Below are 71,212 nucleotides of genomic sequence, written 5' to 3' on the forward strand. Positions count from 1 at the left end.
CAGGTGGGGCAGGCCAGAAGTGCCGGGAGTTCAGGCCCCCAGGAGCAGCCCTCGACAAAAGACAGACAGGAGTTGGGGGGCGAACACCCGGCTTCCTGTCCCCTCGAACAGGACAACTCTGAAGGGGTGCGTTACACGGAGCCCCGGTCACCTGCAGGGTCCTCTGCACATCAAGCACCCTGTGTTCTCTCCTTTCCTTCGCCCTCTCACATCCCCACTGGCGCTTCCTGAGATCACCTCCCAAATAAACTACTAGCACTCAAATCTGGTTTCGGGCTCCGTTTCCTGGGGGGAGCCAAAATGTAATACCTTCCTTGTCTGTAAAGAAGGAATCCAGGCCAGAAGGGGCTTTAGCCATCATCTGTGACAACCCCCTTGCTGTACATAGAGAGTGACTGAGGCCTGAAAAGGAGGAGCTGCCACCTCACTAGCTGTGACCTTCCTCGCCTCTTCCCCAGGTCTCAGGAGGTAAGGCCCAGGGTACGGGGGCAGTCGGGCACCGATGTCGGGGTGCCCCTGGGTTATGAATCCCCTGTTGACCGCTACCCACAGCCTAAGTGGCCCCTCGGGATGCCCTGAGGACAGGGGCCCCGTGGAGGGAACTGCAGAGGGGAGTGGGCAACAGAAGGCCTGGGGGCCTCGGCCCCCTTCCTCGGCACCTTCACCTGGCGGCCACCCATCTCCCCAGGCCCCACTCCTCCACTCTGCCTCCTACGCGTAGGTGAAACCACACGAAACACCCTCTGCTCTCCGGCCTCGAGCCCCCAAACGTGCCGCTCCCTCTAGCAAGACAGTGCTTCAGGGCCCCCCACCCCAGGCCAACTCTTCCTCTGCCTTCCAAGGGGTTCAGGCTTCTCCAGCTCCGCGTAGCCTTCCCTGACATCTGCCACGCTCTCACCATCAGCAGTCACCCACTCCCCCTGCCCCTCCATGGGGTCTGGAAGACCCTCCAGCACTGCACCCAGCGAGTCGTCCCTGGGGAACCACTGTGATGAGTCTGTACTATGTCTTCCCATTAGCTCTCCAAGGGCCAGACTCGGGCTCAGGGACATTTCTTTTTTTTTGTTTGTTTAAGAAAAGTTTTACTCATGTGTTAATATTTCAGCAAAGTTATTGCAACGGGTTTAAAAGGCAGACAGACACCCTATTATAGGCTATAAAGTAACAAGTTTCATACAATTGAAATATTACAAAGAGCTATGGGGTTTACTGAATAACTAACAGACCCATAAAAGAAATTAAATCTGAAAGGTTAAATCCAGCATTAGCACCTACAATATCTCTGAAAGTAAAACGTTTAACTGTTTCATTCTCTCCTAGTACATGTCCTAACTTTCTCCCAAATACAGGGCTCTCAAACCCTAAAGATGAAGGGCACAGGAAGTCCCAATACTAAGAACACACAGACAAAAAGAAGAACTAGAAACAGTGACCCAGGCTTGAGAGTTTTAGCTGGAAACCACTTAACTTACTGAACTTGAACCAATCATAGTATTTCTGCGCACTGAATACCGTATCTGAGGAAAGTCTAGGAATCATACGGTTTGCCAGTAGGGATAGTTAAAAATTAGCAATATATAGTATTATTCCTACCAAATTTTTTTCTCTTAAGTTATATTTATAACAAAACGATAATTAAACTATTTATTAACACTTGCTCATTCAGGGACACAGCAGGGACATCTGTGTTTGATGGTTCAGCACCCACTTTATTGTGCTTACTTATTTTCATAAGGAACAAGCAACACATACCACATCTTCCCAGTGTTCAAGGTAATGCAGTTAATAACAGAATTCTCAAAAAAAAAAACCCCAAAAAACAAAAACCTGGAAATTGCATTAAATACTGCTTTAATCAGGAATTGCTATAATAAAACAAGTAACGTTATACATTATTTTTCCAATGAGCTTCAGTTTGAGAATCTGAACAGCAGAACTTGATCTTTAAGCTTTGAGTCATGGCAAAACTAGTAATTCTCTGAAATCTGGGAGATGCATTAGCAAAACCAGACACAGCCCACCCTTCACCAAAATCCTGGAGAAAAGCGTTTTATGAATCTGGGGGAGTAAGACTGAGCACTGGCTAGTTTACGACCTGCTGAAGCCCAGGGAATGACGAGAGCCACTGGCACTGCTGGCAGGTAAGAAATAAACTGTGTTGGGCTGACCAACTGCATATTTTATTCATGGCTTTGAATTAAAAAAGTGAAATGCTTCACTGCGTTTTCTCAAAAACGAATCCAAAGATTACAGAGTCCTCCACCATTTGGAGACACAAAGTGGATGCTGAGCGACTAGCGGTCACTCCAGGTGTGGAATTCTAGAAAGTCAGTCCTTGGAGCGAAGGGCACCGTGGCTCTGACAGCAGATTCAAAGGAATGATGCTCTGGAGAGGAGGTGGGGGACACCCTGCGGTCGGCCGGTGCACAGATGAGGGTCCCAGCTGGAGGTGGGCCTTTAATTCTACGGTTTATCTTCCACTGCTCATGCCTCTGTCTTCATAAATAGTAATTTCAATAACTCGGAGTCCTCTCTCGATGGGATCTGTCAGGAGGAGGCCTTGGGGAGCATAGATCTTCTCGTTCTGCCCTTGAATGTATTTGGAGACTTTCTTCAGAACCTTCTCGTAGTGAGTTTCCATGCACAGGAAGTTGGCGTACGCTGTTAGACAAGCCAGGCGGCCTTCAAGATAGGACTGGCCCCCGAGCTTCTCTGCTTCAGCATAAAGGTTATTTAGAGTTCGAACTGTTTCTTCAAATTGTTGCCTGTCAATCCGGTTCTCCAGCTCCGCGGGGAACTTGGTCTGGAACTGGCAGCGGATGCCACTGCTGTAGTCTCGCCGAATGAAAACCTTCCCGGACACTGGCGTCTGCTGCGGCCTCGTGGCGAGGACAGGACGGGCCACGCCGCCTCCGCTGCCCTCCAGCGGCTGTCGCACCGCCTTCAGGGACATTTTTATCCTCAGATGCTGGCTCTTACAGCTCTAGAAATGTTTGCTGAGTGAAGAAGTGTAGGGAAATCATTCAAAACTTGTGGAGACCCCAGAAACGTTGTCCTCTCCCCATCTTTGTTGTCTTTTTCCTTGGTTGGTCATGGAAACAACGGAGCCTTGGAGAAGCTGTTACAGAGCAGTGAGAAGGCTGCTGGTGGGGCAGGGGAGCAGCAGGCCAGCCGGGCTCGGTGGGAGAAGGGAGCCGGAGGGGCTGGGCAGGCAGCGGGTACTGGGCTTCACCTGCAGGAAGCCTGATGGGGAGACCAAGGCCAGGGATCTGGGACCCCAGACCAGAGCCTCAGAACGCCAATTCTGCCACATTACACAGCTCCACGGGTCTCCATTCACTGTCAGAGATGAGCAAGGAAGCGGCCCTGTGACAGGTCCCTTCCTGGGACAATTTTCTAAAAGTGCAGTGATTTTAAAAGCTTTTCTAACTGGAATGCAAACAAAATCCCACCTAGACGTCCAACATGTAAATAACTGCCCTGGTTGAAGCGGGGGACACATGGGGTGGAGTTTCCAGTCCTCTCGACGATCCCTTATCCTGAGGCAAACCACTCTGAGAGTCCCCTAGGGCTCCACAGAGCTGTTTAGAAACCACTAGCCAAGTGGCACGAGCTGGATTGTGTCGGAGGACCCAGGTTCTAGTTCCACTCTGCTATTTCAGGCTGTGTGACTCTGGACAAGTTACCTCACCTCTCTGGGCATAGGTTTCTTCAACCCCACAATGGAAAAGTTAACATCTGCCTTTCAGGGTTGCTGAGGGGCTCAAAGGGGTGATAACCAGGGAAGCTTGGCACCCTACTGTGGTCACACATATAATTTGCCGGAGGCCCAGAAGGACATGAGAAATTCTGTGTCATCTTGAAAGAGGAGCTCTTGGAGGCGCTAGGCCCTGGGCTGCAGAACAGACACATGGCTGTGAGACTCACGGCTGCCTTTCTTCCTGGGGTTTCAGGCCCGAAGTGTTCACGAGGTGCCCCTTCGCCCCAGACCTCATTACCCAGCCAGCTGGGGCCCTCGCACAGTCACTGCTTCTCTTCCCTGGGTGTGGGGCTGGGACACGTGAGCATGGAAAAGTCTTCCCCTCACTGCTCCACCAGCCAAACCCCAGCAAGCCTCAGTCCCAGCCCAGGACTGTGTACCCCTAAAGGGAAATGGAAGCAGAGCGCTCTGGCTCCAGGAATCCACTAATGGAACCTTGTTAATTACTATGTAAATTACTTTAATAGCCTGGATCCCCCTCAGACATTGTTTAGGGGTCTCCTGGAGGGGAAGGAGCAGCCTTTCCTTGGCCCAAGACTCCCATGTATGGTTTCCCACAGGGCAGGAATAGATGCACAGATGGGGAACTAGAGGAAAAGATGGATTCACAGCTGCCCCTGGTCCATGGGATCTTGCATGTGACACTGAGATGCAGGAACAGACTCCACCCTTGAAGGCTGGAACTGAAAAGGACCTCGGATGATCTCTAGGCCACCCTCACCCCCTTGCTGCATCCAGGAGAAACAAAAGCCCAGAACAGGTGAGTGACGTGTCCAAAGTCACACAGCAGGGTGACTGGTCAGGCAGGGACTAGTCTCCCACCTCCAGCCCAGGGGTTCTCAAACTGGCACTTGTGGGATGAGCTGGACCCGGGTGTCCTGCCTAAAACATATAGTGAGACTTTCCCAGTGTACAGAGAAAGAAAAATTAATTTAAAGAGAGGTATTTTCTTGATTTTAGGTTCAATGTATACTTTTAAAAAAAAAAGATACACTATCCTAGAGACATGATACATAATTATACTTTCTTCCATAAATGTGCTTTTGTATTATGGAATTATGTATGTTTGAATGTCACAGTGGTCTATGAGGAACACCATGACCTTACGATCCTCTGACCCGAAGGAAAACCTCAGTCCCGAGGCACTTATTTTTATCTCAATTTTCCAGATGGGGGAGGAGACACAGAGAGATGCTAACAGACTTGCCTCAGGACTTCTGACTGATCTGTGCTCTTTCCACCACACGGCTTATTAGAAGTATGTATAAACAAAGAGTAAATAGGTTCTGGGAAAGGAGGTGGGGAATCATGAGGCTAGTAATACCATGCGGGGGGTCGGGCTTCCCCGGTGGCGCAGTGCTGCAGGGGACACGGGTTCCAGTCCTGGTCCAGGAAGATCCCACATACCACGGAGCAACTAAGCCTGTGCACCACAACTACTGAGCCTGCACTCTAGAGCCTGCGAGCCACAACTATTGAGCCCACGAGCCACAACTAATGAAGCCCACATGTCTAGAGCCCGTACTCCGCAACAAGAGAAGCCACCGCAATGAGAAGCTTGCGCACCTCAACGAAGAGTAGCCCCCGCTCGTCGCAACTAGAGAAAGCCTGTGCGCACCAACAAAGACCCAACGCGGCCAAAAATAAAATTAAAATTAATAATAATAATAATACTATGGGGCTGTTGCCTGGATGATGAGCTTGTGAGGAAGGCGTGTGAGTATTTAACAGGCTTCTCCTGGCTGCTCAGGGCGCATGCTCCTCTATGCAGCACAGGCTGTGTTTCAGCGGTCTGCTGACAAGATGCGGGCAGGACTGCAGTGGTTTTACCATAACTTTGAAACCCAGTTCCCTTACTGAGTTTATGATTAACGTCTCCATCCCAAACTTTATTCCCTTTCTTGTCCCGCCCCCATTCCCCTCAGGATTGAAGAGTATCAAAGAAAAGCGGGGATTGAAACGAAGCAGGACCCTTCGGGGCCCTCCTGGGTACAAAAGCCCCTCCACATCCCCCGTTTCTTGTTTGTAGAAAAAGGCTTTAGTCTCCTCGGCTTCCCTGAGTTCCAAAGAGCAGACTCAAGCAGTTAACTATTAGGACAACAGAGTCACAGGCCTCCTAGTGCCTCCTCAGGGGATACAGATAACAATCTGATGCGTATCTTTGAGTTGTTCTATAGAAACTAAGACTCCCACCCAGGTGGAGGGAGGATGGTGACTACATGCTGACCACAAGCACTAGACCCCAGGCTGGTTGGAACCAGATTTTGATTCCTAAAACATCACCCTGTTACCTCACCACCAACAAATCAGAAGAAGGTCCACGGGCTGATCAGCTTCCTACGACCCTCTCCCCTCACACTGTCTTTAAAAACCCTTGCCTGAAAGCTATGGAGGAGTTCGGGTCGTTGGAGCATGAGCTGCCCGTTCTCCTGGCTTGGCTCCCTGCAAATAAACCCTCACTTTGCTGCAAACCCCGCTCTCAGGGTTTGGCTTTCTGCACCTCAGGCACACGAGCCCTTGCTCGGCAACAACGTGGCGGTGCTGTGGCCACTGTGTGACCTTGGCATGTAGCATCACCTCTCTGAGTCTTGGTTCCTTCATCTGAAAAATGAGAATAAGAATGCTTGCCTCACAGGACGGCTGAAACAATGAAATGAGATGGTGCTAGGCACCTGGGGCACGAAGTAATCACTCAGCTTCTCCCTCTTTCTGTCTCCAAGATGTAGATATAAATATTTTTCAATTACGTTCAGGCGCGCCAACTTGGGGCGTGTCACTGGGGACATGCAGTAGGCCATCAAATCTCCCCCAGGCCCCTCCTTGCGGTGCCTCTGACCAGAGGCCCTCAGTGCCCAGACAGGCTCCCCCAGAGCCTCCCCAACGTGCCCTGCAGTCCCAGCTCCTTCTACCGGCCTCCAACCCTCCCCTCAGCCCTGCCACGCACCCCCCACCCCCACCCCCACTCAGGAAGCCTTCTGTTGCCTCCGGAACCGGGTCGCCTTGTCCCCATTGCCTCTGACGAGGACACAGGCACCTCCTCCTCCCCTTCTCTCCACAGCCTCAGACAGCTGCTTCAGCGCCACGTCAGCCTGGGGTTCTAGGTTCTGAGTATCTCCAGGAATCTACTGGAAGAAAAGGTAGGGCTGTCTGAACCTTGAGCTCTGCCCCTAGAAATGGGAGAATAACACTGTTTCCACCACGACCACAGGAGGGGAGAGGTGGGGGGCGGGGGCGGTGAAACCGCAGGGATTGTTAATGTTTGTGATCCGGTTAAAGACATAGATACGGATGTTCTGTATAAACCGTGCCAGGCTCCCCTCCGGGTGTCTGATGAGCTGTGCCCCCTGCTGAGGCTGCCCTCTCCTCCCTTCCTCACCTCAGAGGACATTTGCACAGAAAAACCCCTTCTCCCCGCCGGCAAGCGTGGCTCCGAGTCCCTCCCCCATCCCAGCACTTCCCGAAGGCGGCCGCTTCCCTTCGCCTCCTATCCCTGCACTGGGCTGAGCTCTGGGAAGGGAGGAGCCACATCTCGTTCACCCGGCCTTGCCCTGGTTTTGGCTGCACATAACAGAATCCAACTGAAGCTACTTAATGAGAAAGGGGAATTTGCTGGAAGGCCATGAATGTAGTTTAGGAGGGGCCCAAGGAGCGGCAGCTGGCCTCAGGGAGGTTGAAACCAGAAACGGGTCTCCCTCTCGTCTTCCCCTTCATCTTTCAGCCCTGCTTCTTTCCCCTCTCTCTGCAGGATTTTATAACGAAGTTTATGCTCACCCCCCTAACACGATAGATCTACCATTTCCAAAGTGAGAAACGAACAGTCCACTGTGCTCAGTTTAAAAGTAAGTGGTCAAAAGCTGCTTATAGAACCATAGGCCCTCCCGTTAAGCCCTTCCCCACGCAGAGGTTATAAAAGGGCAGGAGTCAGAGATAAAGGAGTTTGAGAAGGAGGATGTCTGTGGTGCTGGTCTGTGTGGTGTACGTCCTCACCATCATAACAGAAATGCTAACAGCTACTACTGATGGCGTGCTTATCATCTGGGAGGCCGCCATGCTTAGCACCGTACATGGACGATCTCATTCGACCCTTGCAACAGACATATGAAGGAGGTTCTATTATCATCCCCGTTTTACAGATGAGAAAACTGAGGCTTGGGAAGATTAATAACTCCCTAGTAAATTGCAGATCTGACTCCGAAGCCCTGAGTTATGCTGTGTCCTGTCAGCCTGTGGGTGTGGCACACGGCGTTCTTGTGTTACACACTACGAATCTGACAGTGTGCACTTACATATGGGCCCTCGGGGGTGCTATGCACACATGCGTGTGTGTGGGCCACTGTATGCCTGCAGTGGGAGACTTTGGAATGGGTCACCCCCACGCTTCTGGGTCTGCCTGGTTCACACCCCAAGCAGTGCTGGTGAAACTTTCCCCAGCCGCTGCTCTTTGGTGACCAGTTTTCTTAATGAAAAATTCAGCGAACAGGACTGGTTGTCAAGCACTGGGGAGGCCTGCACGCTCGGTGGCTTTGGCAGATGAAGCCCCAGGGAGAGGAGCCCACAGTGCTCACTGTTCCTCTCCTCATCACGGGCTCCCGGGAGCCACCACACAGGGAGAAATATGAGGCTTCAAAGACCCAGGAGACCTCAGCAGCTGCCTTCTCTCGGTCATTCCCACCCACCAGGCAGGCTTCCCCCAGCCTTGTTTGCAGCCCCCCTCCTCAAAGCTGCCTTCAGAATACCGGCTTCATCCCCATCACAGGCCTGCTCCACAAACCTCCATGGCTCCCTACTACCCTAAACATAAAATGCACCTATACCCTGCTTCCCTCTGTGGGACTCGAGGGACATTGTTCCAGCTAATGATTAAGAACTCTCCAGACAATAGGGGCTTCTTAGACAATGGGTGAATTTCCAGGATGTCCGGCCCCCTTCCGAGAAGGAGGGAGATAAACAAAATGTAAAAAAGGTATCTGTCAAAGAACCAATCAGGAAGCCTGGGACAGGTTCCCTCTCTGGTCCGAACAGAGGCTAAGAACCTATCATTAAAAATCACAATTGAATCCACACTTTGCATAACAGGAAATTGAGACCTATAAAAATACATGTTCACGCCCTGGGGGGGTTCCTTCTCCGGCCTCCTGCGTGAGGACCAAGGAACCCCGGTGCACCGGCCTTCAATAAACCTCTTGCGTTTTGCATCGGCTTCCGACTCTTGTTGTTTCCTGGGCGAGTCGAAACTCCTAGGAGACCGCGAAGGTCTAACATTTGGGGGCTCGTCCGGGATTCCACTCGCCCCGGACCACGAGAACATCGGGAGTTGGAGGTACCAGGTAAGCTCGAGCTTGATTGTCTGTCTGTCCCTTGTTCTTTGTGGGCCATTATCGGAGGAAGGCCGTAAGAATCGGCTTATTGTGGAATCTGTATCGGACCTCTGGCTAGGCAGACGTGCTAATAGCCGGCGTCCATGAGCCCTAGGGGACGCCCTGGTGGCTCATCTGGAAGGAGAGGCAAACTCTGTCTCCCCTTCACTCGGTTTCGGCAGTTCCCTTTGTGATAACTGCCATCTGAAGAGGTTTCGGTTTTGAAGCGAGCTCGCGGTGGCCCATACGTATATGTGTTTCGTGGAGTTTTAACTGTTTCTGTATTGTGGTCTATTCTTCTTCTCTGACGGACGACAATGGGACAAACTATGACGACCCCTTTTTCCCTTACCCTAAGCCATTGGACCGAAGTTTGGGCCAGAGCCCATAATTTTTCAGTAGAGGTGAAGAAAGGAAAGTGGCAGACTTTGTGTGCCTCTGAATGGCCAACATTTCAGATAGGATGGCCCCCTGAAGGATCCTTTTTATTAGACAAGATTAGGTTGCTGAAGTCTAAGATATTTAATATAGGACCCCACGGACATCCAGACCAAGTACCATATGTCTTGGTCTGGGAAGATTTAATTCTCTCCCCACCTCCGTGGGTCCGACCCTTTGTTTCCTCAACAGGTACGTCCGCGCACACATCAGCAGCGTCGGAGATATTAGCCCTAAAGAAAAACCCCAACACGGAAAAGCTACCCGGCGCCCCAGATCCACCGAAAGCGATTTATCCTGACCCGCAGTCCGATTTGCTTCTTTTGGATTCCCCACCCCCTTATCCTCCGGCCCCAAATCCCCTACCACCTAGAGGACCCCGAGCTCCACTGCCCTCGGCACCAAGGGGACCATCCATGATGGAAGAAGAAAGGGTCCCTCAGCAGGCACTAGGAGCCAGAGGGCTATCTCCCCGGACTCCACTGCCCTACCTCTTAGAGAATATGGCCCCCCCGATGGCCAAGGGAATAGACCTCTCCAATATTGGCCCTTTTCCTCAGCAGATCTTTATAATTGGAAAATGCATAACCCAACTTTTTCCGAAAATCCACAGGCCCTTACCGCTTTAATAGAATCTCTTGTTTTCTCCCACCAGCCCACATGGGATGATTGTCAGCAGCTGCTTCAGACTCTCCTAACGACTGAGGAGAGGCAACGGGTTCTTTTAGAAGCCAAAAAAAATGTATTAGGCGCCAATGGGCAACCTACCCAGCTGCCTAACGAGATTGATGCTGGTTTCCCACTCGTCAGGCCAAACTGGGATTTCAATGCCCCGGAAGGTAGGGAGCGCCTGAAAATGTATCGCCAGGCTCTGGTGGCGGGTCTCCATGGAGCGGCCAGACGGCCCACTAATTTGGCTAAGGTAAGGGAAGTCACTCAGGGGCCCCAGGAATCTCCAACTGTGTTCCTGGAACGTTTAATGGAAGCCTTTAGACGCTTTACCCCTTATGATCCAACTTCGGAGGAACATAGGGCTACTATAGCAATGGCTTTCATAGCTCAAGCGGCCCCTGATATTAAGAAGAAATTACAGAGGCTAGATGGCTTGCAGGGATTTTCGCTTCAGGAGTTAGTAAAAGAGGCAGATAAAGTATATAACAAAAGAGAAACAGAGGAAGAGAAGGAAGAAAGAAAGCAGAAAGAGCAGGAAGCCCGTGAAATAAGACGGGATAAGAGACAGGAGAGGAATTTAAGTAAGATACTGGCCACTGCGGTTGGAGGAAGAAATATAGGGGATAGGAATAGGCAGGAAGGGCGAACGGCAGACAGAAGGCGGCCATTAGACAAGGACCAATGTGCCTACTGTAAAGAAAAAGGACATTGGGCGAGAGAATGCCCTAAGAAAAAGAATGGAGGAAGGCCAACCAGAAACAAAATCTTAACATTGGAAGAAGAAGACTAGGAAAGTCAGGGCTCGAACCCTCTCCCCGAGCCCCGGGTAACTCTTAAAGTGGAGGGGGAACCTGTTCAATTTTTGGTAGATACCGGAGCCCAGCACTCCGTCCTTCTCCACTCAAAAGGTCCTATCTCAGCTAAAAGGTCATGGGTACAAGGAGCCACTGGGAATAAACAATATTCATGGACCACACGAAGGACAGTAGATCTTGGGATTGGACGAGTAACACATTCATTTTTGATTATTCCGGAATGCCCCTATCCTTTGCTGGGAAGAGACTTGCTCTCCAAAGTGGGGGCTCAAATCCACTTCCAACCGGAAGGTCCCACCATAACTGACAGTAAGGGAAGATTACTCCAAATATTGACTATGAGATTGGAAGATGAATATAAATTATATGAAAAACCTTCATCTCCACGAGTTAATGTCACAGACTGGGTAACTCGGTTCCCGCAAGCCTGGACAGAAACCGCCGGTATGGGGATGGCTAAAAATCGGCCCCCAGTACTAGTGGAACTCAAGGCAACTGCCACCCCAATAACGGTTCGTCAATACCCCATGAGTAAGGAAGCCAAAGACGGCATCCGTCCTCACATACAGAGGTTGCTGGAATTGGGTATTCTGGTAAGATGTCAATCCGCGTGGAATACCCCTCTCCTGCCAGTTAAGAAACCGGGAACTAATGATTATCGACCAGTACAAGACCTGCGTGAGGTAAATAAACGAGTGGCGGACCTCCACCCCACAGTACCAAATCCTTATAATCTCTTAAGCACTCTTCCGCCCCAACTTACATGGTATACTGTTTTGGACCTTAAGGATGCTTTTTTCTGCCTAAGACTTTCTCCCCTCAGCCAGCCCTACTTTGCCTTCGAATGGAAGGACCCAGCATCAGGGATATCTGGCCAACTGACATGGACTCGTTTACCTCAGGGATTTAAAAACTCCCCTACCATCTTCGATGAAGCTCTTCATCAGGATTTAGCGTCGTATAGAGAATCAAATCCACAGGTAACGCTACTTCAATATGTTGATGACATCTTATTAGCTGCTGAAACCCAGGAAGATTGTATCAAGGGAACTGAAAAACTGTTAACAGAGCTCGGAACCCTGGGATATAGAGCCTCAGCCAAGAAAGCACAAATATGCCAACAACAGGTCAGTTACCTGGGGTACCTGTTAAAAGGGGGACAAAGATGGCTCATGGAGAGCAGAAAGGATACGGTGGCCCAAATTCCGGCTCCCAAAAACGCCAGGCAGGTTAGAGAATTTTTGGGGACGGCCGGATTCTGTAGACTATGGATTCCAGGGTTTGCTGAGCTGGCGGCCCCATTGTACCCCCTAACCAAAAACAGCACTCCTTTCGTTTGGGGCGAAAAGGAACAACGGGCTTTTGACCAAATCAAACGAGCTTTACTTTCAGCTCCAGCCCTAGGACTGCCAGATGTAACCAAACCTTTTCATTTATATGTGGCCGAAAATAAGGGCATTGCAAAAGGAGTATTGACTCAGAAATTGGGTCCCTGGAATCGCCCAGTTGCTTATTTGTCAAAAAAATTGGACCCTGTGGCATCAGGATGGCCCACCTGTTTAAAGATAATCGCTGCAGTAGCCGTTCTGGTCAAAGATGCTGACAAACTAACTTTAGGACAAAATCTAACGATAACAGCTCCTCATGCCCTGGAGAATGTAATCCGTCAAACACCGGGTAGGTGGCTAACTAATACCAGGATGACCCATTACCAAACCCTGTTGCTAAACTCAGATCGCATCAAGTTTGCTCCAGCCACAGGACTCAATCCAGCTACCTTGCTACCTGATCCCGATTTAGAAGGCTCCACCATCATCCATGATTGTCAGGAAGTGTTGGCTGCAGCACACGGTAGTAGACCTGATCTGACGGACCTACCCCTTCCTGATGCTGATTTTACTTGGTTTACTGATGGGAGCAGTTTCCTGGAAGGAGGTAAGCGTCGAGCTGGAGCAGCCATTGTAGACGGAAAACAAGTCATCTGGGCAGCTGCGCTACCACAAGGGACCTCAGCCCAACGAGCTGAATTAATTGCCATGACAAGGGCATTGGAGATGGCAGAGAATAAAAAGGTAAACATCTACACGGACAGTAGATATGCATTTGCTACCGCTCATATCCATGGTGCCATCTACCAACAGAGAGGGTTGCTAACCTCAAGTGGCAGAGAAATTAAAAACAAAGACGAAATTGTGGCTCTATTGGCTGCACTCATGCTTCCCACTAAAGTTAGCATCATTCACTGCCCTGGACACCAGAAAGACAATACCCCAATAACTAGGGGTAATAATATGGCTGACCAAGTGGCCCGAGAAATAGCATCGGGAGAAGTCATTTTAGGACTGTCAGATAAAGTTCCTGAAAAACCAGGCCGCGACGAGGAAATCATCCCGGCCACAACAAAAGGAACTTTGTCCCCTCAGCAAGCAGAATCCATGTTACAACAGATTCATAGATGGACACATCTGGGGACTAAAAAAATGATATCCCTATTACATAAAACCGGGTACGGAACCCCTGGATTGACGAAATTAGCTGAACAAATTGTACAGGAATGTGTTCCATGTCAACAGGTAAATGCTCACAAGGGAAAACTTGAAATTGGAAAAAGGCTCGGGGAGACCGCCCAGGAACTTACTGGGAGGTGGACTTTACCGAAGTACGTCCTGGAAGGTACAGTAATAAATACCTCCTGGTTTTTACAGATACTTTTTCAGGATGGATAGAAGCCTTCCCAATGAAGAAAGAAACAGCTGCTGTGGTAGCCAAAAAGATCCTAGAAGAAATTTTTCCTCGATTTGGGGCGCCAAAGGTAATAGGGTCCGACAATGGTCCGGCCTTCGTCGCCCAGGTAAGTCAGGATGTGGCCAGATATTTGGGGACTGATTGGAAATTACATTGTGCATATAGACCCCAGAGTTCAGGTCAGGTAGAAAGAATGAATAGAACTCTAAAAGAGACCCTAACTAAATTGTCCTTGGAGACTGGTGGTACAGATTGGACGGTGCTCCTTCCTTTAGCCCTGTTTCGGGTTAGGAATACACCTTCCCGATACCATCTTACTCCTTTTGAGGTACTATACGGGGCCCCACCTCCTCTTCTCACCTTAGAGGAAGAAATAAAACCAGACTGTCAAAATAACACTGACTTGTATGCTAGGCTATTGGGACTCCAACTGGTCCAAAAGGAGATATGGTCCCAACTCGCCGAGGCCTACCAACCGGGAACACCGGGAGAAACTCATCTTTTCCAAGTCGGAGACTCCGTATACGTCCGTCGGCATCGAACCCAGACGTTGGAACCTCGATGGAAAGGACCATACACCGTCCTCCTCACCACCCCAACGGCCATAAAAGTGGACGGCATCGCTGCCTGGATTCATGCTTCACACGTGAAAGCTGCACCAGCGACGGCATCATCAGGATGGCGGGCCCAAAGAACCGACAACCCGCTCAAACTCAAGCTTCTACGAACCTAAGACTTATAATTTTGATTTTACTGCCTTTACTGACTGTAAGTGATTTTAGCCCTCACCTGCCCCAACGTGTAACTTGGCAGGTAATTTCTCAAACTGGAGATGTAACCTGGTCCATTAGCCATACTGCACCTCCCTGGACCTGGTGGCCAGACCTTTTTCCTGATGTCTGTAAACTGGCCATAGGAGCTCCCTATTGGGATCTAGAGGGTTATTATGATCAGCGTAATGCTCCGTCCGAACTTCTAACTAGAGCTGATTACTCTGGAGAGAGTTGTAAAAATCAGGTCCGAAGAAGTTGGCTCAGAACCCTCTCCTTCTATGTATGCCCCGGGTTCCATCGCCCCCGATCCCTGAATTATAAATGTGGGGGAACCGAAAATTTTTATTGCCAAAACTGGGGATGTGAAACCACAGGAGATACTTATTGGAGACCCACCTCAACTTGGGATTTTATTACAGTAACAGCCAACTATACTCATACTTCTTATAGGGGTCCCCAATCTGCCGCCCCCGAATGTTCAGGATGGTGCCACCCCCTCAAAATTTCCTTTAGTAATCCTGGAAAAAGAGATCAAGAATGGATAAATGGCCATTCATGGGGCATTAGATTTTACAAGAATGGATATGATTTGGGAATATTGATGACCCTTAAGCTAAAAATTGAGACTCCCGCTCCTGTGTCAATAGGCCCAAACCCTGTACTTGGCCCCCCCCCCCGTTACCCCCAGCCCCTAAAAATAACGGGACCTCTGGGCTGAAAGAGACAACGATTAAGCCCGGAACCCCCCAGGATAGAATGCTTTCTTTGGTGCAGGCAGCTTTTACGGTCCTTAATGCTACAAACCCGGAGGCTACAAAATCATGTTGGCTTTGTTATGCTGCCCCTCCCCCTTACGATGATGCTATAGGATATAGTTCTAATTATACTAATGTCAGTTCCCCGGACCATTGTCGATGGAAACAGGAAGGGAACAGTAAATTAACTCTCTTCGGTTTTTGGAAATGGTACTTGTGTAGGAGCACCTCCCCAGTCCCATCGACACCTTTGTCATGATTTTAGCCTCCCTTCAGGCTCGGGATATCTTGTACCTCCCCAAGATGGATGGTGGGCATGTAACACGGGGCTAACCCCTTGTGTTTCTCTGGAAGTTCTCAACACTTCAGCTGATTTTTGTGTACTAGTGCAATTAGTTCCTAGACTTATCTATCATTCGGATTCATCCTTTCTAGATGAATACGAGGGAAGAAAAAGATGGAAAAGAGAACCTATAACCCTCACGTTGGCCATGCTCCTAGGACTAGGAATAACTGCTGGGATAGGAACAGGAACCACAGCCCTCATACAACAACCCCAGTATTATGCAAGTTTAAGACAGGCTGTAGACATCGATCTTCGAGCATTAGAAAGTTCCATAACTCAACTAAAGGAATCACTCACCTCACTTTCAGAAATGGTGTTGCAGAATAGGAGAGGCCTAGATTTGCTGTTTCTTAAGGAAGGGGGATTATGCGCCGCTCTAAAAGAAGAATGTTGCTTTTATATTGATCATTCAGGAACCATTACCAAAACCATGGATAAACTAAGGGAACGCTTAGATAAAAGGCAAAGGGAGAGAGAAAACGAAAAAGGATGGTTTCAATCATGGTTTGATAAATCCCCCTGGTTTACCACCTTAATCTCTACTCTGTTGGGACCTCTTATTGTTTTATTGTTGATTTTAACTTTTGGACCATGTATTCTAAATCGCTTGATAACATTTATTAGAGAACGTATCAGTACTGTACAAGTTCTAATGCTAAGACAACAGTACCAAAGTTTACGAACAGAAGATTGAGATTCCATGATTGGAATCAATAGTCACAAGAAAAAGGGGGAAATGTGGGACTCGAGGGACATTGTTCCAGCTAATGATTAAGAACTCTCCAGACAATAGGGGCTTCTTAGACAATGGGTGAATTTCCAGGATGTCCGGCCCCCTTCCGAGAAGGAGGGAGATAAACAAAATGTAAAAAAGGTATCTGTCAAAGAACCAATCAGGAAGCCTGGGACAGGTTCCCTCTCTGGTCCGAACAGAGGCTAAGAACCTATCATTAAAAATCACAATTGAATCCACACTTTGCATAACAGGAAATTGAGACCTATAAAAATACATGTTCACGCCCTGGGGGGGTTCCTTCTCCGGCCTCCTGCGTGAGGACCAAGGAACCCCGGTGCACCGGCCTTCAATAAACCTCTTGCGTTTTGCATCGGCTTCCGACTCTTGTTGTTTCCTGGGCGAGTCGAAACTCCTAGGAGACCGCGAAGGTCTAACACCTCCACCACCTGGCCTCAACCAGCCTTTCTAGAAAACCTGTCCAGGTAGCTTGCAGGGCCAGCACCAGTTTGAGGGGAGAGATGTCCAGAGCGCAAAATTTAAGGAGGCCCTTGCTCTCAGGGTCCAGCCCACAGCACTTAACACTGGGTATCCTCCACCATCCCTGGCCCAGGAGCAGGCATACCCATGGGCTGCTCAAGCTGAACTAAAGGTACAGCAGAAAATTCAAGTCTGGTCCAACAAAGCCTCCGAGTGCCAGCTCGGTGCTGGGCTTCCCCGGACACTCTGTCACTTGGCCTCAGAGCACCCCCGTTTTGAAAGCAGGTACTTCCCCGCCCTGAGTCTGACGCACTAAAGGCACAGAACCAGCTAGCAGCAAACAACGCACGCTATAAGACCCCCTGGGTTGAAGCCCCACCATGGGGAAGCTGCTGAAGGCCTCTATTACCTTGTTAATGCTCGAGACGATCCAGGGAAGTCGGTGCTGCCCGCCATCTTCATTGCTCACGGATCCCGGAACTGCCAACGCGCCTGCTCAATGAAATGTATTTTAACCCCCAATCAATACTCACTGTGCCTTCAGGGTCGCTGGCGGACATGCGCAGAGTGGCCCCCCGTGCGCGTTCCCAGCTGAAGTCCAGCAAGCCGACCGATGCTCCGCCTTCCTGTTTCAGCTCTCACTGTTAAACGTGTCCTTTCCGCGGTCCGATTAGTGCTGAGCTCTTCACAATTTTGTGCTTTTTGTTGGTGATTTCGCTCTTTTTTTTTTTTTTTTTTGGCCTCATGGTGTGGCATGAGGGATCTTCGTTCTCCCTCCAGGGATCCAACCCATGCCCCCTGAAGTGGAAGCGTGTCTTAACCACTAGACCGCCAGAGAAGTCCCAATCCGCTATTTTAAATGGCCCCAAGCGTAGTGCTGAGTGCTTTCTAGTATTCCTAACTGAATGAAGGCTGTGATGTGCCTTACAGAGAAAACAGGTATGTTCATTTTCAACAATATGTATTAAATAAGGTATCTGAACAGAAATACACATAAATACATAAAACAAGAAATACACATAATACACATAAAACAAGGTTACACATAAAATACACATAAAACACATAAAACAAGGTTAGGTATTGATCAATTGAAAAAATGTGACCACAGGCTCAAAGAAACCTAATCGTGTATTTTCCCTAGGAACAATGGCTCAGTATTCAGTGTTCCCAACTACTTCACAGACCATGACTACCACGAATAATGAGAATCAGCTGTCTTTTCATTCTTTGCTGGTGAAGAAACTATGGCTCAGAGAGGCTAAGTCACCCATCTGGGCTTGCACAGCTAGTGAGTTGCAGGTCATTCTGAGAGGAGTCAGAAACAAGCCCTCTGCTTTTTCATAAGTTGGGGGTAAATGCTGGTGGCCTGGGACATAAGTGAGAGGGGCAAACGCAGACTTGGCATTAAATGGCATTATCTAAAGTTCTTTTTCATTTATCTTTTGATCCTTATGATCAGATACAAGTGAAAGCCTGGGCGTGGTGCAAGTCAGTCCTTAACACCTCTCAAATCCTTCTGCTAATTGCCTTTTTTTTTTTTAAGAATTCTTCTTTAAATTTTATTTATTTATTTATTTTTGGCTGTGTTGGGCCTTACTTGCGGCACTCGGGATCTTTCGTTGCGGCACGTGGGCTCTCTAGCTGCCCCATGGCATGTGGGATCTTAGTTCCCCAACCAGGGATGGATCCTGTGTCCCCTGCATTGCAAGACGTATTCTTAACCACTGGACCACCAGGGAAGTCCCTAACTGCCCTTTTTAGTAAAGAAAGAGCAGCCCGCAGGTCCAGAGCCTCCGGCAGGTAGGAGGGTCTAGCTGGAATTTAGTAACAATTATTTTTATACTTGCCTTCAAATAGAATACTTGCCATAAATAATGGGTCATTGTAATGGTTTTTAACTTTCAACAAAGTGATAGAAAGTTTCTTTTCAAATAGATCGGGTTAAGTAGAGGTGTAAATATTTAAAGAAAAATGTTAAGTAAATAATTGTAAGAAAAATGCCAAAGGTGGCATGTAGTGGTACATGGACGAGGCAAAAATCAGGAAGGTGATCTGTGAATGGCTGATGTTTTGGGGGTGCTGGCAACATTCTGTTTCTCAATCTGGATGCTGAATATAAAAGGTGTACTAAAACATTTAGTGGTTTAAATCATAGTGGCTTAAACCGACAACAAATTAATTATTCTACAGTTCTAGAGGTCAAAAGTCCAAAATGGGTTGGTAGGGCTGTGTCCTTCTGGAAACTAGAGGAGAATCTGTTCCTTGTCTTTTCCAGGTTCCAGAGGCTGCTTGCACTCCTTAGCTTGTGGCATCTTCCTCCATCTCCAAAGCCAACAGAAAATCTCTCTCTCTCCTGCCTCCTTCTTTCCTTTGTAAAGAACCCTGTGGTTACATTAGGTCCACCTGGATAATCCAGGATCATCTCCCCATCTCAAGTTCTCTAATCACATCTGCAAAGTCCCTTTTTGCCAAGTAAGGTAACATACTCACAGGTTCTGCAATTGGGATGTAGACATCTTTGCACCATAATTCTTTGGGGGCTATAATTCTTCCCACCCCACGTGGAAGTGCATGTGTGGGTGTGTGCAGAGCCTGCAGAACTGGGCGCTTGGTAACTAAGGCGTCTCCATGCACACAGCATTCCAGCACAGTCAAGCGTGCAGCCGCCACCTGCCGCTGTCCCCTCAAAGCCTCCCTTTGCAGCCTAGCTGCAGCCAGTAAGGTCACCTTTCCCTCCCAGCTGGGATCAGGGCGGAGGGGAGGGCTGGGGAGCCCCGAGCTGGGAGGCCGGGCAGTGCCAGCAGTGGATGGCCTGGGTGGGAAGGCGGCCCCAGCCCACCCTCAGCAGTCACTCCGTTCAAATGCTCTTTACGAGCTCCCCCAGCAAACCTGCAGCAGGTTCATCATCTGAAGTCACAGAGAACCATTTGGTCACAATTCTGGGCACCACCAGCCTCCTCCATCGTAGTTTGGCTGGGTTTGGGGGTTTTACAAACTGCTAATCCATCTGTCTTCATGATCACATCATTTACTTTCAAAACTGAGGTGCCCCTTGGAATGCATTTATTAGTAATAATAAAACATGCAGTAACAACAAACTATTGTTTATGTGCCACTCACCTTCCATGTCAGGATCCTAAGCCCTTTACGCACGTTAGAGACTTTAACCCTCTTGCCGACCCCACGAGGGAGGTATTAATACTACCTGTACTTGCAGATAAGGGGTCTGAAGCTCAGAAAGGTGAAGTGACTTGCCCAAGGTCCTGAAGTAAGTGAATGGGGGAGCTAGGATTGGGGCGCAGGCCCTAACAGTAACCCACACTGCCCGGTTCCTGGGAAGGGAGTGCCTGGGTGAGGCTGTGACTGGAGATCCACTCCAAGCAAACCTAGGCCTGGCTCTCCTGGGATTTCTCCTCTAAGCTGCCCCTTGCCCTGGGGAGGGGAGGCAAAGAGGCCCAGGTTTGGAGCCATGCCTCTGTCAGTTTCAGTGTGAGTTTCCCGGTGTGTTGCATGGCTTGGGGAAGGCCTGGCCTGGACCCTGTGACCCTGAGGAAAGAGCTTGCTCCTTCTGGACCTCAGCCTCTCATCTCTAGATCTGGGGAGCTGGACTCAACACCTCCCAGGGCTTTCCAGGGCTGGCCCTGCAGGGCTCCCACAGGGACTGTGGCCAGCCAGAGGGCTGCTGGGGGCTTGCTGAACCCTTGGGGTAGTCCCAGAACCTCGGTGACACCCATGTATAATCCTGCTCAGGCCATGGGCCCCAGACTCTGGAGAGGGCACTACCCGGTGGGATTGGTCTCCAGCCACTTTCAAGGATAAGGATAAAATCTTAGACTGGATTACACTTAATTTTCCTTCCTTAAAAATCAATCAGTATATAAGATATAATTGCCAAGTTGTCTAAAATTCTGCAATCCAGATGCTCCCACGAAAACCGCACAAGGACTATATCAGAAAGACACATGATCCAACCAAAAGGATGGCCAGGGCTTCCCTGGTGGCGCAGTGGTTGAGAGTCCGCCTGCTGATACAGGGGACACGGGTTCGTGCCCCGGTCCGGGAAGATCCCACATGCCACGGAGTGGCTGGGCCCGTGAGCCATGGCCGCTGAGCCTGTGCGTCCGGAGCCTGTGCTCCGCAATGGGAGAGGCCACAACAGTGAGAGGCCTGCGTACCGCGAAAAAAAAAAAAAAAAAAAGAATGGTCAGAGCTGGAACAAGGTAAGCAACCAACCAAATAAAGAAGTACTGCATTATAACCCAAAGTATAAAACATATATCCATGAGTCCATAGGGCTATAAATGAATGATTGACTAAATAAATAAACAAGGAAGACAAGACAACTCTCTGGTGGAAGAAGAATTTCCAAATAATTTAGGTAGATACTCCCCCCTCGAGGAAGGAGAACATAAGCCCCCAACCCTTAAGTGTGGGCTGTGCATAGTGACTTCCTTCCAAAGAGTGCAGGATGGGACGGGGAAAAGAGAAACTTTACAGGGGAGTCACCTGACAGACGCTATGTGAGCCAGGTGATCAAGGCCAACATCAACCATGATAAATTATGTGGACAGGATGTACCTTTAATCCTGGAACAGAAAAAAAGACGGTAGGTAAAAACTGAGGAAATCTGAATAAAGTATGGACTTTAGTTCATAAGAATGTATCAATATTGGTTGATTCATTATAACAAGTGTAGCATATTAATGTAAGATGTTAATAACAGGAGAAGCTAGGTGTGGAACTTATGGACTCTCTCTGTACCACCTTTGTCATTTTTTTCTGTAATTATAAAGCTATACTAAAATTTAAAGTTTATTTTTAAAATCATGTATTGAATTGTTACTTAATATGTGCATTAATTTTTTTTAACTTTTGTGTTTATTATCTGAGCATTAACAGTAACATAAAAAGAAGAAATTTGGTTATACATTCATGTACTTTAATCAATTTCTTAGCCATATCTGTTTCTAATATTCTGTCACTGGTATTTTTCTAAAGAATATGTGTTTTTAATAAATATGGTCTAAACTAACACAACATTGTAAAGCAATTATACTCCAATAAAGATGTTAAAAAATAAAATAAGCAAAAAAAGAGAAAGAAATATGGTCTCTTTTTTCCCCCTCAACGATTGCATGCAATTATCTTCAAAGTGACTATGACTAATAAAATGGAAATTGTTGACACCCTTCATGGACTCTTCTCTATAGATTACAATATTCTTAATAAGAATATAGTTTTTCCGCAGAGGTACCTGATAAGCTCAGAGCAGATTCTGCTAAATGGAGGACATTCTCAATTCTGATTTCTTTAGGTAGGAATGGTTAACTATCTCAGCCCCAATATTTTTACACGCAGTGTATTTACATTTAGAATACCTTTCTTTAACAAATATTAGGAGAAGATAAAATTCTCATATAAGTTGACTTTACAATTCTTTTTAATATTTTGCCAGTTGTAAATGTGGCAAAGCCATAAGCCTCTGTCTTCCCTTCAATCCAAGTACAAAATATAAATTTTCCCAATTTAAGATAGGAACTCCAACAAAATATTCTTCCCAAAATCCAGGCATTCCAAAGAAAAATTCGAGAATCTCTAAATTAAATCTTGGCCACCGTTTGCGTTCTCATTACTTTGTTCAGCAACTCCCTTGCTTTTGAGGATATATGAAAATGTGTCCTCGTGTGAAATAACTGAAATTTGGTGAAAGCTTTGTTTATAGTACCTTAAGTTGATAAAAGTTAAAGTTTATTTTGACACCCTTGTTGAACACTGTGATTAAAGGTTTTCTATTGCTTTTGAACAAAATTTAGAGGATTCATTTACAAAATGTCCAATTCCATTGTAAACACTTAAAATGATTTACAAAGTTCTTCCAAGGATCAAACACTTAAAAATTGTGACTGATGACAGACAGCAAAAAGAGAAAACATACTGTTGTGCAGGGCTCTGCCAGGTCATGCTGGAGCCTGAGGCAGAAAGAAAATTGATAATATTGATCCTCTCTTTATTTAAAATTTGGATATTTTGTTCATCATGGTTTTTGCATTTATTTTTGATTTTTAAAATACATATAGCATTAAAATACTATTTGTCTTGATTATTGAGTTTTTTGCTGCCCCTTAAACTTTGCCCCTGAGGCAGGTGCCTTGTTCCCCTCTCCCTAGTCCTGGCCCTGTGGCCATAATGAAATATGTCTTATATTAAACACCTTTGCAACGAAAATACTGTAGTGTAATCACTATGTATGTGTGTGTGTACATACAGATAACTACAGTTTCCGTTTCAATTGATATAGCATCACAGCTTGTTTTATCCCAATTTTCAATTATATTTGCACCACACCGATTCCAAGTTCATTTCTGCTCCATGAATTTCCTAATTGGATATGAATATTGTTTTTACCATGCTGCCGCGTTCTACTAAAATTTATATTTATACTTGCAAGCACAAAGAATTCTATGTTCGATATTGAACTTTTTAAATGAATTTGCAAGAATATTTACAACAATGTCAGATGTTTCACCCTTCCCAGGAAGAACTCCCAAAAGCTTGACTTTGATTCCATTATTCAAATCTCCTGAATTTCTATAGGAAGCACTTGATGACCTTGATTTAAAACTGCTGAGGGCTGCTATGTTTGGTTGCAAGCAGCAGAGACCCTCTAGCTCAGGTGGAGAGAGTTGGTGGTGGGGATGACTGCACCAGGAGCTGGGAGGGAAGTTCATGGAGATCTGAGCTGGAGCGCCATGGGCCAGGCTGCTGAGAGACCACGAGGAATCCAGGACAAGACCAGGCCCCCAGTGGCAGAACGTTGCTCCAATGTCCACATCCTTTTGTTCTGCTCCCACCTGCAAGTTCTTTGCGTACAGTCAGGTCAAGTTCCTGAACCAGGCAATCTGAATGGCTACATAATTTTTTAAATAAATTACAGAAATGGTAAATAGCTGGGTAAACAGACTGTTCACCTTCTCTTGAGTCATATGAGATATGATTGACAGTTGAAAGCAAAAATTATGGCATTGGTAGATAAAGTTTTCAATGTAGATCTAATATATGACAGCTATAATATAAAGGAAGGAGGGTAAAGGGACTTACTTACATAGTGGTGAGATTTCTACATTCCAGTTAAGGTGGTAAAGTATTTCTCTGAAGTAAACAGTGAAAAGTATGTATATTGCAATCACAAAAAAATTAAGAATACAGTAAAAAATACAACAGATAGGGCTTCCCTGGTAGCGCAGTGGTTGAGAGTCCGCCTGCCGATGCAGGGGACATGGGTTCGTGCCCCGGTCCAGGAAGATCCCACATGCCGTGGAGCGGCTAGGCCTGTGAGCCATGGCCGCTGAGCCTGCGCGTCCAGAGCCTGTGCTCCGCAACGGGAGAGGCCACAACAGTGAGAGGCCTGCATACCGCAAAAAAAAAAGAAAAAAAAATACAACAGATAAACCAAAATGGAATACTAAAAATTGTTTAACCCAGGGACTTCCCTGGTGGTGCAGTAGTTAAGAATCCACCTGCCAATTCAGGGGACATGGGTTCGATCCCTGGTCCAGGAAGATCCCACATGCTGTGGAGCAACTAAGCCCGTGTGCCACAACTACTGAGCCTGCGTTCTAGAGCCTGCGAGCCACAACTACTGAGCCCTCATGCCACAACTACTGAAGCCCGCGTGCCTAAAGCCCATGCTCCACAACAAAAGAAGCCAGTGCAATGAGAAGCCCGCACACCGCGGGCTTCCTTTCAGTTTGATTAATTTTTGCTTCATGCATTTTGAAGTCCTGTTATTATATGCATACACACTTAGGATTGTTATGTCTTCCTGGTGAACTGGCCCTTTTACTGTTATGTAATGTGTCTCTTTATCCCTAGTGATTTTCTTTGCTCTGAAGTCTACTTTGATATTAATATAGCCACTCCAGCTTTCTTTTGATTGGTGTTGCCATGGTGTATCTTAATCTTTTTTTTAACAGTTTTATTGAGCTACAATTCACATATCATAAATTCACCAATTTAAAGAGTATTGTTCAATTATTTTTAGTACATGTATGTTAGTCTTTTAACCTATCTATATCATTATAATTATATCAATATAATTATATGTAGCATATGGTTATATCTTTTTTAAAAAATCCATTTTGATCATTTCTGTCTTTTAGTTGGTGTGTTTAGTCTGTTTAGATTTAATGTAATTATTGATATGTTTAGACCTAGTTCTGTCATTTCATTATTTATTTTCTGTTTGCTCTGTTTTTTTCTTCCTCTATCTCCCCTTTCCTTCTTTCTTCAGGTTAATTTTTTTATTATTAATTTATTTATGTTATTTATTTTTGGCTGCTTTGCCTGTTTGCTGCTGCGTGTGGGCTTTCTCTAGTTGCAGGAAGCGGGGGCTACTCTTTGTTGCAGTGTGCATGCTTCTTGCTTCGGTGGCTTCTTCTTTTTAATAAATTTATTTATTTTTGGCTGTGCTGGGTCTTCGTAGCTGCGTGGTCTTTCTTTAGTTGCGGCTTGAGGGGGCTACTCTTCGTTGCGGTGCACGGTCTTCCTATCGCAGTGGCTTCTCTTGTTGCAGAGCGTGTGCTCTAGGCACACGAGCTTCAGTAGTTATAGCACACGGGCTCAGTAGTTGTGGCTCACGGGCTTAGTTGCTCCGCTGCATGTGGGATCTTCCCGGACCAGGGCTTGAACCCTTGTCCTCTGCATTGGCAAACGGATTCTCAACCACTGCGCCACCAGGGAAGCCCCAACCATTGGGTTTTAATTTCAATTATACTTGTCATTTCTAGAAGTTCTATTTGGTTCTTTTTCAAATTCACCTGATCAGTTTTGATACTGTCATTCTTTTGTCGTAGATCCTATCACCTCTTTAATTTCTTTAAGCAAACCACACATAATTATTCCATATTTTATAATAGATAATTCCAATATCTTCAATCGTTGTTGGTCTGATTCAGCAGTTTGTTTCTGCTGACACTCATTTCATGTAGTTTCTGTTTAATGATTTTTTTTTACACTATGACTTCCTGTTCCTTGGAAGTTTATCTGTGAGAATTCTTTGAAGCCTAGATTTAAAGTGTGTTTCTCCAGGGAGCATTTGCAATTGCTTCATCAGGCATCTGGGGAACACTTTAGATTGCATTTTTAGTTAATTGTTTTGGAGGAGGGGAGCACGGGGAGAAATATAGGCAGTGTGATTCCGGCAGCATACCCACCTGAAATTGGGCTTGTCCCGAGATTCTCAGGGAAGACTCTTCTTTCCTCTGCTCCAACCCCAGTGAAGACAGAGACAGACAAATCTCTGTAGACACTTTTTTTTCCTAGTTTACTAGCCCTTTGTGATCCTAGCTTTATGCAGGAGCCCTATTTCTCACGTTGATTGGGCCGCAGGAATTATCTTCTGTTCCATGAGCTGTGTAGCCTGTTAAAGCCAGACTTTGAGTCACCAGAGATAGGCAGATACCCTCTGGGCAAATGCTGGCTCCAAAACATGTTTACCTCTGTGGACTCAATATTTCCTGATGCTTCCGAACCTTGACACTTCCCTTATGTTCTGTCATCTAAGCTATGACATAAATTATCTAGCATTTTAGATGTTCTGTCCCAGCGGATTTTTCTCTATATATCTATTGGAAATGACATCTTTGACTTCCGATAGGGGAATTCATCCAGATCACAGTTATTGTGATAGCTAATGAGCTTAGCTTTATTTCTCCCACCTAATTTCATATTTACCACTGATTATATTTTTCTCCCTCATTCTCCTTTGCCTTTTCTGGCTTGGTCAAGTTTCTCTTTCTTCCTTATGTCAAATCCCATTACCACCACCATCACCACTTGCTTACTTAGAACTTCGACTCTGCTTTTCAGTTTTGCTGCTGGTTTTGCCTGTTTACGTCTCCCCTATCCTTTTAAAAGATCTTTAGAATACTTTTATTCTCTACTCTCCAAAACATCCTTTCCCCTCCATGGATTTGTTATGTTATTTGGATAATTTAGACCAGCGATGTCCAAAAGAATTTTCTGCAATAATAGAAATATTCTATGTCCAATGGCCAATACAGTAACCACTACCCATGTGTGGCCATTAAACACGTGAAAAGTGGCTAATGCGTCTGAAGAACTGAATATTGGATTGTATTTAATTTTAATTAATTTAAACGTAAAGAACCACCTGTGACTAGTGGCTGCCCCACTGGATACTGCGGACTTTGATTATTTCATTTCTGACTCTTAATAAGTTTTCCCTTACAGAATGGCTTTGTTTCAAGAATCTATACTTTTAAAAATCACAAATTATTATTATTATTATTATTATTTTTTTTTTGTGGTAAGCGGGCCTCTCACCGCTGCGGCCTCTCCCGTTGCGGAGCACAGGCTCCGGACGCGCAGGCTCAGCGGCCATGGCTCACAGGCCCAGCCACTCCGCGGCATGTGGGATCTTCCCAGACCGGGGCACGAACCCGTGTCCCCTGCATCGGCAGGCGGACTCTCAACCACTGCGCCACCAGGGAAGCCCCAAAAATCACAAATTATTCATCATACCATCATTCATTTAGATTTAACTATATGTAACCATTTCTTCCTATTATTTCCGATACGCTTTTTCATCCCATATCTTGAAATCTCTCTTGTAACCCAGTGTCATTTGGTTTGAGTACTTCTTTGAGTATTTTGTTCAGTCTTCATGAGCTCCCAAATGCCCTGACAGAATGAATGGTCTCTTGACTGGGACAAAGACTTGGATCACAAACCTTTTCCCTAATAACCTGTGGAAGTTTCGTTGTCCAGCATCACAGACGTAAAGACTGTTAGCCTGATTATCTTTGAAAGCCGCCTCTCTCATCTGTATGAACCTGCGTCCCGTCCTCTTTATCCCTGGGTGGCAGGTACGAATCTCAGACTACAAACCCAGGTACATGAGAAGTAGAACTTTCTCATCTAGCTGATTGTGTTTCTTTTTTGAGGCCTCATTTCACTGGGATGGAACATTCTCCATCTTAGTCAAGACTACATCTCGGTTCTGGGGTTGGGGTGGCGATTATGTGGTGCTGAGGCAGGGGAGGGGGAACACGAGGAAGATGCAGTTCTTGGGCATCTGCCTTGCTGTCCTCCCACAAGATGTCTGGACATCAGACATTGGTGCCCACTGAGCACAAACGGCCTCCCTCTGGGCTCCACCTCAACCTCTCCGGATCCTCCCACCCTCTGTGCCTTGTCTGTGCCACTCTTGGGCATATCAGACACACACTGCTGAATCCAGACCTCTCCAGGCTGCGGGAAACCCTCCTGGGCACACAGGAGCCTTCTGCTGCTCCTGGGAGCTGTGTGAGGTTACATCAGGCCCACCTGCCCAGGCGTGCCCACCAGATGACTTCCGCTTCTACTCCAGTACCTGTCACGGCACAAGGAGGTCCAGGCTCCTCCCACCTCCTCGGCTGCCCCAGAGGCCCAAGGCCTCTCCATGCTTGGATCCCCAGACCCAACGGGGAGATCTATCCTCTCCTCTCACTTCCCATGAGTCTCCTCCCTCCCCAACTCATGTAATCTTTGTTTAGTTTGGGGGATTGAGTAGCAAAGACACAAGGATTGAGTAGCAAAGACTGGATTGATATCCAGATGTCCAGACATCCAAGACAGGCTCCTCTCAAGCCTGCAGTGAGTGTTCCCACAGAAGGACACAGCCTGCCCTGTGCAGAAGTGCCCGGGAACCCCTCAGGGCCAGGACTTACCTGCCAGGCAGGAAGTACTCCACAAACTCTGAACGGATGAGGTGGCGGCCACCCGGGCAGGAGCTCTGCGGTACATTCCCACTCTTCCTGCATGGTTGAGTCCCTGCTGTGGGCCTGACACCAATCACTGCTCGACTCATTAGCCAGGGAGCTGTGAGGGCTGGGGTCCTGGAAGAGGAGAGGATAAGAAATGAGTGCGTGTACCCCCAGCTGGTGCAGAGCACATTACCTTTAGAAGAACAAAAGAGAGATTCTTCATTCCCATTTTATAAACGGGAAAACTGAGGCTTCTAGAGAGTGATTAATTTGCCCAAGGTCACAAAGCAAGTAACTGGATAAGCTGAATTCAGATTGGCTTGAACATTGGCCCCAAACCTCCACACCACACAGCCTCTTCTCCACAAGCTCAGTGTGATGATACCCACTTCGCAGATGAGGGAACTGAGGCCAGAGGAGAGAAGGAACTTGCTCAAGTTAGAAGAGCCAGACCCAAACCCAAGACTACAGCCTGGGCTGTTTAATCTCAGTGCTCCCTGCCTACCCGGGGCTTCCAGGTTAATGGGAAGACAGATCCTGAAGTTCCTTCCCTGGGGTGGCGGCCATCAGGTAGGCATAGGGCCTGTTCCGGCCAGCAGAGGTCAGCCATTCAGGGTGGGCAATAGCGGGTCAGGCCAGCCCACACCATCCTGGGGGGGAGGCAGAGCACAGGCCCCAGCACCACGACAAACAAAAGTCCAGCTCCTGGGGCTTCCCTGGCGGCACAGTGGTTAAGAATCCGCCTGCCAATGCAGGGGACGCGGGTTCGAGCCCTGGTCCAGGAGGATCCCACATGCCGTTGAGCACCTAGGCCTGTGTGCCACAACTACTGAGCCTGTGCTCTAGAGCCCGCGAGCTGCAACTACTGGGCCCGCGTGCCACAACTACAGAAGCCCGCATGCTTGGAGCCCGTGCTCCACAACAAGAGAAGCCACTGCAGTAAGAAGCCCGCGCACCATAACAAAGAGTGGCCCCCGCTCACTGTAACTAGGGAGAGCCCGCGCACAGTAATGTGGAACCCAACATAACCTAAAATAAATTAAATAAATTAAAAAAAAAAAAGGGCTTCCCTGGTGGCGCAGTGGTTGAGAGTCCGCCTGCCGATGCAGGGGACACGGGTTTGTGCCCCGGTCCGGGAAGATCCCACATGCCGCGGAGTGACTGGGCCCATGAGCCATGGCCGCTGGGCCTGCGCGTCCGGAGCCTGTGCTCCGCAACGGGAGAGGCCACAACAGTGAGAGGCCCGCGTACCGCAAAAAAAAAAAAAAAAAAAAAAAAAAAAGCCCAGCTCCTGGCCTCATGGAGCCACCGGGTGTGTCACACTGACACATTCAGCAAGAGAATGCCACCAACACCTTGCACTGCCTCACCTGCCCTGCCAGTGCCCTTGCCCCGTGAATGACACCTGCACTTCACAGAGCAGGCTCCCGAGGCCCTACAGAATGGGCAGCCTGGCAAGTGGCTCCACCCACTGGCCATAGCTGATTGCACCAGAGCCAGACCCCCGACCCAGGCTGGGCCAATCAGCTTCTCTCCTGGGTTTCCAGGGGCCCCAATTCCCCTTCCCTCCAGCTGTGGTCACCTGTGGCTGTTCTCCAGGCCAGGCTGGTGTCAGGAGGACCCGGGAGGCCAGTGCGGTGGCCGTGAGAAAGCCCCTCTCAGATCTCTACCTGGGAACATAACTGACCAATGGCTTCAGCAGCCGCGCTCTAGGCCTTAATGACCATTTTACATGTGGGAAGCCGAGACTCATAGAAGAGGATGACGTGGTCAAGGGGAGGAAGGGCCACCTCAACAGTTGGACATGAACAAATTGCTCTTAAACTTCAGTTTGAAAGTCAGTAGTATTAAGGGTGAGCGAGCGGAAGCCCCAGGCCGGTACACACAGCATTCACACCAGCACCACTCCAGAAACGGTTTTCTCACCATCACTTATGATGCCTGCCTTTCCACCACTAGGCATGAGACGTGCCTGCGGAGGCTGTGCTTCCCACACACCAGTGACTGCGTGTGGCAGGAATACAAAGGAGACCCATTTTGAGGAGAGGTGGGACCCCTCTGACAGGCATCTTGGCTAGAAGACTCCCATTGGCCTTAAGAACTTTCTTAGAATCCTCTACAGTCAAAAATGCTTCCTTTCAGCCTTCTTCCCTTCCCTTCCTCCTTCACATCGGGGTCAGATCTGCATCAAGGTCGGATGCTTTCCCAGGCTCCCCTGGCTCCCTCCCCATTTCCCCTTACAAATATGTCCCCTAATAAATCTCTTGCACATCTCGTCTGTCTTGGTATCTCCCTCCTCAGGGAATTTGGATTAATTCCAGGTCCTTACCCTGTAGGCCAGTCCTGGCCACAGCACCGTTCTGTGGCTTCTGAAGTTATGCAACATCCATGGGCCATACACCAGCTGGGCCAGTGGGCCAGCAGGTGCCAGCCCTCGCCATGCCCAAGACCTACTGCCCCTAAAACCCAGACGCAGGGAATTCACCCCTCCTGGGATCCAGGTACCACCACCCCTTCAGCCCCTTGGAGCCATTCCCCTCTTGGACAATCCCAGTTCTGGGACTCTTCCCACACACAAAGGTGAACATGTGGACCTGAGGCAGCCTGGAAGCAGAAAGGGATAGCTATATGTTCATTATGTCCGTGTTTTGTTATCCAGGAATTCATTAATCACCTACTCTGTGCAAGACACAGTGACAGCAGAGTATTCCAGGAACTGCACAAGATTTGGAGATGCTTGGAAAGCAGAGACTGAGTTTGAGCATTCACACTCAGAGCTGTGTGACCTTGAGCAAGTTACTTAGCCTCTCTGATCCCGTTTCCTCATCTACAAATGGGTTGTATGAGAATTTCATGTTAGAGAGCACAACAAACTGACAATAGCAGACTTCTACAAATAACCAAGAGTATTATTGCTAGGGCTGCAGTTATGACTTCTGTCCTTGAAGCAAAGAGCTGGGCAGTGACTGGATCTGACCCTTCATTCACCCAGAGACCAGCCTCCCACACACAGCTCAGCAGCTGGAGGCTGTGTGCTGGGCAGCCATTTGCCTTCTGAACAGCAGTGTCCAACAGGAGTCTGGCCCAAGGTTCATGTCTTTCTCCTCTACCACCAGACCTCCTTCCACGAAAGCTGTCCCTCCTGGCTAAAGCCAAGGGCTCAGAGGAGGTGGAGGAGAGGTTGGGAGTCAGGGCTCTGCAGAAGGCAGCCTGGATACCAATGTTTGGAAGGACTCAGACATGGAGCAGACACGGAGTCTGCGCCATGTCTGAGGGTCTATTGAACTGGATATCTTCAACCCGAGTTACCTGGGTAAGCCCTAGTTCTCTGTATACCAGGAGACAGATGTATTTACTGGGAGGTTCAGAGGAAGGAGAGCTCGGACCCAAGTGGAAAAATCCAAGAGGTCTTCCTAGAGGAGGTTGCATTTAGCCAAGTCTTGAAAGATGCTACGGGGACTAAAGGAGAGGGTAGGACACTCTGGGAAAAAGAACCAGCATGAGCAGAGACTAGGAGATGGGAATGGGTCAGGTAGCTTGCCTGGAGTGGGACAGGAAAGAAAGACAAGAGTGAAAAATGGGGCCACAGGGGCCATTGGTAACAAGCAGGGGTCAGCTTCTGAAGGACCCTAAATATCCTGGCCAGGAGTTTGATATTTACCCTGCTCATCAGAGGGACAAGGATGAGGTTTTTTTTGTTTGTTTTTTTTTTAAGGATGAGATTTTGAGCAGAGGAGTAATGTTCTCAACGTGTACTAGGGAGATGGGTGCCCCAGGGAATTTTGCAACCCTGGGTGTCCCTGGCAGGCCCCAGAAAATTTTCGCCATCTTTTGCCATCAGAGAGTTATAAAAGCTCTGAATTTTATGTATCGTGAGGCTGTCACATATCCCCTGTGTACCATTCCAATACACAGGCACACTCACACGCACATGCACACTTAAACCCACTCAGAGGGCCAGGCAGGTCGTCAAGCCCATTTCTGGGTTGCATGGCCAATATTGGCCACCAGAGGGCGCCTCCAGCATCCCAGCAAAGAGAGAGCCCAGAGTGGGCTTAAGCACCCACCCCAGGCAGAAGGGAGGGTAGAAACCAACCAGTCCACCTGCCTTGTTTTACTTATGAGGAAACCCAGGCTCAGAGAGCAGAGTGATGTGGTCGAGGGGAAGGAGGAGGAAGTGGCCACCTCAACAGCTGGATGTGAGCAGACGGCTCATAAACTTCAATTTGAAAATCAACAGGATTAAGCCTGAGAAAGAGGCACCCCCTGGGCCAGCACACACAGCATTCACACCCCCGCTACTCCAGAAAGGAGTAAAACGGGGACAAGAACCGTGGCCAAACCAAGCACGTCAGAGCTCCCACGCTCTTTCAAGCTTCTGAGCCTTTACCAATGCCGTTCCCTTGCTTGGACTGCCCTGTCCCCAGGCTTCCAGTGGCAAATGCCTGCTGTCCTAACTTTCAGCCAAGGGGTCTCCCCAGCAAGCTTTGCTCACACTCTGTCACCGGGGTGCTTAGTCTGGAGGTGGGAGTGGAGCACCCCCTCATATGCTCCCATGCGCAGAGAGGTTCATTACCGTGTTACTTGCAACAGAATAAAATTAGAATTTAAATGTCCACCATTAGGAAATAATAGTAATAATAATAATGGCCTTGTCTAACACCCCCTGAGTGCTTACCATGAATAGAATCACAATTAACCCTCACAAGGAACTTACGAGGAAGCAACTATTATCTCCATTTTATAGATGAGGAAACTGAGACACAGAGGTTAAGTAATGGTGATGGGATATGATACATTCATTTCACGGCATATTATACGATCACTTAAAACCATGATGATGTGCTGAAGGTTAATGCCATGAGGAAATATGTACGTTATACTGTTAAGGGGTATTGTGTGTCTGTGCATGTACACATAAATATAAAATATGTAAAAAACAGGGCTTCCCTGGTGGCGCAGTGGTTGAGAGTCCGCCTGCTGACGCAGGGGACGCAGGTTCGTGCCCCGGTCCAGGAAGATCCCACATGCCGCAGAGCGGCTGGGCCCGTGAGACATGGCCGCTGAGCCTGCGCGTCTGGAGCCTGTGCTCCGCAACGTTAGAGGCCACAACAGTGAGAGGCCCGTGTACCGCAAAAAAAAAAATAAAAAAATAAAAAAAACATAATATGTAAAACATGTAAATATAGATATATAAAAATAAAATATGAAACAAAAGAAAGTTGAACGAAATGTCCACAGTGGTTTACTCTGGGTGATGGGTGATCTCTATTTTCTTTGTTGTACCTCTCTGTATTTTCCACATTTTCTACAATAAGCAGACATGTTTTTAAATGATGAAATGCAGCAGTATTATACATTGGCTGAGAGCAATTTGAGAGTAGCAATTCTGACCTGAATTAGGTCTGAAGAGAATGTGAGGGGTTAAGAAACCTTGACCCTAAAGCTGCTTTTCCAAACTCCCCTCTGACTTGGCTTCCTGGGCTGAGAGACTGTTTCATCCTCCTAAGAGTCATTCATTCACTGACTTGCTCTTTCTTCACTCTCTCACTCATCAGGTGCCAAGCATGTTGGGGGAGATAGAGAGATACTCAGTTCCCTTTCTGGCCCCCACTGAGCACAGACTACGAGGTGCTGAGGGCCTGATCAGGGCAGGACTCAGGAAGGGCGGTCACTGGGTGGCAGGAGAGGGGTCAGGGGGCAGAAAGGACAGCACGGGGAGGGGCAGGGGCAGGGACTGTCCAGGATCAGTCCAAGGGTCTGGCTTGAGCATCACATGGCAGTGGAGTCCCTCAGGACCACCCTATTCACAGCTGTTGCATCCCCAGCATCAGGTGGCTTGAGATTGGTGAATGAATGAATGAATGAACAAATAAGACCAATGAGGAAGTGGGGAAAATACCTGAACCTTTATCATAGACAAGAGATTAATGTCTCTAATTTATAAACAGCTTCTAAAAGTAGAGAAGGAGGGCTTTCCTGATGGCGCAGTGGTTAAGAATCTGCCTGCCAATTCAGGGGACATGGGTTCGATCCCTGGTCTGGGAAGATCCCACATGCCGCGGAGCAACTAAGCCCGTGTGCCACAACTACTAAGCCTGCACTCTAGAGCCCGCGAACCACAACTACAGAAGCCCGCACGCCTAGAGCCCGTGCTCCGCAACAAGAGAAGCCACTGCAATGAGAAGCCCGCGCACCGCAACAAAGAGCAGCCCCCGCTCGCCGCAACTAGAGGAAGCCCGTGTGCACCAACGAAGACCCAACGCAGCCAAAAATAAAATAAATAAATTTATATTTAAAAAAAGGTACAGGAATTAGAAGATATAAAAAATATATAAACAAATAAATAAAAGTAGAGAAGGAATAAACCAACAACCTTCTAGAAAAAATGGGCTAAAAATATTACCAGACAGTTCACAGAAAAAGAAATGCAAATGGCCCTTAGCCATATGAAAAGATGATCAAACTCCATCAAATAAAAGAAATGCAAATTGAAACTATGCTGAGATACCATTTCCCACTTATCAGATGGGCAAAAATCCAAAAGTTTGGCAACACATTCTGTTGGGGGGGCCATGGGGAGACAAGCCCTGTGCAGCTAACGGGGATGTAAAACGGTGGGATCCCTTTGCAGAGGAATTGGGCAAAAGCTAGCAAAATCACTATGTGTGTTCAAGCTGGGACTCGGGTATCCCACTGCTGGGAATCGACTCCAACCAGTACGCCGAAAGATGCAGGCGTGAGGCTTTTTACTGCAACTCTATTTGTAACAGCAAAGGACTGGAAAGAAGGAAAATGTCCACCAGCAGGAGACTGTGGTTTTCAGCACAAAGGAAGATTCTGGCGGCAAAGACCAGGGGAGACCTCAACAGACCACTGTGGGTGAGATCGCAGGGCGAGATGTACGATGAATCAAACAAGGTGGAGGAAAGTGTGCCTGCACGGTCACACTTAACTAAGAAAAGGAGGGAGGGATACAAATATACGTGTAGACATCTGTGTATGTTATATGTACATACACACACACGTGTGTGTGTATATATAAATCAATGTAAGGAACACACGTATATGTGTGTGTATATATGAAAATCAATGTAAGGATAAAGCATAAGTTTTTAAAATTAATAGTTCTAGGAAGGGGGGATTGAATGAGATGGGCACAAATAAAAGTTAGACCTTTGTAAATATATTCTGTGTGATAGACTTTGGAACCATAAATAAAATTTTAAAGTTTTAAATAAATTCATAAAAACTGCAAGTAAAATGAAGCAACCAAGTCTATACATTAAGTTAGTGATATAACCACAAAGAGAAGAACGATTCCAAATGACTTCCAAGCAAAGTAACTTAAAGACACATGAACCAATCACAACGTCTGAACCTTATTTGTATCCTGATTCAAACACCCAAGTTATAAAAAAAGAAGGAAAAATGATGACATTCAGGAAAATGGGAGACCTGACTAGACATGGGATGATATGAACTGGGATAATGGCACACATTTTAGGTGTGATAACGGTACCATGGAAAGATAATATTTTTTTAAATAAATGAATACATTTATTTTTTTAAAAAATGATTGGCTAGGTGGGACATCGTTAATGTGGTTTTTTTAACATCTTTATGGAGTATAATTGCTTTACAATGGTGTGTTAGTTTCTGCGGTATAACAAAGTGAATCAGCTATACATATACATATTTCCCCATAGCTCCTCCCTCTTGCGTCTCCCTCCCTCCCACCCTCCCTATCCCACCCCTCTAGATGGTCACAAAGCACCGAGCTGATCTCCCTGTGCTATGCGGCTGCTTCCCACTAGCTATCTATTTTACGTTTGGTAGTGTATATATGTCCGTGCCACTCTCTCACTTCGTCCCAGCTTACCCTTCCCCCTCCCCGTGTCCTCAAGTCCATTCTCTACGTCTGAGTCTTTATTCCTGTCCTGCCCTTAGGTTCTTCAGAACCTTTTTTTTTTTTTTTTAGATTCCATATATATGTGTTATCATACGGTATTTGTTTTTCTCTTTCTGACTTACTTCACTCTGTATGACAGACTCTAGGTCCATCCACCTCACTACAAATAACTCAATTTCGTTTCTTTTTATGGCTGAGTAATATTCCATTGTATATATGTGCCACATCTTCTTTATCCATCCATCTGTTGATGGACACTTAGGTTGCTTCCCTCTCCTGGCTATTGCATATAGAGCTGCAATGAACACTGTGGTACATGACTCTTTCTGAATTATGGTTTTCTCAGGGTATATGCCCAGTAGTGGGATTGCTGGATCATATGGTAATTCTATTTGTAGTTTTATAAGGAACCTCCATACTGTTCTCCATAGTGGCTGAACCAATTTACATTCCCACTAACAGTGCGAGAGGGTTCCCTTTTCTCCAGGAAAGATACTATTGAGTATTTATGAATAAAATGAAATGACATCTGGGATTTGCTTCAAAAATAATTTGGTCATTGTTGGGGAGGGGTGAGGAAACAAGGTCTAAGGCTGGTGAGGAGGTAGCTGAAGGCTGCTGGTGAGTAAGTGCAGGGTCATTAAGTACTATTCATTGTACTTTCTTAGATGTTAGAAATTTTCATGATAAAATGTTAAAAAAAAAAAAAACCAAACCTGGCACTTGGTAAGGAAGTGGAAAAACTGAAACTCATACATTACTGGTGGTAACGCAGAATGGTGCAGGCATCTTGGAAAGCTGTCTGGCCGTATCTTGTGATACACTTTACCTACGATCCAGCAACCCCACTCTTGGATATTTACCTGGAGAAATGAAAACTGACATTTGCCCCAGAAGGGATGCTTCCAGTTAGGAATAGAATTCCTCCTGGCGTTCGTCAGTCTTGACAACTCAAGTTACAGTTTAGACTTTAAAAGTTTATTATTACTTTGAAAATAGTACAGCCATTCCAGATAACAGTTGGGCAGATTCCTCTAAAGTTAAAACATACACTTACATATGACTCAGCAATCCCGCTTCTAGGTAGCTTCCCCCGCAAAATGAAAATTCACGTCTGCACAAAAACCTACACGTGGAGTGCTTACAGTGGCATTATTCATATTTGCCAAACGCTGGAAACAATCCAAACGTTCATCAACGGGTGAAAGATAAATACACTGCGTACATCTATACCATGGAAATACAACTCACTGGGCAATAAAAGAGGAACCAACTACAAATACACAGACCAACACAAATGACTCTCAAAAGCATTTATGCTGAGTACAAGAAGCTAGACGCAAAAGGTTACCTGCTGTGTGATTCCATTTACGTGGCATTCTGGAAAAGGCAAAACTATAGCGACAGAAAATAGATCAGAGGCTGTCAGGGACCAGGGGTGGGAGCAGGTGTTGATAACAAAGGAGCAGGAAGGAAATATTGGTGGATATATCCAACAGCTTAATTATGGTGGTGTTTACACTACTGTGAAACATTTGCCAAACCTCATACGCTAAAAAGGGGTGAATATACAATATGTGGATTATACCTCAATAAACTCTCCCCCAAACAGACAAAAACCGGGCACTTGGTAGTTGATGGATTAAATGCTGATTGAATGCCGGATGAATGAGTGAACAAAGAGAACCCAGAAAGAGCAGTAGGTGAGAGTGGAAATGGGCCTGTTTGAGGTGGAGGTTGGGGGACCTATGGGAGCCCGGAGTGGGGGTGACCAAGGGCAGCAGGACATGCAGGGTGGAGTCCCCGAGACCACGGGCCTTTGACATCAGCTGACCTTTTTCCTCCTCCCCTCTCCAGACCCTGCCCTTTCCCCACAGTGAATGCCCAGTCCCTGGCTGCCACCTAAAGGAACAATAGCTTCGATCTAAACCTGCTCACTCGTGGAAGGATTCAGTCCCACTGCTGCCCAAGTTCAAGTTCCTCTGAGTTCTGAGACAGGTGGGTGCTCAGAGAGGGGCCAAAAGTGGCTCCCCACCAGGTCTTTCCTGCCCTTCCTATGTCCTGCCTGAGCCTCAGGAAACACAGGGCTCTCATCCTTTGGGCATGGAGTGCCACCCACGTGCTTGATGGCGGGCAGAGCCCAGAGACACCTCTCTTCACCCACAGCCAGAGTCATTGCTCTGCAGGGCCTCGGCCCAGGCCATGGGGACCCTGCGGGAGACACCGTCCCTTCCCTGGAAGACAATTAGTCTAATCTGATGGGAGAACACAGATCTCACCCCAAAGAGCTCCCAGGTAGGTGGAAAGGCAGATTCACTTTTGTGATTCTCAAGCCTGACAACCTCCGTAGTTTATTAAGCCTTTGTTAATATCCTAGTTTCTTGAAGACGGAGTTACAGAAAGTACATGTGTTTTAACTGTTGCTGAATATGGGGACCAAGGAGGGACAAGGTGGGTCCAAACTTGTGAGGGGAAGGCCCAGATGTGGCAACCGTGGGAGGTATTGACTTAAAAGGGGAAAGATAACTTTGCAGGAAAAGCTTTCTAAATGACCCAGCAGGGTGAGTCAATGTCGTTGAAAGACTGCAGGCGGCGCTAGAAGAACATAAGCGTCCGTGGGCAGCTCAAGGGAGCAACTCAAGCCTTGGGGAAATTTCAGGGAGTTTCACAACACAGTCTCCCTGGAGACACGTGTGACACTTCACCTATAAAACCCAGTCATCATACCCGCCTCCCACAATTATTAGAAAGATCGAGTGTGATTATGTAGGGGAAACTAAGACAGGGGAGTTATCTGGGGAAGAAAAGAAAAGGCTGCCAGAACCCAGGACAACAAAATGGCACTGGGTTACTGTTCTGAGCCAGTTCCTTGCAATGCAGTGGATGGAGCACGTGGAGTCAGAGAACTCTGGTCTCAATCCTGGCTCCACCACAGTGGGGCTGTGTGGCTTTGGGCAGGCCTCTGCTCCTCTCTGGGCATCAGTTTCCACATCTGTAAAATGGGCATAACACCCCACTCAGTTGCTGTGAGGATGAAATGAGAGAAATGTGTTGGTGTATCTGGTGTCCATGGAGTCCAGCCCTCGGCAGGGCTCAGTGAGTGAAAATGATCGGAGTAGGAAGGTGCGTCAGCCTCCCAGTGTCACCATGAGGAGGCTGGGAGGAGCACCAGGCTTCAGGAGGCTCAGAGGTGGCAGAATAGCCAGAATCTGGATTGCACTAGAGGAGCTAGGCCTACTGAGGAGGGCCCTGCCCTGGGGTGGGGCCTCAAAAAACATGGAGGCACCTGGGCACCAACACTGAGCATTTGGCCTTGGACCCAAGTCCCAGTCGTGCTGCCTACAAACTAGGGGATCCTAGTCAAGTGTCTTTACTTCTCTGCACCTCACTTTCCTCTTCTGTAAAGTGGGGCTACTATGCCTGCATCACAGGGTTCAATGTGTGTGTGGCTGGGTCCAAAGTTAGCATGTTCCCAGCATCCTCTCCCCAAGTCCAGCTTTGCCCCTCAACTCCTCCTATCCCAGGGACTTTGGGGAGCAGAATCTGAGAGGAGGGGAGAAGGTAGAAGCCCTGCATGGGGGCTTCCCTGGTGGTGCAGTGGTTAGGAATCCACCTGCCAATGCAGGAGACATGTGTCCGAGCCCTGGTCCAGGAAGATCCCACATGCTGCGGAGCAACTAAACCCGTGCGCCACAACTACTGAGCCTGCGCTCTAGAGCCCGCGAGCCACAACTACTGAGCCCGCGTGCCACAACTACTGAAGCTCACGTGCCTAGAGCCCGTGCTCCACAACAAGAGAAGCCACTGCAATGGGAAGCCTCCGCACCACAACGAAGAGTAGCCCCCGCTCACTACAACTAGAGAAAGCCCGCGTGCAGCAACGAAGACCCAACGCAGCCAAAAGTGAATAAAATAAAATAAAAATAATAATAATTTTAAAAAAAAGAAGCCCTGCATGAACAGGCCCAGAGAGGGGAAGGAACCCACACAAAATCTCCAAGTAAATTACAGGTAAAGCCAGACTGCTTCCTGGGGGCTGGCCTTCTGAAAGCAAAGAGCCTCCCTGAACTTACTTGATGTCTGAATCTCTGTCCTTGTCCCTCACTCTGTGACTTTCCCGTGATTCCCTCACATTCGCCCGGAGTGCCTGCATTTCCTGAGTTCGTAGGGAGCCTCAGTTCCAGACACTGCACAGTCCTGTTATCAAGACAACAGAAAGAGGGCAAGGTCGGGCTGCTGTGAGGTCTGGGGAAAAGGCAGGAGTTTTCAACAGGGAGTCCATGCCAGCGTCCCAAGACCCCAGCCTAAGGAGCATCATGCTAGGAGTGCACGCAGACAGGAGGATGGGAGACAGGGTGCCTGAGGAGGAAAACATGAGAAAGCTTTAGGAGAGGTGGTCTTAAGACCGGGGAACTAACTGCACCGCAATGGGTTTCATGAGGTCAGGGGCCTCCTCTCTCTTAATAGCTGCTTGAGGTCTTGGGGCAAATTCCTGGTGGCTCCTGTCTCAAAATATATCCAGGCCTTATCTTTCAGTGATATACACTGACATATTTATGGATGAAATAATATGATATCTGGGATTTGTTTCAAAATAATCCAGTTGTCAAGAGGGGTGAAAGGTTTGCATGAAGCAAAATTGGCTGTGAGCTGATGATGGTTAAAGTGGGTGATGGGGACATCCTTGTATTATTCCTTGTACTATTCTCACTACTTCTGTACATGTTTGCTGTTTTCCGTAACAAAAAGTTCCTGTTTCCAGAATCAGCCATTTCTGTCCAGCTTCGCGATCACTGCCCTGGTCATCTGGCCTGGATGGCTGCAATCACCTCACAGGTCAGCCCGCATCGGCCGGGCCCCTCCAGACGATTCTCAACACCACCACCAGAGGGAGCCTGTTACAACGTGAGTCCCCTGCTCCAACCCTCCTGTGTCCTCGTCTCAGAGAACCCCAGCCTCCAAGTCCACGCCACCTCGCCCCTGCTACCTCTCAGGCTCCTCTCCAGCCACACTGGTCTCTCTTCAGCCTCCCACAGTCTCCTTCATGACCCCTAGAACCCTATGTGCTGAGGGGGATTTGGGGGGAAGTCTGATTTGACCAGACTTCACTCACCCATTACATTCAGACATTACAATATGGCATGGGACACAATTATACCTTTAAAAAAGTATTTGCTGTGTACCTGAAATTCAGTTGCAACTGGGCATCCCGTATTATATCAGGCGACTCTATCTGTAACAGACTATGAGCTAGTCCTACCAAAAGAACCATGTTGTCATCTTAAAGTCCACAATGCTCGGCACACAAAGGTGCCCCCTCCTAGCAGACAGTTGCAAAAAAGCACCCTGTGGGCTGATGCAGCTCCTCTCCCAGTTGCAAGGATTTCAGGTCCACTTGCTTCGGTGGCAAAGGTGTCCTGTTGCAGAGCACAACCTGCCCAGCCATTCACGGCAGCCCTGCAGGAGGCCAGAGAAGCGGGTGCTTCCAGAGTGAGGGAGGTTGAACCTGCCCTCCCAGCTCTTTCTCTCCCCCACAGTGGGTAGGGATGGGGGGGGGGGAGTGACCATGCCAAGGCCTAGACTGGCAGCCCCCTCTGGGTGCTTTGGGAGTCAAGCCCATCTGGGATGGGTCTGAACCCTTGCAGTGCCCTGCGGTGGTGGGTAGAAGGGCCCCGTGCCAGACGCCAGCTGCCCCCGTGGCCGGAGGGTGTCCACTTGAACCGTTCCAAGTAAACATTTGACCAGCTCAGCCCCGGCCATCATCCCATGCCAACACTTGGCCCTTGTTCCTGGACAGGCCCTTCTGTGTCCCGTCCTTTGTGGCTGACATTTCAGCCGAGCCCTGCAGGGGCTGGGGTGACCCGGTGCCCCATCCCCATTCTGCAGACAGGCTCCAGGGAGGGGGTCCCTGTGGCAGCCGGTACTTGGCGGGGGAGTCCCAGTAGACGGGCCGTCGCCAGGCCGGGTCAGCCGCCTGCCTGAACACCCCACGTGGGCCCCAGGGCTGCAGAGCCCACGGTCTAACAGTGGAGCCATGGGGCTGCCAGCTGACTCGGCTGCTTTGTTCCAGGCCTGGAGTGGTCTGAGGGTGGCTGAGGACTGTGGCTCCTTCTTTGCTGAGAAGCCACAGATAACGCTGGCGACAGGGCCTGATAAAGCGTCTGTCAGAGGCTCCCTCCCAGACGGGCCCTGCTGTTCCCGCCAGCCCCAAGGGCCCCTGCCGCCCAGGCCTGTCTCCACAGGTCCGCCCCTCCCTGGGGTCTCAGCCCTTCTCTTCCAGGCTGGCAGACCCCTCCCCACCCGTATCTTCAGTCTGGCTCTCAGAAGTTCCTGAGGCCTTTGGGCCCAGGAGCAGAATAAACTAATCTTCTCATTTACTCCCATGAAGAGAATGTCAAGCCATGCGCCTCTCTCAGTGGAATTCCAGACTGTGGCTCCTGGGGAGTTGGGGGAGGGGGATTGGGGGGGCCTGGAATCTCTTCCTAGAGCCCCTCAAATGACATCCCGAGCCACCTCTTTCATGTCACATGAGCCCACTCTATGCCGGGCTCTAGGATGGGTGCGGGGGGCACAGGAACAAATAAGACATGGTCCACGAGTACAGGAACTTCCAGGAAGAGGGCGCTGGAAGATCTACCCCACCCTGACCTGACCCAGGCCTGCACCCCCAGCCTATAGAGGGTCTGGCCTGGAGTAGGAGGTATGCGAGGGGGTCCTAGCCAGCCTTGGGTGAGACTCGCTGCCAAAGGGCCAGAGAATTGGGACCTTGAGGCTTGGATCTGGTGGAGGAGGGACAGGTCCCGCCCTGGGAGTCAGAAGACAAGGCCCAGAGCACAGGCATTTCTGAAGTCAGCCCTCACTGCGTCCTGAGCACGGTACAGGTGAGCAGGTGTGGGCTGGGGGCACTGCCAGAGAAGATGCCCCTCGACGGCAGCGGCCCTGCTCCCCGAGACTGCGTGGGGACACTGGGCTCCCAGTTTTACTGCAGAGAGCTGCCTGGTCTGTGCTGACCAAGCTGAATGAGACCCTTACACAACATAGATGGTGGGAGCTGGAGACCCCAGGCCGGAAGTGAGTCTCAGCTCGGCTTCTCCTCCCTGTGTGACCCAGGGCAGGCCTCTGGCCCTCTCTGAGGATTGGGCTAGGGGCCCTCTAAGGCCTCCCAGGGAGAGAAGCCCCAAGGGAGAGTCCCTGTCCAAGGGCCAGTGTGTCCAGCGGGAGAAGGCCTGGGCTGCCTCCCCTCCCCCAGGAGGAGGAATGTCTCTCCAGCTCCACTAGTTTGGAGTGCTGTGGAGGGAGGGGACCCAGGTTTCCTGCATCTGTGGACCCAGGCGCTGCCTCTCCCGGATGCAGGGACTCTGCATAACTTCGCAGGGGGCCTCTGGCTCATAAAGGAAGGACCTGAGCTCCAGAGGTTGCAAGAGAGGCCTCCTGCCCTCCCCCACCTATGGCAGCTCCCTCTGAAACCCCTGAAGTCACACAGGCTCAGCCCAAGTGGCCCACCCCACCACACACAAACACACAGACACACACACACACACACACCGGAACAAACCCTTCCTTCCCTGGCACTCCCTCCCCTGGTGTCTACATCCCTGCCATGGCGGTTCTTCCTCGTGCGTTCATTTATTCTCCCCTCAAACATCTACTGCTACACGTATATGCCAGGCACAAGGGCCTAATGGTGAATGAGACAGACCCAGCTCCTGCCCTGGAGGAGCTTACAGTCCTGTGGGGCGAGACAGACCTCTGAAGAGAGAACTACAGGTGAGTGACAAGGGTGGTGAAGAAGCAGAACGGGCTGTGAGAGAGGGCAGGAAGCGGGACATACGGTCAGGGAGGGAAGGCCCTTCTGAGGAGGTGACACTGAAACTGACACTTGGAGGCAGGTGAGAAGTGAGAGATGAGTCCCGGGCTGGTCCTGGGCTGGGTCACTCATCTCTGGAATCTCCCTCCAGCTGCCCCCGCCTCACACCTACCGTGGTGCCTGTGTCAGGCCAAGTTCATGCAGGTTGAAAACAGGGCCAGTCTGTGACATTTCTGCTGGAAGCAGGCAAAGGAGTGGCACCAAGGGGAGGTGGATCCTGGATCACGACCCCAAGATAGGAAGGGCTGAGGGGCTGGGGTTCACCCTCCACAGTACCCGGCAGAGAAGCCCCCTTCATGCCAAGTGCTCCCCGCATTAATACTATAGATGCACCCCCTCTTCAGTGCAGAAGGGACACACCCCCAGCCTCTGCTCAGGAGGGGCCATGTCCCCACGGACATAAGGGAAGAGCTTGGTTGGCGGCCCAAGCCTTCAGCCTCTCACTCTCCCCTCTGCCCATGGCCTTGCCTGGCTTTGCTGCAGACTTGCTGTGTGGCCTTGGGGATGTCACTCCCCTCCCTGGGCTTGGGACAGTGACCTCGGGACAGGGTGGAAGGATGGAAGTGGTACAGTTGTCCCCAGCCAGTTGATCCTGAGGGCATTTTGGACATGGGCCAATGAGAGGTGAGGGTGGGGCTCTGCCACTCCATTGCTGGGTGAACCTGGGGTCCTCAAGGCTCTCTCTGGGGAATCTTGCCCGTCTGCAAATAGAGGGGATGCTCTCAATGCCACCTCATCGGCCCCCGACCAGGAAAGCCAAGCGCTCCCCACTTCAGCGTCTCCACTGCACAGCAGCCCTGGGGACCTGAGCACCAGCGAGTTACCACATTTAATGATAAAGACTATAATCTTCTCATCGCAAAGCAAAGCAACAGAAAAAAAAGACCCAGTCCCCTTCCATCCCTCAATTCTAACAGCACGGCGTCATTTGAGCCTAGCTAATGCTTGGACACAGGTGCTGGAAGGCAGTCCTTGCCCCTCAGGGTGGCACTGGGATGCAGGGAATGTCCGCAGGTGCCGATTCTGAGACACGCACAACTACATTCTCCATCTCAGGTAGTGCACTTTTTTCTTTTTACCTTTTACTTGAAATATACATAGCACGACGCACATGAATCTCAAATTGTTCATGGAGCTCAAGCTCAATGAAGTTTGACACGCGTATCAACCTGTGTGACAACCAGCTCAAGACAAAACACAGTTCCAACATGCCAGAAGATTCTCTCAAGCCCCCTTGCAGTCCGCAACCTCTAAGGACAACCACTATCTTACCCTCTCTCACCGCAGATTAGCTTTACCTGTCCTTGAACTTCTTATTAATGGAATAACACGTACCTATTCTTTGCGCCTGGCTTCTCTCACTCAACGGCATGTCAGATTCATTCATGTTGCTGCATCCGTCTCTCCGCAGTTTCTTTATGTTGTTGTGTATTATTCCGTTGCAGGGCGATACCACACCTCATTTAGCCATTCTTCTGCTGATGGACGCCAGAGTTGATTTCATTTCGGGGCTATTGTGACCAACCCCCAGGATCACCCTGCCCGTGCTTTTTGGACACGCACATTCGCCTCCCTCGGTTAAGTACCTGGGAGCACACCCACAGGGTCAGGGGTGGGTGGACGCTTAGCTTTCATAGCTATTTAGGCAGTAGGTATGTTCAGCCCCATTTTACAGACATAGAGGCCAAGGGTCAGAGAGTTTAAATCACTCACCAAGCTCACACAATTACTAAGTCATGGAGCCTGGTCTGGAATCCAGAGATTTCTGACTCCAAATTCTTTCTAATCCTGCTTTTTTTTTTTTGTGGTACGTGGGCCTCTCACTGGTGTGGCCTCTCCTGTTGCGGAGCACAGGCTCCGGACGCGCAGGCTCAGCGGCCATGGCTCACGGGCCCAGCCGCTCCGCGGCATGTGGGATCTTCCTGGACCGGGGCACGAACCCGTGTCCCCTGCATCGGCAGGCGGACTCTCAACCACTGCGCCACCAGGGAAGCCCTAATCCTGCTTTTTAGAACAGGTGAAGGGGGTGCAAGGGTGGAGGGAGCCAAAAGAGAGAGGAAGCAAAGGGGTGACTCCGATAGCCTGCTCTGTAATCGGCTCCTGACATGTCCAAGCCGCCTCAGGAAGGCACCGCTCCACTCCCAGGCAGACACAGAATAAGCACAGCATCTCTGAGCTGTAAAGAACACGCAGGGTCTGGCCCCTCCACTCTCAGGTCTCATACCCTCCCTCTCCCTTCCCAGTCATTCCAGCCACACTGCCTTCCTTGCTACACCCTGAAAGTGTCAGCCGGGGTCCCCCTTCACCGGCCTTTCCACCTTCAGCTCCCACTTTCAGAACTGTTCCTGCCTCAGACAGCCACATGGCCTCTCCCCCCACTTCTCTGGGCCTCTGCTTCATTTCCCAGTTGAAAAGAGCACCCCTATCACATGCTGTCCCTTCCATCTGACCTAATATTTTGTGTATATTTGCTTATTGCCTGTCCCCTACCCTAGCATGTGACCTCCGGAGGGCCAGGCCTCACAGTCTTATGTGCCCGCTCCACCTTCAGTATGTGGCACAGTGCCTGGCACCTGAGAGGCCCTCCAGAAATACGTGTTGAATGAATGAATGAAAAGCAACCCCCAGGAGCAGCTGGTGGCAGGTCGCAGGCCAGGAGGGGCTTTCGGTGCCAGCTCCGGCTGCCACGTTCACGTTCTGAGATAAAGCTCCCACAGGCCAGGGCCAGAGCCATTGGCTGGGGTGAGGCGGTGCCCTGGTGGCCTCCAGGCACTGCGGCAACTCAGCCATCACGGCCGGCTCTCAGTGGAGCCAGATGGACGAGGGCACCAATGTGCACTTGGATACCTGTTGGGCTGGCCCTTCAGGATGGGGGAATTTAGGATTCCTGGGTAAGAAGAGGGAGCCAGTGGCCACAGATCTCCCCAGATGACTTTTCCCTTAGGGGGTCTTAGAGATCATCTTCAAAAATGATGGGCCTGGGAATGAATGATTTGAGGGGTCCAGGAAGGTTCCCACCTCCTTCCACCCCTGCCTAGAATACATTCTTCATTCCCTACTGCCACTTGCTGGTCTGGGAAGCCTTTGCTGATTCACATTACAACCCTGGGCCTCATTTCTTCCTTCTATAAAATGGGTGGAATTTGGCCATGAAGTACAGTGAAGAAACAGCCCTAGGTCAAAGGTCTGCTGGCATGAATTCTCATACCTCAGGACTGCTGTGTATTCTCTGGCAAAGTCCTGCCCTCTCTGGGCTTCAGATTCCCATGTGTCAAATGCGGGACTGTGGCAGAACTATCTCCAAAGACTGAAACCCTCCCTCAGGTATGACTGACCTCCTGTTCTTTCCCAAGGAAGGACAAGTTGATCCAGGGATACAGGGAGAGGGAGTCAAGGAAGAGGGTGATGACATAAAATATGAACTTTGCCAGTGTTACACCTTTGCTCTGACCTGGGCTTGCTAGACGTTTCCTCTCTGAACTCCACTGAATGCCTGGCTGGGCTTTGGATAATCTGGGCAGGTGAGTGGGGGAGCTGTGTTCTGCTTCTCTCTCTGTAAACAGGGCTCTGAATCCCGGAGGGTGACCAACACCAGACCACAGCTACGAACTGTCTCCGAGAGTTTGCCCAAGGTGCTCACAATTCTACTACGTCTCCCCATCACCACCAAGACCAGGAAAAGTTTAGCCCAAACTTTTCACTCCAAGTCAGAGACCTAATTTTCAGATGAAGAAAACCGAGGTCTTCCTAGAGATCCCACAGACCATCCATTCAAGCACATACATACGCCCAAGTCTGGGCTTGCCGCGTGTCAGTGTTACCTCACTGACATCGCACACAAGCCTGTAAGAAACATGCCATTATTCTCCCCACTTGATGGATGGAAGAACTATTACCACTCAGTGAGGTTAAGTGACTTATGTAAGGTCACAAAGCTGGGAGTAGCAGGGCCAGGATTTAAAACCAGGTCTGACTGCACATCTGCTCTCCATGCTTCCTTCCCGTGGACTGAGGTAGAAAGGGGAGTATTTTGTGCTTCAGAAGCCCAGGAACCTGAGAGATGGGTTCTGCCAACAAGGTAGAATCTACCCAACAAGGGGTGGGTAGGGGAGCCAGGGCCTTTGCACCTGCTGTTTGCTTTATCCAAAAGGCCTTCCCCTAGATAACGGCCTTGCTCACTCCCACCCTTCACTCAGATCTCAGCTCAAGGGCACTTGACCAAGAAGACCTTCCTTCTAGGACCACTGAGTCTAAATTGAACAACTCCTCCCACTCTCCTTAGCCCATTAGAGTAACACCTATCACCATCTGAAGCACTATCTTATCTGATGTGCATATTCATTTATTGTTTGCTTGTTGTTTGTCTCCTCTGAGAATGTAAGATTTTATCTGTCTTATTCATCACTGTAACACAAAGCCTAACACAGCACCGAGTAGGGGTTCAATCGGTATTTGTTGAGGGAGAGCATGAGAGACGGAGTGCCTTTTCCCCTAATAACTGAAAGAAAATGGAGCATCTCTTATCTGCTAGGCATAGAGGACAGTGAACCCGCGCACATCTCAGTCATCCCCAGATGTTAACCCATTTCACAGGTGGGGGAACTGAGGCTCCCTCCAGCATCAAGGGCCCACGGACGGAAAGAGGGCACATGGCAGATGAAGCAGCCCGTTGGGGTGGGGATGCGCGACCCCACGAGTCTGGCTCCGAGCCCAATGCTCCTTGTAAGAGTGGGGGCGGCGCCCAGAAGGGGGAAGGGGTGCTGAAGGCCCCCCAGCCCTCGCAGAGCACTCTGGGCTGTGCTGTGCGCCGCAGGGCCCTGGCCTCGCGCCGGGGCCGCACCCTGGGCCGAGCCGCTCAAATTCCTCCCCTCCCACCCCCGCGCTGGCGCCTCCCGCCGCCCCCTGCCACCCCAGCTGCCCGAGCGCGGCCCCGGCGAGCCCCCGCTCCTTCCCCTTCCGCGGGCCTGCCAGGCGTCGGGTAGTGAGGACGGGCCAACCCAGCCCGGGCGCTCGTGACCCCCGGGGTCCCCCGGCCCGCCCGCTCCTAGCCCCCAGACTCGGGGCGCCCGCAGGCCCCGCGGGTCAGCGGGAACCGGCAATTTCCCGGCCGCCCGCCCGGCCGCCCGCTCTGTACTTAGGCTGATGACGGGTTCCCGCGGCCCTGGTGGCGGGGCGGGCGGTGGGTTCAGGGCGGGCGAAGCCGGCCCAGCCGGTCCCGTGCTCGGCTCTCAGGCGGCCGCCGGGCCTGTGTCATCCACCAGGAATTTCTGTTTTCCCCTCCGCGGGGCTGGAAGAAAAAACAATAATTAGGTCACTGGGCAGGCGGCAGAGAGGGTGTGGGACAGGCCAGTGGCGCCCTGTTGGGCAGGGAAGGGGTCTGGGAGGATGATGGGGAAGGAGAGGCCCCCGCAGGGCTCCCTTCCCCCTTCCTGCCCTCCCCAGGATGCTGGCTGATGGAGGCAAAGGCATCCCGGACTACTGCCACCCGTTTCCTCATGGGCCCATTCATTCCGTGAGCATTTATCGGGGCATCGCCTGTGCGCCAAATTCTGTGCTAGGCGCTGGGGACCGAGCACTGAACAAAAGAGAAGGAAAGACTTCTTAGAAAAGACCCACAGGCAGCCACGCAAAAATATACAGTCATCGCTCCCGTGTGAGGGCTGGGGGATTGGTTCCAGGACCCCCATTGATACCGAAATCCAGGGGTGCTCAAGTCCCTTATATAAGATGGGGTAGTAGTTCCAAAATAACAAAACGTACGTCCTCCAGTGTACTTTAAATCATCTCTAGACTACTTATAATACCTAATACAACGCCATGTAAACAGTTGTAAATACAATGTAAATGCTATGTAAATAGTTGCCGGGCCAACAGCAAATTCAAGTTTTGCTTTTTAGAGCTTTCTGGCTTTTTTTTTTCCCGAATATTTTCCATCCAGGGTTGATTGAATTGCAGAGGCAGACACCATGGATGAGGGAGGGCTGACTGTATAGCGGGAGGCCTGCTGCACAGGACAAAGGAGCTTCAGGGGATGGAAGTTAGGAAAAGCTTCCCTGAGGAAGTGGCACCTGCACAGAGGCCTGAAAGAGGAATGAGGATTGGCCAGGCCAAGTGGAGGGGGAGGCAGGGAGGCTGGGGGGTTGGTGGCAAAAGGAACAGCATGTGCAAAGGCTTGGACGTAAGAGGCAGTGCATGTTACGAGGACTGGGAGTACAGGAGAGAAGAATCAATGAACGCTTCATTCTGAATGTGATGCTGATGAAAGACACATACTTTTGGTCTCATGAGGCCCCTAAACACAAGCCAGCTACTTTATCTGGGGCTCAACTGAAGACATAGCCCCCTGTTTCTACACTGGAGGAAACCTGTTTTGGACTTGCCTCACTGAGAGGTACTAGGTCTGGATACTGTCCCTATGTGCAGTTTAAGGGATTTTCAAGGGTCATTTGGACTTGGTACGTTTCTCACTTTTTTTTTTTTTCTTTCCATTTCTCACCCTTTACTCTGACCTTAGGAAAAGACGGGATGCCAGAGCAACTCTATCTGGCTGTAGAGTTCACAGTATGAGTGATAAGACGAGGGAGGTGGTCAGGATTGAAGCATAAAAGGTCTTAGGGCCATGGTAGGGAGGTTAGATGTTATCTTAAGGGAAGTCGGGGTTTAAAGCAGGGTGGGAGGGGACAGGATCCGATTTCTGAAAACTTATAGCTCATAATATCCACCATTTATTTAGCTCCTATTAGGTGTACAGGGCCTAGTATTTTATGCACATCATCTCACTAAGCTTGATGCGAATCTTATGAGAATGGTTTTTTAGCCCCATTTTGTAGAAGAGGCCAGGGAGGTCACTTGCCCTGGGTTGCCTGCTACTAAGGGGCAGAACCAGAACTGAAATGCGTTAGGCCCTGTGCTGAGAGCTGTAGGAAGAAAGATGGGGGCTCTAGCCCTACTCTCAAGGAGCTCGTGGTCTGCTGGGGGGACACGTGCATGTGATGTATTAGAGCCATGGCAGAGTGGAGTTCACTTCTCTCTCCTACGACGACCTAGGGGTAGATTGTCTAGGACGGGAAGGGAGATCCTCCTCCGCGAGCTTGTCCAGGCATCCAGGCCCCTTCTACCTTATTGCTCTGCCATCTTGATGTGTCCAAGTTGGCTGCCCCACCATCCCCATTCTGGGCAGAGGGAAGCAGAGGGAGGGAGCATGTCCTTTCTCCTTAGGGAACATCACTGCTACATCTTCATCTGTATCCGTATTTGAATCCACATCCACATATGAATCTATATCTATATCAATAGATCTACCAATTACCTAGTATCCAAAGCAACAACTTTAAGAAGGTTTAGTGCCCAAAAGGTAAAATCCAAGGATGGATAAAGCCAGCCCCTAAGTGACAAAACACGGAAAACATTACAGCAGAGAGAGAATTATTTCACTTCCTATTGATGTCCTATTGGTAGTTTCCTTAACAAAACTATTCCTGCCTATAATACTTGATCATCTGAACAACATAAAATATTTTTGGCATGGTTTTGATAAAAAGAAATTAATTTTTCCCCAAAATGTAACCTTATAAAATTGTGGAATGTCACATGTATCTGTGGGTTTGATGGGTCAGAAACAGTTGCAAAGATGAACAAGACAGGGCACTGCCCTCTGTGGTTCTTTCAACCACACCCGACTCCCTCAGAGGAAATGGTGCCTAGACAGGCATTCGGGACGTGGCAAATTGCCCTTGGTCTGTGCTTTGGGGGCCCATCAGGAGAGTGATGTGGGAGACGGAGAGTCTGCAGCGCTGGTTCTCAAAGTGTGGTCCTCCGCCAGCCACATCAGCACCACCTGAAACTTGTCAGAAACGCAAATTCTCAGGCCCCACCCAGGCCTGCAGAATCAGAAACCCCAAGGATGGGGCCCAGCTCTTGGTTTTCACAAGCCCTCCAGATGATTCTGATGCAAACTAAAGTGTGAGAACCACTGGTCTAGGGCCCTGCACACTGGGCTGAGAGTTGGAAAACCTTGGTTCCAATCCTGGACCTGGCAGTCCCAGGCTCTGTGACCTTGGGCAAGTCAGTTTCTGTGGGTCAGGAGTCTGGGCAGAGCCTAGCTGGCCCTCTGCCTCGTGGTCTCTCACAGGCTGCAGTCGAGCCGTCAGCCAGGCCTGCAGTCATCCAAGCTCGCTCACGTGCTTATTGGCAGGATTTGGGGCCTCGTGGGTTGCTGGACTGCAGACCTCGGTTCCTTGCTGGCCTCGCTGATCCCGCTGGCTGTTGGCCGGAGCCCTGCTGCATGGGCCTCTCTGTTGGGCAGCTCACAGCTTGGCAGCTGGCTTCCCTCAGAGAGAGCAAAAGCATGCCCCAGATGAAAGGCGTGGTCCTTCTGTAACCCAATATCAGAAGTGACATTCCATCACTTTGCTGTCCTCCGTTTGTCAGGAGCGGTCACTGGGTCTAGCCCACGTTGAAGGAGAGGGGATTATACTGATCCAGGAGGCAGGGGTCATCTTAGAAGCCCCTACCACATCTGCAAAGGCTTGTTCCAAGCGAGCCCTAAGATGGAGGGAATTCCAAATAGAGGAGATCCTGGGAGAGGCCAGAGAAATGTAGGGGAGGGCTCCCAAGACAGGGTCCCCAGTGCCTGCCCACCCTGATTTTTATCTTACTGCAGGGCCTGTCTGATGGTGGGGGGTATTTGCAGCCGGCAGGAGCTGCATTCCAGGGCTGGGTACTTAACATTCCAGAGGAGCTCTCAGCTAATTATTGCCTTGCCCGTCCTAGGCCTGGACCACCCGGCTCCCCTGAGCTCCCATGGCTTGGCCGGAGTACTCTGGTGGCTTTGTTCTTGGGTCCCATTGCGAGGCCCAGAGATGGGCCAGACTAAACCAGGGTCACACAGCAATGAGTTGGCAGCCCCAGCGGGGCTGGAGCTCAGGCCCTTTTACCCACAGCTTGTGGGCCAGATGCAGCAGGAGTCCTGGGGCTGAGCTTCCTGGGGGTGAGGGGGATTAAAGCGGACCCCAGGCAAATGACTGCTCTGGGCCTCCATTCCTCAGCTATAAACAGGGGAATTTTCCCTGATCCTATAATATGTGGCAAAGACTCTGTCCTTGACCAAACTTCAGACAGGCTCCTCTGAGCCCTCTTTTCAACTAGGCCTTGTCCTTGGGCCTTGTCTTTGGCCTACCTCGCCCAAGTTTAGCAAGAATCCTGCTAAATCAGTTTAGTGAGAATCCTCCACCCTTGGTATCTGATCACCCTGGCCTGCCTTCAGCAAGAATCCTGTTAAGTTGGTTTAGTAAGAATCGCCCCTCCCCTTGAGGTCTCCTCTTAGTAATTTTCCATCCACTGACCCCTCATTCTGCTTGTTGGCTATAAACCCTGGCTGTCTTTGCTGTACTCAGTGTTGAGCCTCATCTCTCCCCGCTACTGTGAGAGTCTTGACACCTATGGCAATAGTCCCGAATAAAGTCTTCCTTACCTGTTTTAACCATTTTAACAAATGGCAGAATAACTTTCCTTTAACCATGCATCCTATTATATACACGTTCCAGTCCCTTCCCCGTGCAAAGGGGCCCCAGGAGGCATGAAATTCCCACTGCTTCCCCGTAGTGAAAGGGGAGTGTGGGCTTGGGGTGGGCAGCCCTTTGTCCCAACACACGAACAAGCAAAGGGCTTGGGCAGCAGGAAGCCTTGGGCCTGAGAAAGGCCAGCAGGGCCAAAATCTCTAGATGCCCTTCCCTCCTTTTCCCTCTCAGTTGGGTCCGCTCAGCTCTGAGGACTTCGGAGCAAACACTGAGGACGTCGGGGAGCAGGATGACGAGAGGGAGGACTCTGACGGGGGCCTTAGGGGAACACTGGGCCAGAGGCAGGAACTGGGTGGGTGTAGGACTCCACACATGAAAATGGAGGCAGGACATTTCCAGTGAAGTCATGGCATAAGATGCTGCAGGGCCCAGAGGATGGCACTCGAATAAGTGAGAAATGCCTATGGCGCTGAGGATTCTGGGAGGCTGCTGCCCGCCTCTGCTGCCTCGGGGCTTAAGGTCAGGGTCCTCCAGCAAGAGTCGCAGGCAAGCAGCCCAGACTCCTCCTCCACCGGGGGCAATGCTCACCTGCTTCTCCCCTCTTTCCTCAGCATCCAACTTCTGGGGTGCCCTGAACCTCCCCCAAAGAGTGGGTGCTCTATTATAAATCTAAATCATGTAGATTTGTTAAATAGGTTCACATATGCAAGACACAAACTCAAAAACTCTCACTCCCTCCCCGTCCCCCTAGCCCCCGCTGCCTCTCTCCTGAGGCAACCTTTGCTACTACAAGTATACATGCTTTTTTTCTCACACAAATAGTAAGTAGCTCACTGCGTTCACTTATTGTTATATCTGGGATTATTCCATACCCGTCCAAGTCATTCTTTTGATACCGGCATAGTAATTCTATTATATGAACATACCAACGTGTATTTAACTAGTCTCCAAAATGGCAGTGGATTCGTGCTGGCACCCAACCCTTTGGCAGTAAACACATGGAGAGTGTCTCCTATGGCTCAGGCCCTCGATATGTCCTAGAGACACAGGGGTGGTTGCAACCTGGTCCCTGCGAACTGGAGCTCCCAGGCTCGTGGAGGTGACCGATCAACTTGGGCATCGCAGAGTGGGATAACAGCCCAAGGGGGGCCATTCCAGGAAAGCATGCTTCTTCCCTGGGTTGGGAAAGAGGGAGCCCTTTGAGCACCTAAGGGGGCTTTCTTTGAAGGGTAAGTTGGATTTTACTGGCAGGAAAGGGAAGGGTGGCTTTCTAGGCTAAGGGAACTGTGTGAGCAGACTGGAGGAGGGGGATGGCCCACGCGTGTCTGTAATGAATGAGGGTCCAGGGCATGTGGGCAGAGGTGGAATGAGGCTGTTAGGAGCATGAGTCTGGGGAAGCCTTGAATACCAGGGAGATGGCCTGTGGCCTGCACCCTGCCATTCTCCCAGAGCGTCCCCTGTGGCCACCTCCTCTGGGAAAGGGGGCTCAGGGGAGGGGGTGGAAGGAAAAGGAGAGAGGGCGGAGGCAGCTCTAGGCTGGGTGGAGTAGTGGCTGCCAGGCCTGAGATCCGCCCTGTGCTGGGCATTCTGTTCAATTCAATTTTGCTACATTTGCTTTATCTCTGAACCATTGGAGAGTTAGCTGCAGACAACACTGTACTCTTCCCTAAGTATTTCAGCAAATACCTCTTCAGAATGAGGACATTTCCCTACACCGTCCCTATACGGTGATGACACTTAGGAAATTTAACATTGTCATACTGTTATCTAATGTGCTCTCCATCTGCAAATTTGTCCAATTGTCTCAGTCATGCCCTTCGTGGCCTCCCCACCCTACTCAGGATCCAATCAAGCATCCCCTTTTGCATCTCCTTTAACCTCGAAGAGTTCTCCAGACTTTTTCTTTCTTCCTTCCTTTCATGCCATTGGCGTTTTTGAAAAGTCCAGGCCAGATGCCTCGCATCATGTCACCCTATTTGATTTGTCTGACGTTTCCTCAAGACTAGATCCAGGGTCATGGTTTCCAGCAGGAACCTGGGTGCTGTGTGCTTCTCGGGTGGGTTTGCCCCATTACTAGTGGTATTAAATTTCATCACCGCGTGGGGTCTAGCAGGTTTTTCCATTGTAATAAGTCAGGCTCAATGTTCACCTCCACTTCATCTTGTAGATGAAGAGCCCGGAGCTCAGAGACATCCAGTGACCTGCACGCGCACACACACAGCTAGAATGAGGGAGGGCTCGGACGCGAACTCCATTCTGACTCTTAAACACTGCACTACACTGCCTCTCCACAAGTAATACATAATAATGATAGAAAAATTAGAAAGTACAGAAAAGCTAAAAGAAAAAGGAGAAATCACTGGGATTCCATCACCTGGAGATCACTTTTGTTAAAGTTTCGGGTGTATGTCTTTCTAGATTTCCCCCCATGTGAATACACACATATCAATATATACTTATTTTCACAAAAATGGGATCCTCTTGTCGTTCAAGCTGCTGTTTTCATTTAATACAGTACAGCCTGAGTGGGGAAGGCACACGGCCATGTTTATTGTCTGTTCTCTGTTTCACCCCCTCCTCAAGGCTGTCCCAGAAGTGACAGAAACTCAACATAGCTTGAAGGACCCAGGGAGGGAGAGGACTCAGGGATGAGGCTTGTCTCGAGGGTGGCTCCCAGAACGCTTGGCTACAGGGACCCTAAGGGGATGGCGGGTGGAGGGTCAGGAACACAGGTGCCAGCCCCACAGCCACATGCAGTGGGCGGCCTGGGTATCTTCCCGCAGCTGGGTCTCTCTCTGGTTACCCATGGTCAGAACTCAACCCTCTTTATGCTTCCAGCACCTCCTGGACGTCATGAGGGCAAAACCCAAGCCAAGCTGCCACCTGGTGAGGTGGGTGGGTCCCCGCACAGGGTGGGTAGAGCCGGGCTCTGGTCTCGGCTCTGCCACTGACAGCAGAGTGACCTTGGACAAGTCATGTTCCTCTGCTTTCCTCATTCATTCACTCCACAACCTGTCTACACACCTGGCCAGGACTGGGCTGGGTGCTGGCGACTCAAGGTGGCGCAGTGACTAAAATCCAGGGGGAAAGAGCTGAGCTGGAGTCAGAAGAGGGTCCAGGTGTGAGGGTCTGAGGCTTGAAACAGCTCAAGGGCTGTTTTAAGAACAAGAATACCAAATTGTGACTATAGAATTGGTTACAGAGTCTTGGAAGGGCTGCTGCAAGTGAGGGGCCCTGAGGTTGAAACTGCTTTAGCTTCAGGGTAAATTCACCTCTGGCAAAAGGGACTCCAGAGAGAGGAAAGCCCAGAGGCCACTGGCACCAGCTCCTCCACCACTGCCCTTGGTCCCCACTCACCTCCACTCTACCTGTGCCTCTAGTTGGGACAACATGGAATAACAATCATGGGCTGGACCCTGAGCCTTGTCTGCTCTGGGCTTAAACAAGGATGCCTTTAATACACCTGCCCCTCTGTTGGGTGTTAGGGTTTGGTAAATACTTCTGGCCATGTTTAGGATTCTTTCTCACGGCTTTATCAGGACGGGCTGCCAATTGGTATGCAAACCTTTTCTACTGTCTACTGAGAGAATCACATGGCTTCCCTCCACTATCCGTCAGTGCCGTGAACACTGCTGGTGGAGTTCCCAAGAACGACCATCTTGGCATCCCCGAAGTCAACTCCTACTGGGTCACGAGGTATTATTCTTTTAATTGACTACAGTGCTAGATTTCTTTTGCTAATATATTGCTTAGAAATCTTTTATCTACATTCACAATGAAACCAGTCCTGAGTTTTCTTTGAGCTGCCCATTCTATAACGAGAATGACATAGGTCTCTGTTCATTTGGAAGGATGTCCGTTATCTACTGAGAGATAGATATAGATGGATGGATATAAAACATATCATATGATCCCATTTACTTTGAAAACTATACATTCATAGAATTCAAATGAGCAAATTTTAAAGATTTTTAAAGGGTGGGACAGCTGGTCTTTGTCTCTGTCTCCCCCTGTCTACACACGGCCAGGCCCCTGAGAATCTCCCCTGAGCCTCCTGGAGCTGCCAGGTCCCCTGGTATTTCTTCCAGGACCCCATGGCTTCCCATGGCCCAGCCAGTGCTGGGTCTTCTCTCTCTGCCTCCAAGGACAAACGGCTCCCCCGCCCCCCAAGGTTGGGACAGGGGCCAAGCTTATCCCAGGTGTCGGCTTTGTCCAACACGACTCTTCAGCAGGAGAACCCAGCCGAAGGTTCCAGAGTCCTGAGACGGGACCACGGCAAAATGAGTGTCAGGGAGAACAGAGGAAAGGTCATAGCCACCAGGGCCCTGAAGGGCCTCCTGGAGGGGGTGACTTAGGTTTGGGGTCTGGGGGAGGACCACCTCTGTGGCTCAGAGGTGGGCCTCAAAGCTGTGGCAGGACATGATGTCAGCATCCACAGGCGGCCTGGTCTGGGGGCTCGGCCAGGCCCTGGCTGGGCTCCCCAAGGAGGCCACCTCCAGCCCAGTTCTGAAAACTTAAAGCCCAACCAGGTTGGCTCTTTCTCAAGATGTTCAAACCTATTTAAGAAAACAGAGTCGAACAAGCCCACAGAATCACAGGCTCTGCATGAGGCCCAACAGAACCCTCCAGGCCAGTGACTTTCAAATGTAGCCCCCTCCAGCAGGGAGGGTAAGTGCACAGGAAGACCCCTACTCGGCCTCTAGAATCAGCCAGCCCAGACTCATTCCTGTCTGCTGTGTGACTCTGGACACGTTGCTTAGCCTCTCTGGGCCTCAATGTTCTCATCTGCCAAATGGAAATAAGAACAATACCTACCTCACAGAGTCATCATAAGGATTTAATGAAATAATGCAGGTGAAGCAGCTGGCTCAGTGAGTGGCAGTCATGGAAAAACAGGGCTTATTCTGCTTTTCTTCATATCGGTGGGATTATTTGAGTAGAAGCACAAACTCACCTAAACTAGCTACAGCAAGAGAAGGAAGATACTGGCAGGGGGTGAGGGGTGGGATGGGGGCATGGAAGTTGTTGAAAGGAGCCGAGGTGTACCTTCCAGACCAGCAGACCGGGACCCAGTCGGCCTCAGGAAAGGGTGCAGCCAGGGCTAAGAGCCCTGCGGGGTGCCCAGCGGGGCTCCCCCGCTTCTCTTACCTTGCTGCTCTCTGCTGTCTCTTCATCTTCCTCACAGCCCCTGGCTCCGTCCACCTCTCCAGCCAGTAGTAGAAAGCACGGCTGTCAACAGCCCCCAGGCCTCTAGATGTGAAGACAACCGGCCTTAGCTGAAGTCTTTTGGTTCTGATTCCAAATTCTCTGCAGAAGTCAGAGATTGGCTCAGTGCGGTCAGGTGATCCCCACCTGGGGAGAATCAATATGGCAAATCCCGCCGGAAACCTGTGGCCAATGATGATGGAGAGCAGCTCCCGCAAGGGGGCAACACTCAGCAAACAAAACAATAGGCGTCTCTTGCCTGCTTCAGACTCTAACCCCCAGTCAGACCCAGGACCCCCACCCCACCTCCGTCACAGAAGCAGAGCAAATGGGTACTGCTCTCTTCCAGGCTGGCTGTCACAAAGCTTCCAGTCTGCAGTTCTGCCTTTTAGTGCTGGTGCTTTGAATACAGTGTATAAAGACACTTCCTTTGAGCTGGGTGGGCACACCCTCCCCCAGTCTGAAAGAGGCTGCCTGCCACCTACCTGAGCCTCTTTCCACATGGGTTGCCTGCCTAGTCGCTGTGGCGTGTGAGCAGTGAGTCCTCGCTGGGTGAGTATTCACTTTAGTACCGGGGTTTTCTAGCCACCAGGCCACCATCGCCTGAGTCTCCAGGCTCTTGGAAGATGGCCTGTTAGCGGGGACTGGGCTGCAGGCTCGAGTCTGCATTTGGAGCTCCTGGAGCCAGAGGCTATGAAAGGTTAGGAGGTGAGGGCAGGGGTGCACAGGCAGTCAAGGGTGGCTGCCTGAGAAACCAAGGCCCCAGCTAGGCCCTGGAGGCCAGGCAACCCTGCCTCGTTGAAAGCCCAGGCCCGTGGGAGGCCCTTCTTTCAGAAGTTTCTGCAGTAACTGGCACTGTGCACGGCACCTGAGCTCTCCCACAGGCTTTTCCTATCCATCATTTGGAACCCTCATCAGGCCCTTGAGAAGCAGGCGCCATTTTACAGATGAGAAAACTGAGGCTTCAAGTCACCCAGCATGTCCAAGGCAGAACTGGAGTTCCACACAAAGACCTGTGCCGGGTGGATCTCCCACTCTTTGCCTCCAGCCCCAGAGGGGCCTGGGAGTGAGGCCTGTGCTCCCCTTTGCTCGCGTCAGTATCCTGTCCTTTGTGCCTCCCAATCTTCTCCAACAGCACCGACTCCATGGCCCCAGCCCGCTATGACTGACCAGCACACCTGTGTGATGTAACCTGTAGGCACGTGGGCTTTTGTTCCCCGAGAGCTCCCTTCAAGGGCCCCCTTAGTGCCGTAAGAGCCACCTCCTGGCCTTCGTTTGCATCATTCCCCTGGCCTGGGAGCCCTGGGAATGGGCCCGCCCCTGTCCAGGCCTAGGTCAGAAGGCCGAGGAGAGCTTGGGCCGTTCTCCCTGTGGCCCCTCCACTCACAGCTCTGTCTCCTCAGTGACCAGAAGCTCCTCCGGGCATCTCAGTTTCTCCCGTGGACACACTGGGTAGGTGGGAGGTTCCAGAGTAACAGGAGAGCTGGGAGTGGGACGTGTCTGCCTGACAAGATGCTGATCTAACGGCAAGTCCATGGACGCAGCCACGTTGAAGCAGTGACTGCCTCAGGAGAGAAGGAGTGAAGACCCTCAAAGGCCCTGTGGATATGCCGTTCCTTCTAGTAGGAATCCTTTCCTAACATCTGTCCTCTGTGTGGCAAACTTGGCCAGTCATGACCTCCACTGTCTGTTCCCCAAGTCTTCCTTACCAATGGAACCCCCAAGTCTTAGCTAGCTGGGCACATGGCCACCCAAAATAAAGAATATGTTTCTCAGTCTCCCTTGCAGTTAGATTGGCCATGGGACAGAGCCTAGACAAGGGCTTCCAAGTGCAGTGTACCACTTTCAGGAGTGTCCTTAAAGAGACATGGTTGCTGGAGCTCCAGCAGCCACCTTGCACCAGGAGGAGAGCCTGGGCTAGAGCCCAAGCACATGGAACAAGAAGATAGGAGGAACCTGGGTACCTGTCACCGTGGAGCACCCTATGAGCCCTGGGCCTCCCACCACCAGATTTCTACTTGAGTCAGACATAAGCTTCTATCTTGTTTAAGCCACTGTTATTTTGTGTTTATGTTTTCCTTCAGAGCCAAGTGTAAACCTAACTGATAAAGCCAGCAAACTCCTTGTCAGTCTTTAAAACCCAGCTCAATTGTCACTTCCCTCAGGAAGACTTCCTAATTCCCAGGTAGAAGAAATCCCTCCTAGACTTGACCATGTTCCTATTTTTATTTTTATCCCTCTGTATTACAACTTTCCTGTTTAGGTGTCAGCTATACTTCTCCAGAATACTGAAATATCCAGCTCAGAATCCCTGGAGCCTAGTAATACTAGTAGTAGTGAAACAACAGATAATATTTATTGAGGGTTTACAATGAGTCAGGCACTATTTTGAGTTTGTGTATATTACTGCACTTAATCCTCATAGGAACTCTATGAGATAGGCATGAGCATTAACCTCATTTTCCAGATGAGAAAACCAAGGCACAGAGAGGGTAAGTAAATTGCCCGAGGTCACACAGCTAGAAAATGGCAGATCTGGGACTTAAATCTCAGGAGTCTGACCACAGACTTCAAGTTCTTAGCTTGTCATTTCTGTCATAGGAGCTCCATTAGCTTGTCATAGGCACGACTTCAAATGGGATGTGGGGGGAACCACACAACTCCCCTCACCTTCCTTAGAAAGAGTAAAACAGGTGGAAACACTCACCATCTGCCTGGGAACCATGGCAACCAGGGTTCAGGGCTCTGGAGGGGGTTAGAGGTCCCCGGGGACTTATAGAACCCAGGCATCCACGGGGCCACCTGTTTCAGTTATCTCTGCTGTGTAACAAACCACCCCATAGCTTAGTGGCTTGAAATAATGGTGATTTACTACTTCTCACAGTCCGTGGGCCAGCTGGGAGGATCCCCTGCTCCACGTGGAGTCAGCATGGCTGGGTCCAGCTGGGAGCGTGGCTGGGCTGAAACGTCTACAAGGCCTCCCTCATATGCCTGTGCTGGGGTGCCTCAGCTCCCCTCCACATGGCCTTTCTCTCCACATGGCTCCCATCACTCTAGTCTGCCCAGGCCGCTGTGCATGGCCGCTGGCCTCCAAAGGAGAGAGAGAAAGCAGAAGGCCTAGGCCATTTAAGGCTAGGCCTGGAACTGGCAGAGTCACTTCCGCCATATTCTCTTTGTCAAAGTCACAGGGCCAGTCGAGATTCAAGGCAGGGGTGGGGTGGGGTGGGCGAGGGGCGGTGGGGGAGGGAGTTGGGGGAACAGGCCTTCCTCTTTCCGGGAGGAGCATCCTACGTGTTCAGGTAGGGAGAAATTCTCGGCAACTGCCTTTGGAGAAAATGTACCATCCTACCTCACAGGATTTCAGGAAGGAGTCCCAGAAGGTGCCAAGTCCCAATGGCACCTGGACACAAAGACTAGGTCCCATCCTGCCTGGGCTGCATTCTAGCTATGTGACCCTGGGAAGACCACCCCACCTCTCTGAGCCTCTCAGTTTCAGGGATACTGGCCTTCCAGGGCATAGTGAGGATTCAAGGCAGTGAGGGCTAGGAGAGCTCTGAGAGGGGATGGGACTCCCCAGGGTCATGCCCTCAGTACATGGTGACATAGCCTTGGAACCCAGGTCATCTCAGACTCCAAAGGTCACGGCCTTCCCAGCTGCAAAGGCCTGTCCTAGAGGAGCTTCAAAAATGAATCTCTTGACTTTAATGCTAGAAAAGGCTCTTGTGAGATGGAAGTTCTAATTAACCTTTTTCTAGGGAAGGACTGTTGGGGTTGGTCTGGGATTCCATACAGAGGATGAGCAAAAGCCCCAATGAGAAGGTCAGAATCAGGCCAGAGAGGTGGGAGTGGGGCACCAGCATGGACCAAACGTGCAAGGCTTGGCACCTGAATAGAGGGGCAAAACAAAACAAGCATCAACCTCCCTGTCTGAGTCAGAGCTGCTATAACAAAGGATCACAGGGCTTCCCTGGTGGTGCAGTGGTTAAGAATCCGCCTGCCAATGCAGGGGACACGGGTTCAAGCCCTGGTCCGGGAAGATCCCACATGCCGCGGAGCAACTAAGCCCGTACGCCACAACTACCGAGCCTGCGCTCTAGAGCCCGTGAGCCACAACTACTGAGCCCACGTGCCACAACTACTGAGACCGCGTGTCTAGAGCCCGTGCTCCGCAACAAGAGAAGCCACCGCACCTCAATGCAGAGTAGCCCCTGCTCACTGCAACTAAAGAAAGCCCGCGCACAGCAACGAAGACCCAACGCAGCCAAAAAATAAAAATAAATAAATACATTTATTTAAAAATAAAAAAGTATCATAGACGGGGTGACTTAAAAACAACAGAAGTTTACGTCTCACAGTTCTGGACGGTGGAAGATCAGGGTGCTGGCATGACTGGGTTCTGGTGACAGACAGCCTCCTTCAGGGTTGCAGGCGGCCTAGTTCTCGTTGTGTCCCCATATGGCAGAAAGAGAGTGAGAGTTCTCCAGGGACTCTTTTATGAGGCACTAATCCCATACATGAGGGTTTATCCGTCATGACCTAATCACCTCCCCAAGGCTCCACCTCCTAATATGATTTCAACATATGGATTTTGAGGGGACACAAACATTCAGTCCATTGCACTCCCTCGCAGCTTGTCAACCTTCCACAGCTCTCTGTTGCCCACTTAGCATTGCCACGTTGGCATTCGGGGTTTGCCACCATTGGGCTCCTTGATGGGGCAGCCCAGGCTTACTTCCCACATTGCCCTACGTGTACCAGCCACAAACAGCCCTTCCCCAAACACGCCTTGTAGTTGTACACCTCATGCCTGAGCCTGCTTTATTTGCCTGCGACACTTTCTTACTTCTTCAAGATTCAGCTTTGTGTTGCTCTTCTATGACTCATTTCTGACCTCTCAGCTCAGAATGTATTGTTCCTCCCCTGCTTTGTGCAGAGCCCTTAGCACCTGCATCTACAGTCGAACTGGTCGCATACACGTCTGCATCTGTCATTGATTGCCACGGTAATGCTGCATAACAAACAACCCAGAACCTCAGTGGCAAACATTCTCTCAGCTCATGAGTTGGTTCATTCATTTAGCTCAGCTGATCCTAGCTGGGGTCAGCTGCTGACCTACAATGGCCTCGGCTGGGACGATGGGGTGACTCGGCCCAGGGCCACGTGTCTTAGTCACTCAGCAAGTTAGCTGTTATGTTCTCGTGACCACAGCAGAAGAGAAAGAGCAAAAGAGGAAACTTGCGAGTGCTTTGTCAAGCCTCTACACCAAGTGGGCTAACATCCTACTGGCCAAAGCAAGTCACAGAGCTGAGCCCAGCAGCAAAGATTGGGCAGAACATTCTATCCCGGGTTGGAGGGCATTGTGGAGTTACTGGGTGAAGGATGTAGATACAGGGAGGGGTGAAGAATTATGGGACTATGAATACAATTGATCTTCCACAATGTCCATCTTTCCTACTAGACCATGCGTTCATTCCTCGAGGGAGGATTTCTCTTCACTGGGCTAAAAATTCTGTCCTAGGTTGATTGGACTTTGGTAGGAGGAGAAGGACCAGGGAACTCAGCTCTTCCTATCTGTGACCTTGAGAAAAATATTTGACTCCGGCCAAAGTCTCAGTTTCCTCATTTGTGGAAAAAGGAAGACGGAAGCCTGCCCTCCTAGGGCACAGAATTGGGGGAACAATTGAGATCTGGGCTCTGCCCAGTTTCCGCTTCTGTAAATGGAGGTAATGATGGCTCCCACCCCACAGGGACGTGGCGAGGATTCAGTGAGTCAATGTCAAGGGATTAGGGCCCTGCCAGGCAGGTAGCAAGTACTAGCCTTCAGGAGGAGTTGGTCTTTGCTACGTACTTGCAATATCCCCTCTCTTCCTTCCTAGCTCCTGTTAAGTGTTGTAACCTTGTACTGATGTGTGCAGCTATTTGTTTAAGGTCTTTCTTCCCCATGTGGAGTGGGAGCTCCACAAGGGCAGGCACCATGCTCAGTGCTGTATCCCAGTGCAGGACACAGAGAGAGTGCCTTGGAAGTATTTGTGGAATGAGTAGCTGCATGAATGAAGAGATGGATGAGGAAAGGCACGGTTTGGCAGGGGTAGAAAAGCCTGCATTATCAGGCCTGAGTGGCCTGTTTCAAAGTCCATTACCAAGTCCAATCTCTTTCCTTCCACAAATCTTCGATTTACTGAGAACCTGCCCCACCCACTCCCGGACCCTGTGCCAAGAGTATACCTTCTCCTAGGAGTTGATCCCTGAGAGGAGCCACCCACTCTGCATTCTGGTTCCTTGGTGCCCTGAAGCGGGAGGTCTCCCCTGCACGGTGCAAAGGATCACACAACCAAACCCACTGACCGCTCTCCCTACCCCTCACAATACCCTGCCAGGGAGCTGTCATGACTGCTGTTCCCATTTCATAGAGGAGGAAACTGAGGTTGCTAAGTGACCTAGCAGGTCAGTTCTGTATCACACAGAAAAAGCCAAGTAACCAGCCCAGAGCACCCCAGGTGAGTGGATGCTAAGCAGAACTAAAGCCTGGGGTCCCAGTACCCTGCCTGAGCTTCCACCCCTGGAGAGAAAGAACCTCAGGCTGGAACGGTCGGCAGAGATGGTCTCAGCCCTGGTTTCTGCCCTTAAGAGTCATGACGGCCAAGCATCAGCAGTGTTCAAAGTGCCCATCCCCGACCATCACTCCAGCCAGGAGGTGCTAGTCTCAGGCCACCAACTGGCCGCCTCAGCCTGGACCACCACCACCATCAAGGGGTGTCTCAGTTATTTTTGCCAATCACAGTGCTGATGAGCAGTTATGAATGGTCTCAGATTACTTAGAAATGGGAAGTGAGGGTTAATCGATGTCATTTGGGAGTAACACCCACCTGTCTCTGTGAGCCTCTGCTTGGACCCTTCGTGCACATCTTAGCGCACCCCTGAGGTGAGGCTCAGTATTTCTACTGGGCAGATGAGAATCTGAGGCTGGAGGTATTAAATTATTGGCCCAGGGACATCCCTGGCGATCCAGTGGTTAAGATGCCACGATTCCACTGCAGGGGGCGCAGGTTTGACCCCTGGTTGGGGAGTTAAGATCCCTGCGTGCTGCACAGCCAGAAAGAAAAGAAAAAAAATTATTGGCCCAAAGTTACCCCAACCAGGCGGTGGTAGAAGCTGGGGTATCTTAACTGGCAGTGACTTTGGAATCATTTCCCACTCATTTGTGTAAACTTAGTTGCTTGGTCTGCCCTGGACGAGGGGGAGGGGGAGGGGAGGTCATTCCCTTTCAAAGGAATTTTTCTTCCTCAACAATTTGTCTGGCAAACATAAAGCTTTCAAAATATGCGATCACATTGGGGTGGGGGAGATAGAATGATTCCTTGGTGCACGTCCAGCTCTCATTCAGGGTTCAAGTCTCCCCTCTAAGGGGCCCTGGCCTTTGCTCCATCCTCTGGTATCAGGGAGCCCACCAACTCCAAGGTCACACCAGGGTGGCCTGGCCAAGTGCACTGGACTTGCCCTCCCCGGGGCTCCCAGACACCGTCCTAAGTGTCCTCTGGAGCCAGAGACCTCCAGATCGTCTCTCATTTTCTGAGGCCGGTTGCCTCTCTTCTCCCAGGGAGATCACATGTGCTCACGTAATGGAGCTGTGGTTTCCACTCCAGGCTCTGAAGCCAAACTCCACGGAGTTTCAAATATCCCTAAGGCCTTGGAGGAGGAAGGCCGCCGAGCACGGCCCAGGAAGGGGCTGCATCTGATCTGCGTTACCCGGTAGCTGCCGCTGCCCCAAGCTCTGCCGGGGACCAGGGCCGGCTGGAGCGGGGGGCCCACAAGAAACGGCTCAGCTCCCTTCCCGACGCGGAGGCCAGACGTCCCACTTCGGAGGGTGGCAGCTGAGGTCTGAGGCAGCACAGGCAGCTTCATGGCGGGACCGAGAGGGATTCGGGGCTTCTGATTCAATCAAGAGTTCTTTCCACTGCCCCACGCTAGATGTTTAACACCTGGCAAGTCCAGGGCAAGGCCTTCTCCCGGGACGGGGACATTGCCCCGCAGCCTCCTTGTCTGACCCTCACGCGGCCCCAAGACGACAAAGACAGGCAGCCACTGGCGGCCAGCCCAGGGGGAAGCAGAAAGGGGCGCTAAGGATTCATGTGACTTTGATGCGAGATGAGGAAAACACCAGTGCCGCAAGAAGAAGTGATTCACAGGAGCATGGGATCCCCAAGCGGAGAACAGAACAAGGGGTTCTCAAAACACATGCTTTTCGACTTGCAAAAACTCCCTCCACCCAGGCCATCTTCACAGACTGGGTTCCGCCCACACTGCCTGAGCTCCCGGCCCAGCCTGGTCCTCCCTCCCACCGGGCGCCTGTGTCATCCCACTGGGTTCTCACAACAGTCGCATCTCACAGAGGCGGGAACTGGGGCCTCCCCTCTCTGAGCACGGACCCTCTGCTGGGATTGGGGGCCTGGCTGCTCATTCCAACTGCTTATCTCCACTTCTGAGGCTGAGCAGGGCACGCGGGGCCTCCCTCCTGGGGTACACTGGCTCTGCTTCCTGGTGCCCCCCAGAACTTTGTCCTGGGGTTCCACCCACGGTCCAGCTGGGCGAGGGGCAGAGAGCAGAATGGTGATGACCTGATTTTGTTTGTGTGCTTGTTCTTTGGCCCCTGAGAAGCCTTCAGAACAAAGTTTCATATAAATAAGAAAGAAAAGAGGTGTATTTTTGGAGATGAGTTTTCTCCTACCTCCCCGTCCACATGCCAACAACCTAATGATTTAACCTTTTCTAAGTGCAAAAAATTTAAGTTGTGCTAGAAAAATGTCAACAATGCTTATTCTTTTTTTTAATATAAACTTATTTATTTTATTTATTTTTGGCTGTGTTGGGTCTTCGTTGCTGTGCGCAGGCTTTCTCTAGTTGTGGCGCATGGGCTTAGTTGCTCCGCGGTATGTGGGACCTTCCAGGACCAGGGCTCGAACCCGTGTCCCCTGCATTGGCAGGCGGGTTCTTAACCACTGCACCACCAGGGAAGCCCAGTGTTTATTCTTTATCCTCACTTTCTGGCCAAAAAAAAAAAAAAAAGAAAGAAAGAAAGAAAAGAAAGAGGAAGAGGAAGGAAGAAAGAGAAAGGAAGAAGGAAGGAGGGAAAAAAAAACAAATGAAAATGCCCCCAGATTCATGAGTGCACAGATTAGAGAATGGGGATCAGGAAATCTTGACATTACATGGTTCAGATAACATCTGGGGAACACAGACTGATGTGGGTTTCCTGTTCCACCACAGAATCTTTAAGAAAATGAAGTCCTCAGGGCACATAGCCCAACCTAACATTAATTCTCTAAACCTTTGGCTGTATATTTAAAAATTTTCCCCATTACGCTTCTGAAACAAAATGAGAAATATTGAGAAAATTGGAAAAGTCAATTGCCAATATTCCTACTATAAGGCAATTAAACACACATTATACACACACACACACGCGCTCCCATACACAATCATATATGTACAATTCAATAGATATCTTTTTTCACTTTGCTGAAGACCAACAGACTCGCATTTAAATCCCAGCTCTGGGCACGTCACTTTAGCCCTCTGCGCCTCGGTTTCCTCATCTATAAAACAAGAAGACTGGTGATCTTGTGGAGAGCACAGGAGACTCATTGGCTCACTGATCATGGCTGTTACTATTGCTGGTGTCCTGGGCTCTGCCTCCCCAGTCTCCCTCAGGAGCTCCAGTGGACCCAGAGAGCTCCCACACCTTTATTTATTCCGTAGCCCCTTAGAGGGTGTGTGTGCTGTACTAGGTGACAAGGGCACAGAAATGAATGTGACCAGGGTCTGCCCTTGGTCCAGAGCTCAGTCCCGGAAAGGGGGAAGATATATAAACTGACAGGGGAGAACTTGGGTGACGAGAGTGGTGGTGGCCACACAGACCGGTTCTGTGGAGCTGCACAGAAGGTGACAGAGCCACCGGTTCAGCAGAGGAGAGGGGGTGTGTGCCCGACACATGGTAGGGCACCTCCAGCAGAGGAAACAGCAAAGGCAAAGACCTGGAGGCCCCGGAGAACATGGCCCATCCTGGGATTAGCCAGTCTTCGACTCTGGCTAGAACAGCAAATGCTGATGAGAAACAAAGCTGCCGGGATTCTGAGTCTTGAGTGACATTTGAAGACGGTTGGGGTTCATCCTGGCACCAATAAAAATGCTTTCAGCTGCAAGGAGCAGAAAACACTGATGCAACCAGCTTAGCAAATAAGAGATGTAAGTGCTCATGTGTCAAGGAGATGAGAGGAAGGGCATCCTGGGTTAGTTAACTCAGCAGCTCATCCGCATCTTCAAGAACCCCATTAACATCTGCCTCTACTCTGCCATCTTCAGTGTGTCAGACTGTTCTCAGACTTGTCCCCTTATGGACCTAATGTGGCTGCCATAGTTCCAACATCACATGTAGACACCACAATGTCCAGAGATGGAAGAGGGGCCATCATATGTTCCATGGGTCTCTCTCTCTCTCCCTTTTACAATCAAGAATCTCCTTCCAGGGCTTCCCTGGTGGCGCAGTGGTTGAGAGTCTGCCTGCTGATGCAGGGGACACGGGTTCGTGCCCCGGTCCGGGAAGATCCCACATGCTGCGGAGCGGCTGGGCCCGTGAGCCATGGCCGCTGAGCCTGCGCTTCCGGAGCCTGTGCTCCGCAACGGGAGAGGCCACAACAGTGAGAGGCCCGCGTACCGCAAAAAAAAAAAAAAAAGAATCTCCTTCCAGAATTCCCCTAACTTCCCTCCACTTCTAACAGGACAGAAAGCATCCCATGCCTGTCCCTGAATCAACCTCTCGCAGGAGGAGTGGACCATCGTAAGTGGCTGAGGCCAGTGGAGAGCCTCCCCTGGAGCAGGCCTCTCCTGAAGCTGCGGTTGTGGATACGGGGACAGAGGAACAGTGTGGTTGCTCTGCCAGCAAGGGAGAAATGCCGGGGTGGATGTGGACGAGGCAGCGAGTGGTGTCTGCTAGAATCCTAAAAGCGCTGAGGAGGCATTAGTTACCTCTCTGTGCCTCAGTTTCCTCAACTATAAAATGGAAATAATGGTTCCTACCTCATAGGGTTACTTGTGAGGATAAAATCACATATCCCCCTATAAAGCCCTTACAGCAGTGCCTGACACATATTCACCAGTCAATAAATATCATTCCCTCATCATTGCTAAATTACCATTCTTTCTAATCAAAATTTGCATTCTCCAAGTTCAGGGAGGTCCCAGGATGGAAGCAAATCTAGTAGTGTGACAACTGGGAGGACTCTTCTTCCCTCTCTGGGCCTCAGTTTCCTCATCTCCAAGGCAAGATGACTGGGCCAAGTGACCTCTGCACCCTGACCATCTCTGGGGTCCATGATCCACTCCAGCCTGTTCATCAGGCCTGGAACGCACTGGGCTTTAGCCACCCTCCAAGCCTCGCTCAGGCTGTGTCCTCAGTTTGGAATGGACTCCCATCTTTGAGACCTTCCTCAAACGCTCCATCTCAGGAACCCTCCCCACCCTGTGCCCCTGAATTCAGTTGAGCTAAGCCTGCCTCACATTGTACTCCCACCTGCCAGGAGCTGGTGGCACCTGCTCCCTGAGGGTGGTAAGGTGATGTACCTCCAGGACTAAAGGGGAGCCCAAGTTTGAGGTCTGAGTCTCCCATGACCAGCAGGGGGTGCTGCATAGATTGTGCACAGGGGCTCAGACTGTGTTCCTTCTCCCTTACTAACACCATGAGTGAGCGGGGAAAGTTTATTGAGGTCTTACCTTGGGCCAGGGAGGGTTTAAATCACTTTTCATGGGGTGTCTTATTTCATGCTTGTAACATCTACCCATGAAGTAGTTACTATTATTGTCCTCACTCTACAGATGAAGAGATTAAATGACTGACCCAAGGTCACATAGCAGGTAAGTGATGGACCTAGGATGGTTCCCCACGTCTGTCAGGCTTCAGAGGCCCTGTTCCCTAAACAAACTTGGTCTCTTGGGAAACAGAACCAAATGCCCATCCCCCAGATATCATTCTTTTCAATTTGTTAAGGTGGGTTATGTGGCCCAGTATGTGGTCT

General features: G+C 50.0%; 2 protein-coding genes, 1 long non-coding RNA gene and 1 pseudogene across 3 annotated transcripts; 2 read left to right on the forward strand and 2 right to left on the reverse strand.

Annotated features, from left to right (window-relative positions):
• Positions 1-1,956: 1,956 nt before the first annotated feature.
• LOC117203817 (golgin subfamily A member 7-like) lies at positions 1,957-5,593 on the reverse strand (annotated as a pseudogene).
• A 2,874-nt stretch (positions 5,594-8,467) lies between these two features.
• On the forward strand, positions 8,468-11,017 carry LOC125963653 (uncharacterized). Its single transcript, XM_049706658.1, has 2 exons — positions 8,468-9,087; positions 10,211-11,017. The coding sequence occupies exons 1-2, from the start codon at positions 8,860-8,862 to the stop codon at positions 11,015-11,017; spliced, it is 1,035 nt and encodes a 344-aa protein (XP_049562615.1). The 5' UTR covers positions 8,468-8,859.
• Positions 11,018-11,380: 363 nt separating this feature from the next.
• Positions 11,381-13,699, forward strand: LOC125963466 (uncharacterized; the record flags this gene model as incomplete). Its single annotated transcript, XM_049705850.1, has 1 exon — positions 11,381-13,699. A coding segment is annotated over exon 1 (2,319 nt), but the record flags the coding sequence as incomplete, so codon positions are not given.
• Positions 13,700-20,886: 7,187 nt separating this feature from the next.
• On the reverse strand, positions 20,887-46,219 carry LOC117203814 (uncharacterized). Its single transcript, XR_007475904.1, has 4 exons — positions 45,757-46,219; positions 40,628-42,011; positions 28,607-28,774; positions 20,887-21,463 (listed from the first exon to the last, which is right to left on the reverse strand). It is a non-coding gene; the product is annotated as an uncharacterized LOC117203814 (long non-coding RNA).
• Between the last annotated feature and the right edge of the window lie 24,993 nt (positions 46,220-71,212).

This window comes from Orcinus orca, chromosome 2 (assembly GCF_937001465.1).
Source record: "Orcinus orca chromosome 2, mOrcOrc1.1, whole genome shotgun sequence".
In the NCBI taxonomy this organism is placed as follows: domain Eukaryota; kingdom Metazoa; phylum Chordata; class Mammalia; order Artiodactyla; family Delphinidae; genus Orcinus; species Orcinus orca.

Excerpts from the sequence above, each read along its gene's own strand:
- LOC125963653 (XM_049706658.1), top strand. The coding sequence starts at position 8,860 with ATGTTCACGCCCTGGGGGGGTTCCTTCTCCGGCCTCCTGCGTGAGGAC. Across the intron at positions 9,088-10,210 it reads TCGGGAGTTGGAGGTACCAG|CCCACATGGGATGATTGTCA; the intron begins GTAAGCTCGAGC and ends TTCTCCCACCAG.